The sequence below is a fragment of the Bubalus kerabau genome, chromosome 10 (assembly GCF_029407905.1).
Source record: "Bubalus kerabau isolate K-KA32 ecotype Philippines breed swamp buffalo chromosome 10, PCC_UOA_SB_1v2, whole genome shotgun sequence".
In the NCBI taxonomy this organism is placed as follows: Eukaryota; Metazoa; Chordata; class Mammalia; order Artiodactyla; family Bovidae; genus Bubalus; species Bubalus kerabau.
This window is the reverse complement of record NC_073633.1, coordinates 20,917,589-20,989,367: the sequence shown is the minus strand read 5'-3', so window position 1 is coordinate 20,989,367 and position 71,779 is coordinate 20,917,589. Positions and strand designations below refer to the sequence as shown.

The window sequence follows — 71,779 nt, the reverse complement described above, 5'->3', positions numbered from 1 at the left end:
CCCACCCTCTACAAAATTCTACAAAAAATGGGAAATAATTTCCTGCCGACAGCTAAGAGGCCCTGTGCTGTCCGGTCCCACCTCCCAGAATCGGTCCTCAGCCCTCAACATCCCCCCAGTCCCGCCTCTCCCTGCAGCATCGCTCCAGGCCCCCATTACCCTGCACTAAAAGGAGAGGTCTCTGATGGCTTCTGCCCCACCTGTCTACCCCTACCCCAGCCACTCCCAGCTCAGCACACGATGCCTGAAACACTCCCAGGGTGGTGAAGGCACGTTGGGGTGTAGCCTCTAGAAGGCGGGGCCAAAGTTCATATTTTTATTATTCTTGATGCCAAGGTCTGAGTTTGTTTAGACCATCAATCACAGCCTGAGGAACTCTGTCAGTGGTATGCCTGAGTTACCCAGACACTTCCAAAGTTCCACTCTCTGACAACCTGCATCGTTACCCTCTGATACTATGATGCCTGTTTAAGCGATGAGGGAACGAAGACTTGGAGAGTCAAGACTTGCTCATGAGTGCTAGACAAGGAAGTGGCAGATCTGGGTCTCAAACCCAGGCTACTAGCGAATATCAGTGTTATCTCCATCAATAGCCTCCAGCCTGTCCAAGCACACACACCCTGGGTGAATTCAGAGAGAATGCTCCATATTCACCTCTCCCTTCACAGCCCACTCTGGAGGAACAGGCACTCAGCCCAAGGAACAAATTTGGGGACAGTTATGAGCAGGTCTCCGGGATGGAGAGCCAGTGCCTAATAAACCTCCTGGCCCGACGCTTGGGTGGAGCAGCTGGTCGCAGAGGCCAGGCCTGCCTCCCTCTCGGTCCCTTGCCGAGCTCTGGATACCTCTAGGCTTTTGTTGATGTCTAAAATTATTTCCAGAAAGAACTGTCTAAAGACTCCTAAAAGGGCAATAAAACCCTCTGACTTGTACATTTCCACAGGCTCAGGTGGGCTTTTGTGGGGTTCTTAGCAACCCAGCTGCAGTCCAAGTCACAGAAAGCCAAGCGATTCTCACCCTGGAAGGCCTGGTTTGATAGGGAGGTGGCCCATGTCCCAGCACATAGGTTCCTCCTCCCTGGCCTGCCAGGCTGTCTGGGGCCTGATGGCAGAGGAGAACGTGGGTTTTGGAGACATCCTCTGGATAGATACAGGCAAAGCATCTACTTTGTGCCAAGAATGGTGACTGAAGACACAGTAAAGGGAACGACGTTGAAATCCAGTGGGGAGTGGAGATGGGCAACAAGTTACCAGGCAATTCTAATTCAACAGGGATATAGGCAATGCTGCAGAAATAGGAGGGGAGCTGTCAGTCTGGGTGTCCTGGAAGGCTTCCTGGAGGAGGTGATGTCTGAGTGGAGAGGACCAGAGAGTTGAATATGCAAATACCTGGAGACCTGTCTCAACAATAGCTCCTACCTCCCAAGTTGGTTGCATGACCTTAGCCCAGTAACTTAGCCTCAGGTTGGCTCGACTTCTTACCTGTAAAGTAGGACTAGTAAGGACCTATTTCATAGAGTTCTTGTGTGGACTGGGTTCTAGAATGCTAATATCCTCCCCAAATTCATGTGTTGATAGCCCTAACGCCCATTGTGATGGTATCTGGAGATGGGACCTTTAGGGAATAATTGTTTAGGTGAGATCTGGAGGGTAAAGCCCCTGTGATGGGATTAGTGCTCTTACAAGAAGACACATAGAGAATGCTCTCTCCTTCTCTCTCTTGCCTACCATGTGAGGGAAGACACAGCAAGAAGGCATTCCCCCACCCAGGAAGATAGTTCTCACCAGGAACTGAATCAACTGACATGTTAATCTTAGATTTCCATCCTCCAGAACTGAGCGAAACTTCTCTACTGTTTAGGACACAGAGTCCATGGTGTTTTGTTAGAGCAACCAGAGCAGACCAAGACAGACTGCATGTAAAAAATAGTGTTTAGCCTATGCCTGGAAGCATAGGTGTGTTCGGCTTCCTGGGTGGCTCAGCGGTATAGAATCCACCAGCCAATGCAGGAGGCATTTGATCCGTCGGTTGGGAAGGAAATGGCAACTCCATTTCCTCCAGTATTCTTGCCTGCGAAATCCCTCAGACAGAGGAGGTTGGCGAGCTATAGTCCATGGAGTGGCAGAGTCGGATATAACTTAGAGACTAAACAACAACAATAGGTATGTTAACATAATAAAGGGGCAGAAATCACTGGGAAAGAGCTTCTGGCATGGAGGCTGTGACCAGGCAGCCTGTATTCAAACCTAGCACTGCATCTTGAGCTGTGAGTCCAGTTTAACCTCTCTGTGTCTCAGTTTGCTTACCTGTCGGGGCCGGGGGAGTGTGTGTGAAAATATTTCTGTTTCCAGAACAGGTAAGCAGTAATATTCAGCTGCTGTATACAACAATGCGGCCTATGAAAGTGTGTGAAAGGGTTAGCCTCTCAGTTGTGTCTGTCTCTTTGCAACCCCACGGACTGTAGCCAGCCAAGCTCCTCTGCCCATGGAATTCTCCAGGCATGAATACTAGAGTGGGTTGCCATTCATTTCCTTCATTCCCTGGCAATGCAGCCAGGCTTATGGCTAAAACATTGAAATATTTCCATACCAACTCATCTCCCTGAGGGCCTCCCAGGACCCTCCCAGACGTTCCCTACAATCTTGCAACTAAGTTCATAACCAGCACTAGCAGCCTGCTCTTCTAAGTTAGTTCATCAGTAAATTAAAAAGGGTTCCCAAAATGCTTTGATAGGTGACGTCATCGTTATTGGAGTAAAATCTGCCTTTACTCATCCATCCATTCATTCAATAAATATTTATTGACTGTCTCCAAATGTCGCACCTGTCAGGACCTGGGGATCTAAAGAGAAATAAGGCCTCGTCTGTGTCCTCAGGAGACCTACAGTGTAGCAGGAAAAAAAATCAGAGTTAAAAGGCTGTGTAAGGGGATGCCCAGGGCCCTGGGGGCTCTAACAGATGCCCTGTGGGGGACATCTGGGAGGGTCCTGGGAGGCCCTCAGGGAGATGAGGAACTTTCCGAGCTGGTATGGAAATATTTCTAACAAGGTGATTGAGTCCAAGGACAAGCCCGGCCCCTGCATTAAGGTGTGACACTTTTTGGTCCAGCAGTGGTTTCTCTACCTGATACATGCCCTCTCCATATAGGCTTGCCAGATTTAGCAAATAAAAATTCAGGCCACTCTGTGAAATAATTTCAGATAAATAATGAAATGAATTTTTTGGTGTTATAAGCCTGTCTCAAAATATTGTGTGGGACATGTACTTAGGTGCTTATCTGAACTCTAGATTTAAGTGAGCATGCCATAATTTGTCAGAGAAGGCAATGGCACCCCACTCCCCAGTACTCTTGCCTGGAAAATCCCAAGGACAGAGGAGCCTGGTAGGCTGCAGTCCATTGGGTTGCTAAGAGTCGGATATGACTGAGCGACTTCACTTTCACTTTTCATTTTTCATGCATTGGAGAAGGCAATGGCAACCCACTCCACTGTTCTTGCCTGGAGAATCCCAGGCACGGGGGAGCCTGGTGGGCTGCCGTCTATGGGGTTGCACAGAGTCGGACACGACTGAAGCAACTTAGCAGCAGCAGCCATCATTTGTTGGGTTGATCAAAAAGTTCTTTTTTCCCCATTACGTCTTATGAAAAAATCCCAACTAACTTATTGGCCAACCCAATATGTGGCAACCCCATTCCTAGGTCAAGTTATTATAACCAGTGCCCCATTAACTGTCAAATGGGACCCTGACACTTATGCCTGAAAGACCATCTCAGACACAGCTTGATTTCCTAGAGAGAATAAGAAAAGGACAGAACAGAAGGACATGAGAGTGGAGGGGCCCAAAGGGAGGTGGGCAGAAAATGGGGGTGCCCCAGGAAAGGGGGGAGGAAGAAAACGATGGGCAGCAGGAGAGGGGAGCTTCTCTGCAGCTGCCCCTCCCTCCCCGGCGCCGCCCCTCCTCCACCCCAGCGATGTGGATGTGCCTGGAGGGAGGCACGGCCGTCTTGGGAACCTGAGTGTGCTCTCTGAAATGTCAGCAGAAATAAACCTGGCTAATCCTCCGCGATGGCCCGTCACATTAATATCCCTGAAATTCCAAGCGGATTAAAATAACCACAAGCATGACACCATTTGGAAGGCCGGGGATTTACTTGGAAGCTGTGCCCCACTGGCGAGCATTCCTCTAATTGCTGCTTCGTATAAATAGAGTGTTCTTTAATATCGCCACTAGCCCCGGCTGACAGATTTAGAAGGGAGTTGTCGAAGTCATCAGAGCCCAGGCCACGGTAAACCGAGGCTCCATTCAGGCTGTAAATGGGATTCTCGTGGGCCGATCAATCTTACCACAGCCGCCAGCGTTGCCTGTTGATCTGTGAGGTCCTGAGAGGCTACAGCTTCCCAGAAATGTGCTTGCATCTGTCAGAATTATAAGCAGCTGGCAGCTGACACAAAGGTCAAATTTGCTGCTAGTGTGGAAATAGAAGCTCCCCAGTACACGAAATGCTACTTAGCAGTAGATCAATTGCAGGCGGGTCATTAAGGGAGGATGGGGTGTGTGTGTGTGTGTATGTTACAACCTCGGTTGCCCAGAACCCACTTCATCTGTAGGTCCATGCTGGGTACAAAAGCAGGTGCTCAGATGAATAAAATTAAATAACAATTAGTTCACAGCAAGATTTTTAGCATCATCATCATCAGGGAGTTTTCACTCTGTCATCTAACAAGTAGCTGGCACTTCCGCTGACTTAGGCATTGTTAGCACACTGTAGAGACTTGGCTAGGACCTCTCTTATTAAGGGGCTGTGTGGCCTTGGATGTCTTATTTCTTGGCTTTGCTGAGTCTCAAATTTGCTATCTTTAAAATGGGTATGAGAGATCTTCCTGCTGGTCCAGGCTTCCAATGCAGGGATGCAGAGGCCAAGGGTTCAATCCCTGGTCAAGGAACTAAGATCCCACATCGTTCATGGTCTGGCCAAAAAAAAACTAAAATGGGAGGATAATTTCTACTTTAGAGAGTATTGAGTAGAATTGATAAAACTAGGTCCCTACAGAGCTGGCGCAGGTAATGCCCAAGTGTGTTAACAGTAACTTGTGTCAAATGTTTACCTAGGAAAATGGCAGAGGAGGCAAGGGAGCCAGGAAAGGACAGGCCCAGATGCAGACTTGGTTACACCCTGAGAAGCAATTCAAGGTCTGAATCCCAGTGTCCCAAGCCATGCGAACTCAGGCTATGTCCAGGGGAAAGATCTAATTTGGGGGAGGGTTTCACTGCAAAGGCAGTTTCCAGGACCCATGAATGCTTGACCTTCCATTTGACCCAAACACATCCCCAGTCAAGAGTGGGCCCCAGGACTTGCCTGGTGGTCCAGTGGTTAAGAATCTGCCTGCCAATGCAGGGGACACGAGTTTGATCCCTGGTCCAGGAAGATTCCGCATGCCACAGAGCAACTAAGCCCGTGTACCACAACTCCTGTGCCCAAGTGCTGCAACTACTCAAGCCCGCACCCCCTAGAGCCTGTGCTCGCAAAAGCAGAAGCCACGGCCCTTGTAGGACAACTAGAGAGCAGCCCAGCTCACTGCAACTAGAGAAAGCCAGTACACAGCAAAAAGACCCAGGGCAGCCAAGAATAAATAAACTAAAAATGTTTAATAAAGTGGGCCCCAGGGAGGTGGGACTTGCCCTACCCAAGGAGAGGGCTGGTGAGATGCAGGCCCCAGTGCCCTCCTGCAGCCACAGACTCAGGGCCAGGGCAGAGCCTGAGGGAGTCCAGGCGCTCTTGGTCTTCTGGACTTCGTTCTGGTCTGTCGCGTCAACCAAAAGACTTCTTAGATTTCCAACAAATCTGGAGTCCAGCCCCTGTAGGGAATTGGGTCTGGGGTAAGCCAAGCTGTTCTTGGATGTGTTGACTCATAACACTGTATCAGACACCTAGGCAAGAATCAGCTTTTGGCCTTGTAACCAAATTCCACCCAAATCCCACCCCAATTCCAGTTCACTGAAAATCTGTCTAAACGAGGTGACTTCTGTAAGAGCCAGGGATTTTTTCCACTCCAGCTGTTGGCACATCCCTCCGAGTGATGATTCCTGTGTCTGCACCGCACGTTACAAGCTTAGAAGTCCTCTTGTGTCCTGTGGCTCTTTCAAGTCTCACTCACATCAGCCTTTGGCAGCTGGTCCGAATGTAAAGACCTTGAGCTTTGCATCCCTCAGACTCAGGATTGCACCCTTGTCTGCTCATCTCAGCAGTCTGTCAGTTCTAAGGCTCACTTTTCACACATTTTAACATCTCTGACGTTAGAATGGTCTTAGGATCTGTGACCCCTTACAGTTATAACTGTCAGTTCTTTTTCTTTCTTTCTATAAGATCATGGTGTGTCTTACCATCAGTGAAGTCCTAGATTCGATGAATTAAGTGTCTGGCCTTTGGCAAGTCCCTTCTCTGTGCATCTACTTTCAGCATCTGTAAACTGGCAGGGCTGTTGTGAAGATGAAATAAGAGGCTCATGGAAAGACACTTGCCTGTGGCAGTCACAGGAAGCCTGAGAGCTGGACTGCTGTGAGCAGCAAAGCAACTTTTACAGATGAGGAAACCGAGCCCCAGGGGGAGGCCCAGTCACAGGCAGATACTTGAGGTTTTCACAGTACAGTTGACCCTTGAACAACGTGGGTTTCAACTGCACTGCTCCACTTAGACTCAAATTTTTTTTCAATAAATGCTTAGTCGTTCCTCCCTATCCTGGGGTGCAAAACTGCGTATTCAGAGGGCAAACTATGAGGACCTTGAACATCGGAGGATTTTGGTACCCACAGGGGTCCTGGGGCCAACCCCCAACAGATACCAAAGGGTGAGTGTATTCTCATCAGCATCATCGCACCAGTATTTACCCCACCAGGAAGAAGAGTGACTCGGGGAGTGTTCAGCCCAGGAGGCTGGGCTAAATGAGGGGCCTGGTCTGCTCCTGGACACTCAGCCACTGGTGGGCTGTGGGTGGGACTCTCCAGCAGAGCCCAAGAGGCAGCCACCAGGGTCAGCCCTATTTTATATAAAAAAATAAGTGCCAGCGTGTCATTCATCATTTTAATCCAGAATATGGGTAAGGAAAAACCAGCATCACATGGTGTGTGGTAATAATTCAAAAAAAGAGACGCTTGAAACATTTATTTGTTAAAATATTGTGGATTCGTTTTAACTGTATTAGAATTCATTTCATAGGCCACAGATTCAAATGGGAAATAAAGAAAAGCTTATTTCCCTATTGACCTCCCCCGCCATTCTACTTTTGGCAGAATCTCCATTTTAGCTGCCTCAAGGGCCCCCCTCTCGTTTTCTAGATGTGGCACCCGACTGGGGTCAGGAAACAGGTATCAGACCAGCCATGGAGCACGCCTGGCTCTCTGTGGTCGCTTGTCCACATCAGCCTCTGCTCAGCAGGGCCTTGGTCCCTCGTGGACACCCACACGGGCTGGTGAGGAGTCCTCGTTTCTGCCACTCTGGTGCCGGTGGTCCATGCCTGCTCCTGATGGCACATGTCCTCTTCTCCAAGCATGAGGCCCTCGGGGCCTTCAGCAAAGGCATCCTGCCGCCCCATCCCAATGAGACGCAAGCTTGTGATGTAGCCTGGGCCCTCAGGCTGGTCCCTTGCTGAATGCTGATGCTTTTCTCTGAAGCTTCCAGTCCCCCAACTTGTCTCAGGGAGTGGGGCGCCTGTCCCCTCTGTTCTCAGAGCCCCCAAACTATTGAGTATCCTGTTTCCCCCTCAACTCCGGGGTCTGGGGATGTGAAGTGTCTGGCAGGACCGTTCCCAGCCAGAATTCCATGTCAGCACCTAAGTCTGTCTTTCTGAAACCCCCTTCTGGGTAAGTGGGATTAAAAAAAAAAAAAAAAAAAAAAAAAAAACGGTTAACTTACCACACCCTCGTCCTCCCGAGTGGTACACACGTAGGGTCTAGATACTCCAAAGGAAAGACTTTGAGACCCCCCCAAACTATTTCCTCTGCCATGAAATTCAAAATCTATGTGATTGCTTGTTCTTCTGTTTCTGCCACGAGGACTGTATCATGAGGTTGGGAGTAAAGACCAAGGAAAGTGTAGGAGACAACCGAGGAAGAACAGTCCGGTGAATTTTTAAGTGATTTCAAAATTTTATCCTACCATGGCAGGTAGAAGTTCACCAAGGTCCATGTTGTTCATTAAATCCGGATTTGAAATATTTACGGGACACATGACTGAATCATGTGAACTGGAAACAAGGAGATGGGGCGCGTAACCTCGCTCTGCCCTGAGCCAAACGCCTGGGCTGCTTTCCTCTGCCAGTCATGGGGAAAGACAGGCTCCAGGCTTCAGCTACAGAAGCCAAGCCAGCCAGACACGTGTTCTCCCAGACCTTACAGCTGAGGAGGGCACACGGCCTGTGCTGAGTCAACTGGCTGCTCCCACCAAGGGCGACAGAAAGAGCTGTGGGTCAGTTTCTAACGCATCCTGGCTCTAGCTGAAGCTACCTGACCCAACTTCGGGTCATACCTGGCCACGAGCTCAGCAACCCACTTGCCTTGGGCTCCTGCCTATTTTGTGAACGTGGTTCTCCAAGCTTCCAGTGGGTGGGCAGGCTCCCTAATAGTACACCCGTCGAATCTCCTCCTCCCGGCTTATCCAGCATCGGCATCAGTGGTGTACAGCTGAGAACTCTGGTGACAAGGAGTAACTCAGCCCCTTTCTATGAACCTCAGTGGCTGTCTCTATAATGTGAGGTGTCTGAATCAGAGGAAATCCAAGATCTTTACCGTCTATCCTATTATTTTCATGCTCTGCAGCCGAATGACCCCACCTACCTGGCTGGTCCACACATCCATGCCCCAAACTCCACCACGCTCTAGATGGCCCCTGTCCACATTTCAGGGAGTAGTCCTTCTGCACAGTTGACCTTACACCTCATTCCATCCAGCCTGTGGGTGATGCCCACCCCCCAAATGAGTCCTGGAATCCTTCAATCAGCCAGGTTCCTTCACTGAAAGACCTCTCAGAGACTTTAATACACTGGTGTACATTGTGATCCTCCAACACAGGACTAAAGTGCTCATAAATTAGCTCCCAAAGGAATATTATGGCAAACATGTTTCCTTGATGCTCATTATAAGAACTAGATGACAAGGGAACTCACATTGAGAAAACTCAATGCCAGGTGTCACTTAAAGAAAGACTATAATACTGCATGATTTCCAAAACTCCCTCTCTCTCACGCACACACAGGAATTCCCTGGCTCAGCCTGACTCCATCTGAACTTCTTTTTTACTGCCATCGCTCGGCTTCCTGGATGCACAGACATAAGTGGCAGTGAGCGCCTGCAGTTGGAGTTGTGTGCCTGAGGCAACAGTCAGCGGTGACTCGAGGTTTGGGGTTTCCATGCTCCATGGCTCGTTTGTCCTCTGTGCCACTCAGGATGCAGCAAGTGCAAACACGTGTGCTTTCTTGAGCTCTGGGCACTCAGCTGGGCTGTGGGCAGTGTACTGCCTCCCACCTTGCCCAAACCCTAATGTGGGAGACCAGGTAGGTCTGGTGTGGCTCCCGAGCCTTGCAGATGGTCCTGGCTTTGCCCCCAAGGCTCCTAGGGGCCTCCCTGACTTCCACCCCAAGGCCATAGACAGCCCCACACGTACCACACCTCCCTCCAAGTCTGCGACAGAACTGCTATTCAAGAATGGTTCAAAACCACTTGAAGTCCTTTCTATTTTCAACCTGAGCCTTCTCTGGAGAGAACAGCTGCTTTAAGTTTGCTTCTCACTGTGTGAAGAAGGATTTCCTCATCCAACTTTAAGGGGAACTCCTCAAAGGTCTGCTACGGGGCTGGGTGGGAGGCCTGCCTCCACCACCGAGCCCTCCAGGAGTGCCTGACGGTGACCCATGGCTTCCACAGGGCCTGAGAACTGGCCCCTTCAGCCTCTTGCCTTTCCAAACTGAAGTATTTCATATAGTATTTCCTGAAGGTTTTCTTTCTTTCTTTGTTCTTTATTCACAAAACATCCTTGTTACCAAAAAGTAGGAAAATGAAATAAAATATATGAAGAGATGAATAACTCATGATCTTGCCACCCAAAGATAATACAGTAAACATTTGGGAACATATCCAGATGGTACAGTAGTAAAGAATCCATCTGCTAATGCAGGAGACACAGGAGATACAGGTTTGATCCCTGGGTCAGGAAGATCCCCTGGAGAAGGAAATGGCCAGCATTCTTGCCTGGAGAATCCCATGGACAGAGGAGCCTGGTGGGCTACTGTCCCTAGGGTTGCAAAGAGTTGGACACGACTGAGTGAGCAGTCACACATACCTCCTTATATTTGGTCTTTTCTTTCCTAATCCTGTGGTCACACTTGTGTAAATGAGGACTCATTCTACCTCAAGTGACAGATAATCTCATTCAAATGGTTTAAAACATAAAATAATTCATTGGTTCTCACTGATAAAGAACTAAGAGCAGATCTAGCTTCAGACAAAGCTGGATCAGGAGCTCGTCACTGCTCTCAGGATTACAGCCCCTCTCTAGTCCTGAGTTTCATTCTCAGGCTGCAGGATGCCATCCGGGGCTTAGCTCACAAGCCTTCAGGTTCAAGTGTAGAAGGGAAACCTGAGCATCCTTTCCAGGAGTTTCCACAAAAGTCCTGAACCTCATTTTGATTGTGCCATCCTCTGGTCAATGCCCACCTCTAAGCCAGTTACTGTGACTGTGGAATGTGAAGTACCAATTAGCTGAGGTTGAGGTCAGAGACTCTGCCTCCAGAGGCCTATGCAGGAGACCTGGACTAAGACGGGATTAGTGCCAAATGAAAACTCAGCTGTTGTAAGATGAAGAAATCAATGAAGAGAGGTGGGGGATTAAGCAGTAAGTGTGCACTGAAAGTTGAATATGAGGCATCTAGCTCAAAATCGTGAGTGGCTCACCAGTCAGCCTTTAGAACTTCTCACCAAGCATGTCTAGGAGAAGTCCCACTAATGTCTCTTAACCTACCTAGAATGCCCTCCATCAAGCACAGAAGGGCCCACTGGGAAGATGTGGGAAGACTCTTCACACCCTGCCTCTTCTGAGTCCTGTCTCACTGACCCAGGGTTGGACCCATCACAAATTTGCCGGCTACCCTTCTCCATATCTTAAGAGCTATTCTTTGAAGAGTTTTGTAACCTCTCCTCACGGCAGTGCCCTCTCTTTCTCTGTCATCATCTGTCCACAACCAGGCAAGCAAATGATAGAAAACAGAAAGTAGGGAGCAAGTGGGAAAAGGCCTCCTGGGACATAGTCTTTTCACTGACAGCTAGATGTGGGGCCAGAGGGGAGGAGCCAGAACACCCAGCGTGTGCTGGGGTTCCCTGCACCCCAACAGTAGCTTTGAGTGTCCAAGGGCCAGACAGGAGTGAAAGAATCCCAACCCAACACAGCATGGATATGCCAGGAGTCAGGGGCTGAGCTGGGGGCCCTCAGACTGGTCTATGCCAACTGTAGATCTGAGAGGAACATGCATTCCCATTCTCAGCGAGCTCAGAAGAGAAAACGTGATCTGCCTAAAAGAGGGGCAGAAAGCCTTAGGGAGAGAACATAGACTTCATTTTAAGATGAAATAACAAGGTAATAGGAAAAGGGAGACAGGCGAAAAGCAGAAGAATTATAAAATAACTAAAAACATAAGAGGTGAATTAAAAACCACTTTGGAAGAAGGTAATGAAAAATAGACCTGATGACCCAGAAAAACAAATCAGCAAAGTAGAGAAAGAACTTGGCCAGCTCTCCTGGGATGCAAGGGAAAAAAAAAAAAAAAAGGATAAAGAGATGACAGTTATGAGAGACAGACATGTAGGAGAGCTGAGGTGCAAATGTTAGAGCTGATTTCTTGAGCAGACAACCAAACACAAACTTCCCCCACCCCCCCACCCGCCATGCAAACTTTTGGCAGGGTAAACCAAGAAGGAAGTTGGAGGTACCATGTTGAGAAGAGGCAGGGCATCTGACCATTGGTATGGTGGTGCCCAGTTATACAGAGAGCTGGCAATTACACGAGCTGAATTTTTGGCACTCTGGCTACACCAGAGCCTGCCGGCTCAGTTTCAGCCTTGTGAATTTCATGTCTATCTGCAGCATCATGGAGCTATGACACACAGGGCATGGCTGCCTGGAGGATGCTTATGCCAGATGCAAGGTACCAGGAGTTCAAGGAAACTGGGTCACTGTAAGGACCCAGAGCAGGCTCATGGGGCCAAAAGGGAAGTGAGCAGGCAGCCAAGACAACTTTCTCATTCTGTGAAAGGGGAGAATAGTACCAGGCAAGGAAGAGTGGTGGCCCATGAAGAAAGAGCTTTGCTCACTGGAGTTGCACATTCAGGATGTCTCTCGAAAATAAAGATCTGTCAGCCCAGAAACCCCAGCAGTTCTAATGAGGCTGGATTCAGCAAGCAGGTGAACTGCAGCATTTGGCAGATGTAGAGGGTCGCTGACACCGGAGAGGCCAGGTGGCTGCCACCTCAGCCTATCCCTTGTGTTCCCCAGAGCTTGACCCCAGGATGGATCGTTCAAGAAAGTCTGCCCTGGATGCAGTGACCTCTGAGGCTCAGCTCCACTCCTGGAAACACACCTCCATGCCCCTGCTGGAGAAGGGGAGAAAAGGCTGATTTTGCAGTCACAAATCTAAAGTTCTGACCTTGACATGCTTGGTGACTGTCCCTTAAGATCTCAGGGTAAGGTCTCCATGGGGGAGGAATCCCTCCAAACCTGGCCCCATCTCTTCATTTCCTTCGCAGAATTCTGTGTCATCAGACTGAGGCATTCAGTGGTAAAGTGCTCTGCAAAGAAGAAAGTGATCCAGTGATGGGGGTTTGTTGTTGTTCTTTTCAGTCACTCAGTTGTGTCTGACTCTGCGACCCCATGGACTGAAGCATGCCAGGCTTCTCTGTCCTTCACCATCCTCCTGGAGTTTGCTCAAACTCCATCCAACCATCTTGTCCTCTGTTGTCCCCTTCTCCTCCTCCGTTCAATCTTTCCCAGCATCAGGGTCTTTTCTAATGAGTTGGCTCTTTGCATCAGGTAGCCAAAGTATTGGAGCTTCAGCATCAGTCCTTCTAATGAATATTCAGGGTTGATTCCCTTTAGGATTGACTGGTTTGATCTCCTTGCAGTCCAAGGGCCTCTCGAGTCTTCTCCAACACCACTGTTCAAAAACATAAGTTCTTTGGCACTCAGCCTTCTTTATGGTCTAACTCTCACATCTATACATGACTACTGGAAAAAACCATAGCTTTGACTAGACAGACCTTTGTCGGCAAAGTAATGTCTCTGCTTTTTAATGTGCTGTCTAGGTTTGTCATAGCTTTTCTTCCAAGGAATAAGTGTCTTTTAATTTCATGGCTGCAGTCACCATCTGCAGTGATTTTGGAGCCCAAGAAAATAAAGTGATGGGGGTTAGGAGGATTCTAAGGACATAGCAAGTGGAAAGAAAGAAAGATTATTTTAGAACAGGGATAGAGGAGGAGGGAGTAATGTCAGAAAGCCAGCATCTTACTTAGAAGAAGAAAAGAAAAATTAAGTCTCAAAGGCTTCTTAGTGAGCAGGAAAGCTTCCAGCAAGTCCTGACTCGGACACTAGCTCTGGGACCACCCCCAAGCCCTGTCTGTCCTGATCCGTGTGATGCGTGTTGTCAGCTTTGAAGTGACTACATGTGAGGTGCAGAAAGAAAACCCCACAGTTTTATGTGTGTGTATGTATGTATGTATATGTATATGTGTGTGTGTGTATGTGTGTATATATATATATATATATAATGAAGGGAAAAGGGCAATTTTCCATCAGTTTGAAAACGTGGCCTGTCGAAGGAGGTGAGACTAAAAAGGGAGTCCTTCCCCTTTGGCTGTACACCTGCAGACATAGCCTCTGCTCCGATTTCTTTTTCAATCCCAAGGACTCTTTCTCCAGGCCAGAAGCAGTCCTTCAAGGGACGCATAGCAGAACCAGACCTCACAAGAAAGGAGCCCAGCCCTGGGGGCAGAAGATTCAGGATCAAATGCCTTTTGCTGTGTGTGGCAATAGTGTGCCTGCCCTGGGCCTCAGTTCCCCCTTCTGTAAGATAGTCAGGGTGGATCAAAACATTCTCATCCCTCCCATCACCCTTCTTTAAAAAACAGAGCTTTGACATCTGTTCACTGCTACGTTTAAAACAGATAACCAGCAAGGACCTACTGGACAGTACAGGGAACTCTGCTAAATATTATGTAATAACCTAAATGGGAAAAGAATCTGAAAAAGAATGTGTGTGTATTAGTCATTCAGTTGTGTCTGACTCTTTGAGACCGCCTGGACTGCAGCCTGCCAGGCTCCTCTGTCTATGGGATTTTCCTGGCAAGAATACTAGAGTAGGTTCCCATTTCCTTCTCCATGAAAAAAAAATTGAGGCATATATATGTATAACTGAATTATTTTGCTGTATATCTGAAACTGACTACATTGTCGATCAACTATACTCCAGTATAAAATTAAAAGTTTTAAAAATAAAAATGAGATAATAGAGCTTTAGTGGAATAATTAGAGGAAGGAAATCTTCTGTCAAAAATATTTCAGTTGTTTTCTTTTTAGATATCCTGCACAAATATATTTAATATTTTATAAGTGCATAAATGTCATATGCTCATCTTTTTTACTCTTCTTTGTTTTGCTTGGCTCCTGTCCTAACTCTGAAAGATCTTGTAGGACCTTTTTGTTCTGGTGATCTTATTCCTGAAGCTAGAAAAATTCCAAGGAAAGGGAAAACGGTGCCATGGGGCCATAGATACCGTGGTGATAAGTGATGAGTCAGGCTCCATGTGGGGTGTTTCCCGCTCCTCTGGGAACATAATGAGTTTGCCTTTCCCCTGCCTGTCTAGCCTTTCCTGCCCCCACTCTGACCATCACCCCCATGCTAATTCCAAAGCAGGTCAGAACTCAGATCTGAAAGCCAGGTCATATCTAAGTTTGACCTCTGAATTCCCTGTCTTTCATGGAAGCTGGGGACCAGAGAAACCACCAGAATCATTTGGTCCAGGCCTCTCTATCAAGGCAAGTAGTCCATCCTCCCTGGAAAACAGCTACCTGTGGAAAGCTTGTCCCACCCAGCTTCCTGTAGGGAGTGGAGGTAGGTGCATGCCGAAGTTTTTCAGGCCAACTGGCTCATTTCTTTCCACCTTAGGACCCCCTGGAAGTTAGGATGCCCATATCTTGCCTCAACTCTTAGCCATCAGTTCAGCCAGGAGCTACTCCTACCAGGCAAGAGAAAGAAAGCAAAGCAAACCCCATGAAGTTCAGCTCAATGAACAAGCCATTCACAAAAGAAACAGAGTGACTAGGAACACATGAACATATTTTACACCTTGGTAAAAAGCAAGGAAATCAAAATGAAACAGTGGTGCCCTTGGCACATATGAAAAAGGAAGAGGTACAACTCCGTGAGAACCAAGGGCAGTGGGTGCCCATCAAGAGCAGCAGACCCTCTGTGTGGGGAGGCCCGGGGTTAGGATGGGTGCAAGGCAAGCTCGCAGCAGGCACTCACCTCTGGACCCATCAGTTCTACTGTCGGGGGAGGGTCCCTCTCAACTGAATAATAAAGAATGGATTCAAATATCTGAATTCAGGAATACTCATTGAAGTTAGAAAGAACCTACTTGTCCATCAAGAGGGGATTGGTTGGACTGATCACAGGACATCTGTGGAATTTTTTCAGAATCAAAGCGATACAAAGGTATCTGGTGGTGGTGCTGAGTGCCTGCTCTGCTCATGTCCAGCTCTCTGCGACCCCACGGGCTGTAGCCCGCCAGGCTCCTCTGTCCATGGAATTCTCAAGGCAAGAATACAGGAGTGGGTTGCAGTTTCTTTCTCCAGGGTGCCTTCCTGACCCAGGGATCAAACCTGTGTCTCTGATGTCTCTTGCACTGGCAGACGGATTCTTTACCACTGAGCTTAGTTCACCATTTCATTGCAGGGAGAAAGAAGGGTGCTTCAGAAGGGAGGGAACTCAAGATATCTAAATCTATCCAAATGGATGACCTCTCTGCCTTCTACACCCAGATGAAGGCAAGCAAGCTGCTCAGGCTCACTCCCCTGCATGGCTGATCCCATCCATTCAACTCCCCACCCCTCATTTTTCTCTCCAGCTCAGTCCTCAGCCATTTCCAGTCCAGATCCAAGGTTTGACTTAGTTCATGGGAGAATTAAACACTCCAAGAAGCACCAAATGGGTTGGCGGGAGAGGAGTTGGACACAAATCTAAGGTGGATATTCCCAGAAGGATGGGGCAAGATGAATGATGAGTATATTTGTTATATGCCAAGAACTGCATTATCTCATTGAATTCACATGAGGATTCTATGAGAAAAAAAATTAAACTTGGGGAAAATGAGATGCACAAAGGTTACAGAACTTACCTAAGGTCATGTAGCTAAATAGCTGTGGTCTTGGGATCTTGAACCCAGTCAGTCTGGCTCCAGAGCTTACCTGTGTACTTGGTCATGATGCCACAGGAGAAACTCACAAGAATTCAAAGTAGTCTGTTGGGCTGCCTCCTGCAGAAGAAGTTTCAGGTGGATAGAAACCAGCTGCCCGGGTGGCTATGAGTTCATTTCCATAGGGGCTGGAGGGTAGGGGGCTGGAGCCACCTCCTCTGATTCCTTCAAGGCTAGAGGACCGAGGCCTTTGGGTCCTAAGCCCTGTCACTCAGAATTGAAGCAGGCAGCAAGGGAAATGGCCACCATAGGTCCACGAATGGAGAAGGAATAGGTTAAGTCAGGAGTGGGGGTGTCAGATGCTGATGGTCAAAGCAAGACAGACACCCACCACCAAGTGAGAAGGCAAGGCAGCAGCACTCAGCACTAGCCCCAGTGACTTGCCCCAGCCAGGAAGCATCTCACGTCCCCTCTGCTGGATCAGAAGCTGGGCTCAGGCTGAAGCCTGTCCAGAGCTGCCTCGCGGAAGGAAGTGAGCCATGGCAAAAAGTCGAAGAAAATATTAGTAGTGACATTTATCAGGCAACCTGTGTGCCAGACTCAGCACTAGACATTTTACACAGGTTCACCCTTTTCACTTTTAATCTTCCAAACCACCCTGAGAGGTCTGAATAACCAGCGCCATTTTATAGAGAGGCAATGAGAGCTGAAAGAGGGGCAATGTCTCACCCAGGGCCGCTCAGCTTCTATGCAGCAGATCACATAGACCAAACTTGCAGCCTCTCACCAGGCAGCCTCTGTGGGAAGGAGATGGGGCACCCCTCCATCAGGCAGGCCCTCTTTTCCTTTCCTATTCTCACCACCTACTACCAAGGCATTTCCACTACACTCTTGCTCTTGTTCAAAGGTCAGCGTGCTCAGCTCCATGCCCCTGTTGGCAGCAGCCACCCTGCAAGCCTGAATGATACCTTATTTGTCTGCTCTCACAACCATGCTGTGAGATCAGGCAGGCCTGTTATCCCATTTTACTGTCAAGAAACTGAGGCTCAGGGAAAACAAAACGGTTAAGTATCAACAACCCATCATCTGGGAAAGGATGGGACAGACCCAGACCTCTAAATCCAGTGTCCCTCTGGTACACCTCACGGCATCACCTGTCAACTCAGATATGTTTATACCTCTGCAGACCTTCAGGCTTCTGTGGCTCACAATGGCCAACTTACAAGGACTGCCTGCATCAGGGCTCTGGTGCCAGGATTCTGCAGGTCTCTCTGTGGTCGTCCCCTGGCCAGGAGACATCTTGCCCAGATACTGAGCAGGGACTCTCTTCCTGAGGTGTCCTGAGGCAGTGAAGATGCTGCAAAGCAGACCATGGAGTTGGTAGTGGGTGTGTGTGGCCCCCTGGGTGGCGAGTCCTTCTTCAGGGCTCCTGCTGCTCAGGAGGGCCTCTCTGATAGAAGGGTTCAAGGGGAAGACAACTGTCCACCAGCACTGTGCCAGGCAGGCCCCCACGGTCCCAGAGAGCTGTGGTACCGAAACCACAGGAAGGATTCCCAAGAAACCACAAAGGCCTGCGACTGGAACATCCATCTCTTCTTCAAGAGTTTGGTTTCTGTTGTCTAATGTCTCTCCCCCTAGGAGACAGCACAGGTTTACTTGGGATTTGTTTCAATCCTATTTGACAAATGAGGAAACCGAGGCTCAGATATATAGCAAGCTTCCCTGATGTTTCAATGGTTAAGAATCTGCCTGCCAATGCAGGGGATGTGGGCTCGATCCCTGGTCTTGGGTAGATCTCACATGCCATGAGGCAACAGGGCCTGGGAGCTACAACTACTGAAGCCTGTGTGCCTAGAGCCCTGCTCCCCAACCAGAGAAGCCACTGCGATGAGAAGCAAGGAGAGCTCACTGCAATCAGAGCAAGCCCTCTCACAGCAACGACCCAGAGAAGCCAAAAATAAATAAATAAGTGAAGTAATAAATAGCCAGTTAGGAAAGAGCTGGAGTGAATACAGATGGCTGCCAAGTCCAGAGTGACCCCTTCTGCTGAGTGCCATGGCTCACATTGTCCTTCGACCCAGGCCTTATCTGGAAGTCTCCCTGGCACAGACCAGACAGAGAATTTGGCTCTGCACCCACCCTTGTGAACGCTTGATTTGTACACCATCGATTTTAACTCAGAGACTCAGACTTCTGGAAAGGGTGGGGTTGAGGGAATTCCAAGACATTTGATTGACCTGGAAGGAATTTCAGAAGACAGTATTGCCTCTTTCAACTCTACCCACAGCCAAGAAGGTCTGCCTGAGTCAAAGACTTGCTCCATCTCACTAGGGTGGTTTGTCCCAAGCCCTGTCCCCCATTCTTCTTTCCCTCTCTGCCCCCCCCTCTCACACCCCATCCTGAAGTTTCCAAGGGAGCAGGGAGGCCAAATTCCACAAGGTTTAAATCATAGTTCCATTTCACTCTGGTAATTGGCATTTTCAAAGAGTCACAGATTGTGAGAACTTGAAAGGACCTTATTGATGGATTTGACTGACTCCAACTTTTAATAGCTAAGGAAGATGAAGGCAGAGAGGGGAAGGGGGGTCACTGGGGTCAATCACTGGGTCAGCACAGAGTTTGAGCCAGAACCGGGAACCTGAGTCCCCTGGGCACCACCATTCCCACTTTCCACTCCGCATCACACGGTGCTGTCTCTGGAACAATGCACAGGAAGCAAGGGGTTCAGGAGCAAGCTGGGGACAAACCCACATGCCATCGGGGCCGCAAGGTCACGTCAGAGGAACAGGAGAGCCAGGACAAGTGGGGGAGGGGGTGACAGCCACACATGCTGTTGTTCTGCCCGCTCAGGATTTCTGGACATTCTGACTTTAAGGACATCTATAAAATACAACTTTTAATGTGAAATATTCCCACTTTTAAATAGAGAAACAATTCAAGTTTAAAATGAAACACCCGAGACTAACTCGCAACTGGCGATGGAGTCCAACTCCAGCTCCATTTAATAGTTGAGGAAACTGAGTCACAAAGAGACCACACACAGACCCAGGTCCAGCACAGCTGAGTCATTTCTGGGAATCCCACTTCCGGGTCACCTGTCCTCTCACCACTAATCTTGGGATGGCATCGCAATTACCTGGCCCCCGACCCTGACTTCTCCCAGGGGACTTTACCCTTGGCCCTCTATTATGTTTTCCCTGCGGCCCACATTTCCAAATCTCTGAGTATTTTTTCCCTCAACACGTCCCATTAACACTCCAGAGTAGGCCAGAACATTCCGAGACCCATGGAGGCTGGGAAAGGCTGCAGACACCCTTGCCCTCTGCCAAGCCCTTCCCACATGCCACCCCCCGCCTCTGGACATTCTGCCCTCCGCAGCCCAGCTCAGAACAGCACAGCTGACACTCCAGAAAAAAAATCTCATAAAGCCAAATTAGGAACATGTCAGTGAAAGAGGAAAATGAGATCATGGCCACCCTGCCACCTTCCCCGGCTGGCTAAATCTGTCAGCAGGCCGTCAGTCGCCAAGTCTTCACTGACCCCTCCTGTGTGTCCAGTCCTGCGCCTGAGACCAGGGCAAGGCACAGTTACAGGAGGACATGACACATAGCCTCAGAAAACTGGAGGAGAAAGTTGAGTGCTAGGATGAGCATTGCAGATAAGAAGGGTCTGCTGAGCTCCAAGATGGGGATGGCTAAAATAAACAATGGCACAGCTGACAAATGGGTCTGGAGCTATCTCGAAGAATAGATAGAATTTGTATAAATGGAGAGGAGGGGACATTCCAGGTGTCAGACAGGCACAGAGGTGGGTGAGATGTGGTGGGTTGGAAGAACCTGGGGGCTCAGAGGCCCCAGCTGCCGCAGCTCTTGGATAAAATCCTTCATGGTTCTAAGCTCTGCTTCCTCATCCACAGATGGAGGCTTGGGCCAGATAAGCCCAACATGTTCTTTATTCTTGAGCAGAAAATCGGTGTTTAATTCTCCAAAACTCAGCTTACACCTGATCTATGTACTCTTGGAATGAATGAATGAGTCATTGAATGATTTAACATAAACATCAACCCAATGAAAAATGTGTAAGAACAGATACTAAATAAGAAAATTTTGGATTTACAGTGTTTCAAGACATTTCCCCATCACTCTCTGTGGCTTCTCCACAACAACCAGAGGGGGAGATAGCATGGGTTTCATTAATCCCATTTTACAAGGAAGGAAACCAAGGCATGGAGTATGTTGGAAGGGGTCAGTGACTTATCTGAGGGGTGAGTTTGGGAAGGACCTGAGCCCTGTGGCTCTGCTGTTCTGGGCTCGCTCTCTTAGGGGCCTGTCTGCCTACAGCGAGCATCCCGTAGTCCCACGACTGAGAATGGGGTCTGCAGTCAGCCCATGGGGCCTGTGCCTGGTGGAAAATTCTGGCTGATTCAGGAGGGTTGTGACAGCCCCTCTGCCCATGGGCCTGAGCCTCATACTCATATATAGCACTTATCAGAAAAAAGCTGAAATTTTGACCTCCCTCTGAGTGACCCTGCAGTCACCTCTCAATATGTCCTGAACTCAAGTGAGGCAAGAGAAAGGGGTGTTGTTTGTTGTTTCTCCAAAACCTCAAAAGAAATGTTAAGCAACTTAGATAATCGAAGACCGTACCTGGGGGTACCCTGAAGGAAACTTCATCCTCTTTCCAGCAGGAAGAACCCTATCAAAGAGGGATGGGAGGAGTGGGAGAAGTGGCCTGGTGGGCCAGAGACAGGAGATTGTTCTCTGATCATGAAATTTTGGGAGACTATAATAACTTAAAAGCCTATCAAATTCTATTCAGCAGGACTTATCAGAACCACCAATATACTGATGTGCATGGTGGATCTCCAAATAGAAATCGATAAACTGTGCATCAATTTCCAGACTTACTGGGGTACAGGGTTGTTTTTTTCTCATAGGTCAATATGAGGGTCCAGTGTTCCACCATTCCATATTTGGGGAAATATTGTTCCTCATAGACTCTTCTCCTCACTCCCAGGTCAAATTCATAACCAATCTCCTGCTGCCTGAATTTGGCTCTTCCCTGTGGCAAAGACTGTGGGATCTGTTCTCCCCATGGCCTTGGGAACATAACTAAAGACTGTTCCCTAGGCTGGAGGTGGGTGTGGCAATGGAAAAAGATTCTATCCATGAGATATGAGGGGAAGTGGTGTATATAAGTTCTAGATCATGCCTCTCCTTAATGGAGATGGCATTTCCTCAACTTCCACTTTTCCTCTTTCTATAAACTGAACTCATGATATGATGGCAGGTGCTATAGCAACTATAATGGGCCATATGATGAAAGTTGCTGATAGAGAAGGGCAAAGCAATAAGACAGATGGATCCTGGGTCTTCAAAACCACGAAACCACTATATTTTAATCTGGTCTCTTAAGTTATTACTGCTACATGAGGGAGAAATAAATTGCCATTGTTACTTTGGCCTATAGCAGCTGAACTCATTAAACTTGTGTAACTACTTCTCATCATTCTTCAAAACCTGCCCAAAGGCCACTTCTCCCAGGAAGTATCCCCTGATTATTTACCAATGACATCTTGCTTCACACACTGCATCATCCATCCAATAATGCACTGCCTAAACCAAATCTTGATGCACTGAATTCAATTTTATTTAGTGTTATTTGTTCCAATATAGAGCATGGCACACATCAGGAAGCATGGAAAGATGGCTATTGATTTGGGTTATGTGACCTTACCTGATTCACAGTTGGTTTGGCGTCTCTTTCATTGGCATAATACCTTCCAGATAGTTCCGTATGCCACTGGGGAGGGGGTCAGGTCACAGACCTCTGTTGCCAGCATTCACAGCATATGACACTCAACTGAGACCCAGAGATCCATGTTACCCAAAGAAACCAATGGGAAACAAGGCCAGCCAGGTGGGGTGTGGCAGGGACAGTCCCGGCGCCGAGCCCTTAAATATGACCTGATGTCAGAGGACTGTGTGACACGTAACCCAAAAAGGTCCTGCTATAACTGGATTCTTCCGACATGGAAAAATGAGGCAGGCTGGCTGCCGCCACCACGAGGAGGTGACAAATGTCTGACCTCGGGTGTGAGGATGACCGATTCCATGCTGTCACAGGGAGAAATGCACACCTGTTCCCGCTGGAACACAGTCAACCCTGACCAGCCGCCCTCGGATAGACCAGCTGGAGCCCTGGAAAAAAAATGGATCGTGTTAGCTGTTACACAACGAAGCTGTTGAGCAGCTGCCCAGGATGGAATAGTCTGCCTCATCAAGTAGTGAGCTCCGTGGAACTAGGGGTAATCAAGCCAGATGACCCCTGGTGGGGATACTTTAAGGAGATTCTGGCCTCAGGTTTGGGAAGGGGATTACACTGGATGACTTGAGGCTTTATGATACTGTGGTTTTTCAAACTACAGTGTGAGTCTCCTCTCAAGTGACTTCATCTCAACATTTCTCCCCGGGAACTTACCATAGTGCCTGAAGTTCCACCATTAGAGCGTTATTCATTGGAAGTAAGGCTTCACAATTTCCTGAAGATGCCTGCTAAATAAAGGGATGTTACATAGTGTTACACTTGCTGATTCTGTGAACTTCTTTAGCAGATCCTTCTCCCAGATGACTAGGGGCAATGGTTACCAAACCACTGGTCACCACAGCATGCGGCCCTTATCATTCAGAAGGCAATGTGCAGCAAGAGTGTGCTTGGGTATGGTTGTGATGAGAGAGCAGAGGGCACAGGAGGAGCTGAGAAAGCAGAAGTGGCTGAGTACACCATCAGAAACACTCATCCAATGCACAGCTTGACCCACAGTGACCCCGCCTGCTCCAACAGCCCAGCTTCTGTAAGGCACCTGACTCTTCTCAGAGGAAGGCCAGGACCAGGAGTCCGGAGCCCTGGCCACTGGGGCTGGCTGGCTGCTCCCTGGCAGTGGGCCTCAGAAATGTCTCTGCTTCTCCCTGCAGAGCCCAGCTCCCGCCAATGCCAAATAAGAGGAGACACATACTGGTTTCCAAAGGTGTTTTCCCCGTGATGGGGTCTTGGGCCAGGGCCACCCAAACCTAGTAAAACCCAACTCGGCTTTTCCTGAGTGGTGCAACATTAAGCAAGCTACATAGGCTTTACTGAGCCTTAGTCCCCACCTCTGAAAAATGGGAACAGCAATACTAGATCCAAGAATTAAGATGGTGAAATATGAAATTACTTCACATCAACAGGGTGGGTGATATCACTTATCCATCATGCCATTTTACTACTTAACACCTCAGTAAGAGAAAATAGGCTCCACCCATTAAAGGCAGCTGGGACTTGGATTCAGACTCAGCTGCTGCCAGCTTTTGCCCTTTTCCCAAAGAGCCAGCAGCTCTGAGCTCCTGCCAGCTCAGACCTTGGCCCTCTTACTTCCTTCTGGTGGCTCCATTCAGAAAAAGCCTGGGTGGCAATGGGGCTGTGCCTCTGGCTGCGGGCATGGGAAGCCTGGCCCCCTCCCAACATTCTCTACCCTCACTGGTCATCCTCCCAAAGTGGCCTCCAGTGGCCAGGGTCTCTGCCCTCTGGGCCCATGGGAACCAGCCTGGGACCAGATGTCAGAGTTTTCAGCCCCACCCCTTTCTTTCCTCCACTGCCCCTCTGCTCAGTGGTGGGTAGTCAGGCAACCGTGGGCTTGAAAGCCTACCCGGCCACTAACTGCCATGTGCCCTAGGCTGGTTCCTTAGGGGCTCTGCGCCTCAGTTTCCTCATCTGTAAAATGGACATGAGCAGCAGCATTTCCCAGGGGCTTTGTGGAAATCTAAACGTGGACATCAGTGTCCAGTGCCTCACAGGCCCTCTACAAGCGGGAGTCACCTGTTTATCCTTCCCGTCCACAGCTTACAGCATTGATTCCAGGAAGAAGCGCTATTTTTTCCCCTAATTTTTCAAACCTAAGTGCATATTTTAAGAATAGGACCGCAGAGTCATGTGTACTTTTCACCTAGATTGACTAATTTAGCATGTCACCACTTTTGCTTTATCTCTATTGATACACATCACGCTGTCTATTGCTGTGACTATTCTCTTTCCCCTTAACTACTTTAGTAAGTGTTTTCTAGAAACAATGATATTTTCTTATACATCCACATCAACAAACTCACGATGCAACAGAGGTGTAATGCTCTAATATGCAGCCTGCATCCAAATTTTGCCAATTGTACCTCTAATGTCCTTTAGAGCAATTTTTTTCTTCCTGGTCCATGATCCAATCCAGGATCAGGGCTATGCATTTGCTTGTTGGGTCTCCCTAGTCTGGAATAGTTCCTGCATTGTTCTGTGTCTTTCTTGACCTTGGTAGAGGAAGGTGGGGGGAGGAGGAGAGGGAGGGAGAAAGAGTAAAGAAAAACAAATCCATGAACAGGGGCTTGGTTAAATATGTTTCAGAACATTCATATGAAAGTTTTTTGACCAATAAAAATGAAGTTTTTGAATAACTAAAAATTTTCCAGTAACGTAATATTAAGTGGGAGAAGACAAAAACAAGCTATTGATACAGTATGATCTCAGTTTTATAGAGACACATACATGCAGAGCACAATATTGAAGGAAGTAACCCAAAGACGTTTACCTCAGTATAACTAGAATCACATGGGATTTAAAATTTTTAATGTTTATACTTTCCTATACTATTTATGTGTTTTACAAGGATATGTGTTATTTCTTATAATTAGCTGTTTTAGAAATTGAAGGATAATATGAACACAATAGGGCTTCCCTGGTGACTCAGACGATAAAGAATCTGACTGCAATACAAGAGCCCCTGGTTCAATCCTTGGGTCGGGAAGATCTCTGGGAGAAGGGAATGGCAATTCTTCAGGAATTCTTGCCTGAATTCCATGGACGGAGGAGCCTGGTGGACTTCAGTCCGTGGGGTCGCAAAGAGTCGGACACCACTGAGCAACTGACTCTTCCACTTTACTAACTTCTATAAACAAAATCAGAGGTACTCATCCCTCCTGGAAACATACGTCTTTTTGCCTTAGCAGGGGAGGCTATGGTGAGGACAGATCGTGTATGGGAGGTGGCAAAAGTATGGGATGGAAGCCAGGGTTTGGGGAGAGGGGGGATTAAGTGGGTTAGGGAGTAGGCTAATTACGGAGGGCTGGGCAGGGGCCATCTCTGACTTCTCTGCCACATAAGTGGATGTCTATAAATATTTGCTCCAGACCCTTAGAGAGGAATTGTCAAAGAGCTTGAAAAAAAGCCACTTTGCAGAAAAAGGAACACAGATGACTTTTAAACAGATGAAAAGATACCCAGCTTCAATCATAATCAAAGAAATGCAAAAGAAAACAAGCGCTATTTTTCACTTAGCAGGTTGGCGAAGATCACGTGTGCTGAGAACACAGGATGACTAGCCTGAAGGGAAGCGGGTTCTGCCCACCCTGCAGAGTGGTTTGTAGTATCTGTCAGAACTGAAAACACACGTGCCCTTTGATACGGCCACTCTGCTTCTAGGAATTAGTTCTCAGAAGTAATTGTGCATTGCTCATCTGCAAAAGGGGGTGTGCAAGGGTGTTTATTGTGGTGTTGCTTATCTTAGAAAAAGATTAGAAGTCACATTTTCGGTAGGGGTCTAATTAAATAAACCCTGGTGCCTTCATCTGCTGGAAGACTGTGCTAAAATACATTCATCTCAAAGATAGAGTTATAAGTGATTAAGTCAAGGTGAAGAAAAAAGTTTACAATGTCCTATTTTTGTAAGAAAAAGCATGTACATTTATCATCTGATATTTATAGCACATTTATGGTGTCCTTGGGGTATTTAGGGTATTTGAGGACCTAAATGGGAGTTAACATTCATTATTTACACTTTCATGTAGGTGCATGCGTGTGTGCTCATGTCATGTCCAACTTTGCAACCCCGTGTATTGTAGCTCCTCTGTCCATGGGATTTTCCAGGCAAGAATACTGGAGTGGGTTGCCATGCCCTCCTCCAGGGGTTCTTCCCAACCCAGAGATCGAACCTGCATCTCTGTGTCTCCTACATTGGACCAATTCTTTACCAACTGCACCACCTTACTATTGGGTTATTTGATTGTGTTCACATGTTATAGTTTCAATTTCAATATATAATTTGAAAATAAAGACTTACTGAATTAGTAATTGGATTAAGAAGCCACAGCAAGGCATTTTGATGTGACAACAGGAGCCATAGGGAGCCATTTGTGGCTTTTGAGCAGGGGAGTAGAGCATAAGAGTGGTACTGAACAAGGGGGACCCAGAAGAATGGCAGAGTGGCAGGGAGAGGCTGAGAGTGGGGAGAGGAGCCTGATCAGCCAGACCAGCCCAAGGCATCAAAGTCCCCAGGCAGGCAGGCTGGACCCAGGGCATCTGGGATCAGGGATGGAGGAAGGCTTACTCCTTGAGTAGCCGGTCTCATCCTATTCAATCTGGATGTTTTCTGTCTGTTCCCATGCCCCCATTATACTCACAACTTTCCAGCTGATTTATGGAGTAATTCTCAGCTTTTCAGCAGTGCAGATATTTACTTTTTAACTGTGGTCTCAAGTACCACTCTACTCTCACCTGCTGGGATAGATTCCCTCATCCTCTCCCTCCTGACACTCCCTGTGCTCCCATCAGGACCCAGCCTGCTCTTGTCCTTCATGCAGCCCTCACCTGAGTCTCACCTCTGAGCCCACACTGCTCTCCATCACACACACGGGGCTCTCCCTCTTGCCTGACTCGGTCCTCCAGTGAGCTCTTAGGCCTGCTGTGAGATAGATTACACATGACCTTCTCCTTTATCCCAGCTCCGCTAGGCTCCCAAGGGGTTGTGATGTGTCTTAAGCCTCAGGAAGAGGGTGGAGAGGGTAGAGGGAAGCCAGGGTTTTAGGGAAAGAAAAAAATCCTGTCCTGCTTTACTATACCTTAATAGGTGTACTTATTTTAATATCAAATGTTTTAAATTATTTACCAATGAGTAAAATGAGTGTTTTTAGAGATGCTCCAAGCTGATACATTTATCCCATAGTCCAGGGTTTCTCAAACTCGGCACTATGGATATTTTTGGATGATTGTTCTTTGTTGTGGGGGTTGTCCTGTGCATTGTAGGAAGTAAATCAGTGTCCCTGGCCCCTACCTAGTAGACGCCAGCAGCACCACCCACTCCAGTTGGGACAAACAAAAACACCTCCATGTTTTGCCAAATGTGCCCTGGAGGCAAAATAGGTCTAGTGAGAACCACCCCTTATAGTTTCCATGTGTTGCCAAGTACAGAAACGCATGCTGATGAGGGGAGGGGAGGGCACGGTCTCCCTTTATTGGTCTTCACCTGAAGTCATAACAGGGAGTTTCTGACATCGTGGGGAAGGCAGGCGGCGGCTGGCAACGCGCCCTATAAACTGCAGCTCAGAGATGACCTCAGCTTTGCCACTTGCCCCCTCTCTGAACGCTAACCTGGAAGCCTGGCCTGAACCACTTCCAAAACTCTGAGATTCCCAACCTACATCTAACTACATTCTTTAGGTTCTTTGGTTTTTCACTCTGAACTACCAACACTCTGCTTCTTAGACTCTTTTATTGTTAAGTCTACAAGGGCAATAAAAAGCCTCAAAGGGTTTCCGGGACATCAAAAACAAAGGAGAAGGGGAGACCTCCAACCTTTGTATTTTGTTACACAAGTGAATTAGACACATATGGAATATGTTTCCTTCTAGCTGGGTGCTATTTTAAGATTTAGGAGAAGGTCCTTAAAATATTTCCCAGCCCTTTATGGCTGCCTACATTTTTAGAGGAACTGGCTGTCACACAGGAATTGCAGTCACCAAAGCTGTAGTCCAGGATTCTGAGAGAGTTGGTAGTTGCTTGACGAGGAGCCCTGGTCATCATGACCCAGGACATCCAAGAAGATGGGTATTGCACCTTTGGACTGGAGTGGTCAGGAAGGGCTTTGAAAGAAAGAAGAACATAGACATTTTTATAGTTCTCAACAGTCTCTGAACATGAGATACACTTTCAACTCTCAGGATCTTTGCTCAAGCTTTTTTCTCTACCTGGAAAGCCCTATCTCCTTTGTGTACTTAAAGTGAAAGTGAAAATCACTCAGTTGTGTCTGACTCTTTGCAACCCCGTGGACTATACAGTTCATGGAATTCTCCAGGCCAGAATACCGGAGTGGGTAGGTGTTCCTTTCTTCAGGGGATCTTTCCAACCCAGGGATCGAACCCAGGTCTCCCCAATTGCAAGCCGATTCTTTACCAGCTGAACCACCAGGGAAGCCCAAGAATACTGCAGTGGGTAGTCTAACCCTTCGCCAGCATATCTTCCCAACCCAGGAATCGATCCAGGGTCCCTGCATTACAAGCAGATTCTTTACCAGCTGAGCTACCAGGGAAGCCCAATAGTACTTACTGCCCCCCTTAATCTTCCAAGAGTACATCCATATCACTCATTCTTCTTTCCTAATAAAATACTTGGCAAGTGAGCAAATATATGTATTAATCTAAGAAAGTATGTATGTGTGGTGAAATGTGTGTATGTATATATATATATGCCTATAAACAATGAAATACATACATTGCAATGTGGTTTACAGTGATGAAAAAGTGGAAATACACTGAAATGTAAGAGGGGATTAGTTAAGAAATGGCAGTATAGTCATACAATGAAAAATCACTCACTCATCAAAAACTGAAGACATGGCTGACTATTGATTAGATGAAAAAAGTTAAAAACAGCCTATATGATCTGATATTTTAAAAATATATGCTACAAAGAGGATTCTGGGAAATGGCAGAGTAGGAAGTACCAGGAGTCTTATCTTCCCATTTAGACAACAATTGCAGAAAGTGTATAATGTAACTATTTTGGAGCTCTGGAGGTTTTTGAAAGCTTGCAAATTCCAGGAGAAGGGTCTGATGGTAAAATGCAGTTAATCTTGAGCAATTTCAGCTCTTAGCTCAGCAGTGGCTACCTATCCCCACCCAACCCCCCATGGCAAGCCGCTATACACAGGTACCAGGAGTAGCTTGCACACCATTTGTGAGAGGACAATAAGGACCCTGTCCTCAATCAAGAGTCCTATTCTGCAAACCTGTCCTCCAAAAATGAGGGGGAATTTAAGACGGTCCCAGACAAACAAAAGATTCATATACCATGGATCTGAACCGATGGCTGCTTCTGCTCATAGAGGTGCAAACGCAGAGGTGTGCTAACGTTGCTGTTGCAGCCCCTGCCACTGCTGCGAGTCTCTCTACCTCCAGCTGAAGCAGCGTCTAGGGGATTACAGGGACCAATGCCTCTGCGCTCTCTCTCTCTTTGCTTTTTGATAACCAGACATTAAAGACTAGGATATTCAAAAGCATTGTATTTACAGGGGAAAGTAGAACAGACTTTCACTGAACAGACTCAGGGAAAGGCATAGGCTCATAAAAGACCTGAGAAGACCTTAGATTTATACCTCAGACTAATACTTAGTACAGAGAGAGCCTATAACAATAAAAACAATAACAAAAAGTAAACAGACCTTAATTGGGGGCTCTAATTCTCAGTTACCACATTATTAGATTAAATTTCCAGTTTTCAACCCAAAAAATCACAAGACATGCAAAGAAACAGAAGAGTATGGCTCATTGAAAGGAAAAAATAAGCCAACAGAAAATGCTACTGAGACCAAAAGAGAGGCTTACTAGACAAAGACTTTAAAACAACTGTATCAAAGATGCTCAAAGAACCAAAGGAAGACACGGAGAAAGTTCAGAAGACAATGTGTGAACAAAATGGATATATCAATAAAGAGACCAGAAACAAATTCCAGAGCTGAAAAGACATTAACTGAATTGAAAAATTCACTGGAAGTTTTTCAAGACATATTTGAGCAGGCAGAAGAAAGAATCAGTGAACTTGAAAGGAGGGTAATTGAAACTATGGAGTCTATGGAACAGAAATAAAAGTGAACAGAGCCCAAGGGATCTATGGGACATCATCGAGCACACCAACCCATGCATTATAGAGTCCCAAAAAGAGAAGAGAGAAAGGGGCAGGGATTATTTGAAGAAAAAGTGGTCCAAAACATCTTAAGTTACATGAAAGACATCAATATAATTTCAAGAAGCTTAATAAACTCCAAGCAAGATGAATTCAAATAGACCAATACAAACACATATTGTAATCAAACTATTGCAAGACAAAAACTGCTGCTGCTAAGTCACTTCAGTTGTGTCCGACTCTGTGTGACCCCATAGATGGCAGGCTACCAGGCTCCTCTGTCCCTGGGATTCTCCAGGCAAGAACATTGGAGTGGGTTGCCATTTCCTTCTCCAATACAGAGAAGTTTAAAGCAATAAGATGGAAAGTGATTCCTCACAAAGGATCCTATAAGATTATTAGAAGATTTCTTATCAGAGACTTTGGAGACCAGAGATATTATACTGATATATTCAAGGTGCTAAAAGAAAATGAAACAAAGCCCTATCAACCAAGAATTCTATATCCAGCAAAACTGTCCTTCAAAACCGAGGGAGAAATTAAAGCATTCCCAGATCAACAAAAATTGAGAGATTCTGTTACTACTAGAACTTCCCTGCAAGAAACGTTCAAGGGAGTCCTGCAAGTTAAAGTAAAAGAGTACTAGATAATATCTCTAAGTTGCATGAAGAAATAAAGATCTCACTAAAGGTGAATATATGGAAAATTTTAAAAGCTAGTATTATTGTAACAAGTTTCTGACACCACTTTTTATTTTCTCTATGACTTAAGGGGTTAAAATTTTTAAAATTATTAATCTAAAAGCTAATATTGTAACTTTTGGTTCATAGTTCCATATTATGCTTTCTATATAATTTGAGACCAATGTGCTTAAAAAAGAGTGGGGCTTCCCTGGTGGCTCAGACAGTAAAGCTCTGCAATGCAGGAGACTTGGGTTCAGTCCCTGGGTCAGGAAGATCCCCTGGAGTGGGAGATGGCTACCCACTCCAGTATTCTTGTCTGGAGAATTCCATGGACAGAGGAGTCTGGCAGGCTACAGTCCATGGGGTCGCAGAGAGTCAGACATGACTGACTAACACACACACACACAATACACTAAAAAACAACTATTACTTTGGTTTTAGATACACAATGTATAAACATGTAATTTTGTAATATCAACTAATCAAAAGAGTGGTGATGGAGTTATAAAGGGCCAGAATTCTTGTATGTTACTGAAGTTACGCTGGTATCATTTCAATTTGGAATATTATAAATTGAGGATGTTAATGTAATCCCTACAGTGACCACAAAAAAAATAGGTATATGCAAAAGGAAATGAGAAGGGAATTAAAACATCTCACTATAAAAAACAAACCACTAAATAGAAAGCAAGATAGTAATGAAGGAAATGGGGGACCAAAAAAGCTATAAAACATATAGGAAAAAGATAGCAAAAAGACAGAAGTAGGCCTCATTGTTAGTGAGATCATTAAATGGATTAAACTCAACAAGAAAATGCAGAAACTGGCAGAATGGATTTAAAAAACATGACCCAACAATATACAAAAGCTACTTTATATCCAAAGATGCTGCTGCTAAGTTGCTTCAGTCGTGTCTGACTCTCTGCGACCCCATAGACGGCAGCCCGCCAGGCTCCTCTGTCCCTGGGATTTTCCAGGCAAGAACACTGGAGTGGGTTGCCATTTCCTTCTCCAATGCATGAAAGTGAAGAGTGAGAGTGAAGTCGCTCAGTCGTGCCTGACTCTTAGCGACCCCATGGACTGCAACCTACCAGGCTCCTCCGTCCATGGGATTTTCCAGGCAAGAGTACTGGAGTGGGGTGCCATTGCCTTCTCCGATATCCAAAGATACAAATGGATTAAAAGTGAAAGGTATAGAAAAATATATCATGCAAATAGAAACCAGAAGAAAATGGGAATGGCTATATTAATAAAAGTTTCAATATATCAAGAAGATATAACAATTATAAACATTTATGCACTCAATAATAGGCCATCAAAATATGTGAAGCAAAAATTGACAAAATGGAAGGGAGAAATAAATACTCCCATGATGATAATTGGAGCAATCAATACTTCCTCTCAAGAATGGGTAAAACTACCAGACAGAAGAAAAGTAAGGGAATGGAACTTGAACAACATTATAAACCCACCAGATCTTAATGTGCTTTAGCCAAAAATAGAATACATATTCTTCTCAAGTGCACATGGGACATTCTCCAGGACAGATCATATGTTGGGCCACAGATTTCTCAATAGACAGAAATATAGACATTACACAAAGTATCTTTAAAATGAGGTGAAGTTAAAAATAAATAACAGAAGGAAAACTGGAAAATCCACAAGTTTGCAGAAATTAAATGACGTCCTCCTAAACAACCAATGGATCAAAGGAAAAATCACAAGGGAAATTAGACACTATTTAGAGGCAAATTAAATTTTAAAAATACAGCATGTCAAAACTTGTGGGACATAGCAAAAGGAGTGTTAGGGAAGAAATTTATAACTATAAACACTTACATTGAAAACAAAAAAGATATCAATATCCTAACTTTACAACTAAAGGAGCTAGAAAAAGAAGAATTAAACCCAAAGCTAGCAGAAGAAAAGAAATAATGAAGACTAGAGCAGAGATAACATAGAGAAGAGAAAAACAATAGATAAAATTAACAAAATCAAAAGTTGGTTCTTCAAAATGATCAACAAAATTGACATGATCTACCAAGACTGAATAACAAGGAAACAGAAAATCTGAATAGACTTAGATATAATATTAAGGAAACTGACTCATGCTGACGGGCATCTAGGAGAAGATGCAGCTAGACTTGGTCCACACTGCTGGTTCCTGGAAGCCAGACCATAAAACAGAGGCCTCAACCTCAGCTGATGCTGCTCCTCCTCCTCCACTGGGAAAGGCTCCACAAGGCAGGATACCTCTTAGAGCTCCGCCCTCTCGGACTCCCAGGTCTCTCTTGTCTCTGCCTAACCTAAGTATTGGTACCCTACATCTGCATAGAATAAGTAGCCCCCTCTTGGGTGTGATATGAAATGAAGCCATACATTTCCCCATCTCAAGCCCTGGTGTTCCCTATTATTGATGGACTTAATAGAGGCAAGCATTACCCTCCCCATGTTTATCTCTCCAAAGACATTCCTCACGGGAAGGAAAGCACATTAAAGCCCGTGGATCACAGTGTTGTGATATTGGCCGAGATTGGCTGAGATATTAGCTGGTCCTGCTACTTACTCTTCTGGAGGAACCTGGGCAAGTGAGAGCTCTGGCACCTGGAGCCAGACAGCAGAAAGAGCACGGGTGGGGAAGGACAAGGAGGGAAGTAAAACTACTGACGCCATGATTGGATCAGGCACCAGCTCTGCCAGGACCTCGCCTCCTGGAGAATCACAAAATCTTAGACTGTCAACCAGGAAGGATTCTTGAGTCTAACACCATCATTGGACAGATGGGAAACTGAGAATTCACATAGGCAAGGGAGATACCATGGCTATCAGTGGCAGAATCAGGACTAGAACCTGGGTGTATTGCTCCTGGCCTGGGGTTTTGCTTTTTTATGAAGGCTTTCTAGAATTTTAAAAGCCTGGGGCAACAGGGAACTTCAGAGATCATCAAATTCAGACTTTCTTCAAAGATAGGTATGTTCTAGAACTCCACCAGCCAGTTCAGACAAAAGGACTGGAGCTCTGACCATTTCTGGAGGAAAAACCTACTGTGAGATTTGCATATAATTGCTGCAGGAGACGCAGGTTTAATCCCTGAGTCAGGAAGATCCCCTGGAGGAGGACATGGCAACCAACTCCGGTATTCTTGCCTGGAGAATCCCATGGACAGAGGAGCCTGGTAGGCTACAGTCTATAGGGTCGCAAGGAATCGGACATGACTGAAGTGACTTAGCACACACAAAGGTGATAGCAGATTAAAAATCTGACTAAGCTTACTTGCTGAGGGTCTACTCTAGGCTAGAAAGTTGATAGAAATTCCTTCAACCTATGTACTCTAAACTAGCTCTTGAAGGCCATTATTTTCCCTACTTTATAGTGGAAGACACTGGGGATCAGAAAGCAAGCAATTTATTCAAAACCACAGAGATAGGAAGTTGAGAATATGGGATTTGAACCCAAGTCTATTAGAATCAAAAGTATATGACTGTTCCATCAACTGATCATCGGTTCTTTGCGTGTGGGGGGGGGGGGGGGGGCGGGCAGGGAGAGGGAGGGAAGAGGAAGGGGAGAAAGAAAGAGTTTGAAAAACCAAGAGTGAGTTCTACACTCTTAAGGTCCCTAATGGTGGGAGAGCTGATACTAACAGGCTGTTTGTACAGTATTAGTCTAACCTATCTTCCAGCATCTGCCCCTGCTTTCATTGACTGGCTTCCCCAGAACAGGTCAGCTCTCCTATGACTCGCCCTCTCAGTACACTCTGTGTTTTCTTTCCTAGCATTCGTCGCAGTAGTGATTCATTTACCCATGTAACTGTTTCTTCTCTCCCTCACTATACTGTAAGCTCAGAAAGGTAGGAACTGTGTGTATATTGGTCACCACTGTATCACTTTGCACCTAGCACAGGGCTGCACAAAGTGTGTGCTCACAGTGTTTGTTAGATGGACGGACAGATGCATCACTGATGCATGGATGCTTGAATACTTGGAGGAACAGATGAATCTCAGCTCGCTGGAGACCTGAAATGTGCAGCGACCCAGAGCCCTAGGCCTGGGCTCCTGGCTGACACTCCCAGCAGACCAAGACTCTATCTCTGTCCCCCAAACCCTGCCTATGTGGTGAGTCACCCTGTTTCTGAAAACCACAGGCTTCTTTCCACAACGAGGCTGCCCAGAGGGGCCTCCAGGCCTCAGAGTGTCAGAACTCTGCTCACACGCACAATGACTGCCAGCCCCTTATCACTGCCGCTCCTTTGATGTGCTCTTTGTGAGTCAGAGCTACTGTTGCCTCAATCCTGTTCCTGTTTCAGCAGCACTCTGACATCTTTAAAAGGAAAAAGTCGGAAGTGGCAGGCTCTGTCTTTAGGCTCAAACTGCAGACAGTCCTTTGATTTGATTACTCCTTGATTTGATTATAAACGGACTTGGGGTTGAAGGGGACAGTGATGTCAGAGACAACGAGTGGACCTCTCACCTACGGCAAAATGAAGGGAAACGCTCCAGGACTTTGGAAGAAACCATCCCTAGCTTCTCTACTCCAGCAGATTTATTGTATGTGCCCCCCTTCTGGTCAGACGAGGGTCTGTTGTTTCTTGACACACCTTGAACTTTCTTCTTTCTTTTCTTGCCTACACATTTCCTCTTGCTAAGAATGCCACCCCATCTCCCATCTCTACTGCTCACTTATCTAAATACTGGGCATCCTCCTGGGTCTCACTGAACTGTTCCTTTCTCTTCTAAGCCTCTTCTGATCACTAGAGTCCCACCATCTCATGACCTGCTTGCTCTCTGAGCTCTTGTCATATTCATGTCCCATGTGGCAGTTACTCAAGTTTCATCTAATGACGTGCATTTTGCAATGTTATGTTACAACTTGAAGAAAGTCATGATATCTTGGGAACAATGGCACTCTTGGAGCCAAAAGAAAGAAAGTAGAATCCAACTCAGCTACCTCCTCCTTATCTGATCTCAGAGAAGTTATTACTTCAGTTTGTTCATCCCTGAAGATGGATTTTTTGGGAGAGTTTTGAATATGAAATAAGATGATGGAAGTAAATATGCTTTGTGCCTGCACCACGGCTCACATGTGTGAGGGATGATCAGCACCATCATCATCTTCATTCTGCCCGTCATTTCCAGCATCATCAGGATTATCATGCAAGTGCTATTTCACATGTGTTATCTTCCAGATTGGACGGTGAGTCTCTCATAGTTAGAGACCCCTCTCTTCCTATACCTAGTACAAGACTAGCCACACAGTTGGCATCCAGTGACGTTCTCAAGCCACTGATAAACTCAGAGGGAAATAAATGAAGGGAAGAAGGTTGTATTTTGACAAGGATGCCTTTCAGAGATCCTGTTGTTTTAGTCCCTCTGTCTAAAAAAGAACAAATGGAAAGCAAAGACATTTTTAGTCAGACACATCCCTGCCTAAAAAGGAAGGTCATGAACATTTTTGCCACAGTCCCAGACTGCACCAGGATACTTCCAGTGCAGCATCCTGGAATAATCTCTTAATCTCATCCAGCCTTCAGGAGTCCTGAGGAAGCGGGTGGAGGAGCCTAAGTGCATCAGCATCCCAACCTACAGTCAAACAAAGTGAGGCCCATTAGTAGGTCATCAGTAAAACTCAGCCCCTGAAGCAGGCTCCTCACCTTGGCTTTGAATAATTTCAGGGGGACACTCATTTCACTGAGAGAGAATTTTCTACCTCTAATTGAAAGAGAGGTTTTATAAATGTTACTATTCCTCAGGGTGTCCTTGCAAGGACCCTTCGCCATCCCATTTTACACATGAGAGGACTAAGGCTCTGAGAGGCGGGATGATCTGCCAAGATCAGACAGAGGAGAGAGGGCCAAGCTCTCATTTCCCAATGCCTGCTGAGCACACTCGAGGCCTGTGGGCTGAGCCTCCTGCCCGGGTGTGAATCTCTCCCCGTGTTCTCTGGTTCCCCCATTCTCAGGAAGTTCAGGTCAACCACATCCTGCCACGTCCTTGCAGACAAGATAACGATCCTCACCACCGCCATTCTCTGTCCCACCACAGCCCAGCTCAGCCCAGAGAAGACAAACAGCCTCCCTCGACTCTGTTGACATCCGCTGAATGTCAGAGCTAGCAGAGACCAAGTTCTCTGCTCCTCAGGGTGTCCCCTCAGCAGTCGACTGAGACACATGTGAGTAGCCCAGAGCCCCAAGCCATCTCTGGAATTTGAGACAGTGGAGCCAAAGTAGGGCCCTCGGAATCTGTATTTTAATAAGCACCATGCATCCTTCAGTGAGTGTTCAAGTTTGGGAGACCACTAGTCCAACTCTCACTTTCAGAGAGATAAGCTAAAGTATAGAGAGAAGGGCCTTTGCCCTCCCAGCCCAGAAGCACAGGGGTGGTTGCCTCTGGCATGCCTGTTGAATCTCTTGAAAAGGACTACTGAATCCTATCGAATTCACACTTCCCCGTTAGGAAAGCATGTTGCAAAACTAATTAAGCCAGCTTGTGATCTAATCCACCCAGCTCCATATAAGCAAAAGACAGAAAACTTTTGTGGAAGGAAAGAAAGGCCTTTGGAGGCCCTCCAGAAGAACTCCCTACATTCAAAGCCGAATCCACAAGCAGACAAGTTAGAAGGCGCTGTCTTTGGAGTGATCTGAAACTGGCCTCCCATCCAAAGACATTGACTTTTTAGCCCAGAAGTAGGCAAACTACCGCCTGCAGGTCAAAGTTGGCCCACGGCCAGTTTCTGTGAAGTTTCGTTGGAATGTATCCACCTCCACTTGTTTATGTATTGTTTATGCTGCTTGGCTTTCGTGCTAAAACGGCAGAGTAAAGCCTAAAATATTTACTATCTGGCCCTACACAGAAAATGTTTTCCAACTCCTATCTCAGCACATCAATCACCCAGCAAAGCTTCATTCCTATAGCTGTTCCAGTAGATCTCTGGTTCCCCCAGTCCTGTATTCCCAGCACCTAGCAGCATAGTGCATGGCATAGTGTAGGTACTAGAAAAAAACTGTTAAATAAGAGAACCATCATAATAAGCTATTTTACTTCCCATTATACAAATGATAAAACCACAGCTTTCAGAAAAGGTTGAGTACATAGTCTAAGCTCTCAGAGGTAGAAAGGGCCAGGATTAGACTCTGTCTTGATCCAGAGTACAATATTTTCCCCTATATACTTGAAGCAAGAGTCAGGCAGAATCTTGCCAGAAATCTGCAGAAATGGCACAAAGGGTCAGTCTTTCAGAAACAGGGGCTGGAGAGGTGGAAAGACCCAAGGCAGGAATAAAGAATAATCAGAAGGGATAAGAAGACCCTGCTTCTGGTGGGAAAACGATTCCTGGAGATTTTCTGACACTAATTCATACTAGAGTGTTAGCTGCTTTCTGGACCTGCTTTCTTCTTAACTGCTGCTCCTGCTAACTAAATGGGAATAAAGGAGTTTTTTCACTTGTAGGCAAAGGAGAGCTCTTCAAGCGGTGCCAAAAGAAGAGATAAAAAGATGTCAAGCATGCTTGCTGCTGCTGCTAAGTCACCTCAGTCATGTCTGACTCTGTGTGACCCCATAGACAGAAGCCCACCAGGCGCCCCTGTCCCTGGGATTCTCAAGGCAAAAACACTGGAGTGGGTTGCCATTTCCTTCTCCAATGCATGAAAGTGAAAAGTGAAAGTGAAGTCGCTCAGTCATGTCCTACTCTTAGCAACCCCATGGACTGCAGCCTACCAGGCTCCTCCTTCCATGGGATTTTCCAGGCGAGAGTACTGGAGTGGGTTGCCATTGCCTTCTCCATCAAGCACGCTTACCAGAATACAATTCAAAATGAGCCAGGCTCTGGTCTAAGTGGTGGCGAGCCCCTGAGAACGTTCATAGAGAGCATGGATAGCCACTTGGCAGTGAGGCTGTGGTGGACATGCCCCCCGCAGGAAGAACCTGGGCCCAATGACCATGAAGCCTCTCTCAGCTCTGAGCAGCTAATGATGTGGCTTGAGTCAGCCCCCACACTCTCCCCTTTCAGCTCATGGAGAGTCATTAAATGTACAGGACAAGCTGTTTTGAATCTGATGAAAGCTGGCTTGATGAAGGTCACTTGGCCTAAACAGCCCTAGAAAGTGGGGAATCCTTTGGGTTCTCTGATTTAAACCCTTTCTTATCTTTCCCAAGCAAACCACACCCACAAGGTATCATTGACGCTTTATAGTCTCTTTTGCTTCAAGTGGAGTGAGAACATAAAACTGAATGTCAAAAATTCAGTTTTACAGGGTTTTCTCCCCCCTCTAACCTTTGAAGTTATATCACTTACAACTAATTCACCAGAAAGTTGTTGAGCTATCACATGCATTGATTCTCTTTCAAGCACTCAACTTAGCTTATAAAGAAACAAACTCTACTTTTACGCACTCATATTTCATTATAGAATAATAATTGAGCTGTTTAATTAAAGTGATAGGAACAGGTAGAGAACAAACACAAATAACAGCTGATAAGCACACACAAATCCACTGATGGGAACAGATGTGCCCGGGAAAATCAGAGAGAATCTTCTAGCTTCAAGGGTTTGGTGTGTTCTGGGTAGGGGCACAGTGCTTGCTGAGGGGCATGGAGAGCCTCCAGCAATCTGACAAAGTGGCTAATTGTTTAAGAAGGTTCTGCTGTTTAACCACACATGCTGCAGCCCTTTGTCATGGGCAGAGCACTGCCCCGTGTGAGCCTCATGACCCTCTGAGATGGGCAGAGGAAGCTTACATCTAGGTAAAAAGAGGGTCAGGGACATGAAGGGACTTTCTCAAAGACAAAGGCACAGAGATGATCTCCTTTATGTCTGTAGTGCTGGAACCCAGCACAGAGTGGACACCTGAAGGAGCAAAGTCCACTGTTTACGGGGCAGAAGTGGGAGAGCTGGGCACAAAACCTGGGAGACATGCTTTGAGATGCCCAGTTTCCCTAGCTCACTGATAAATCATTTGTGAAAGGCACACTCTATGCCGCACTCCATGCCTGGCCTGGGTACAAAAGAAGGAGCCTATTTAGGGCTCTGTGCATCCTAATTCTTATTCTCCTCCTCAACTTTCCCGTGGTGGGGTAGGGGGGGAAGCCAAATCCTGCTGCCTCCTTTGGTGTTACTGTTACATTTCTATTGCAGAATGACCTAGGAAGAAACCATTGAGAGCATGAGGCTTACGCCAAGCTCCTCAGAGGAAGGCTCAGCTGAGTGCCCCCTATCTGGCTCACCTTCACCCCTTCACTTCGACCTCATCTTTAACTTCCAACTCCAAGACTTTCCGCACTTAAGCAAAACATCCTGGACTGTCTCCACAGACCCCCCTCCACCAGCTCTAGGGGAAACCCTAAACCTCAAAGTGAAAATAAGGGGCCCATTTGCCCCCAGGAAATTAGACACAAACAAGCCTGGGGTGAACCGCTGGGCCAAAACTGTTTCTCCGGATTAGTCACAGTTACCCATTCACCAACGTCTCCCCAGCCCCCCACCCGCCTCAGCAGGCTACCCCTTCAGCCCCAGCTCATCTGGAAGGCTGGCCTGGCCACCAGCAAGACCAGATGAACAGCGGGTAAAGAGGGGAAGCTGGGGGAGGGATGTGGCCTAGGAAACCGCAGTGACCTTCCATCTGGGTGGGGCTTCTCATTTCTTATTTTATCCTCTCGCTAAACTGTTTGAGAAACTGCTTGTCAGCACCTCTGCTTCCTTCCTGCCTACTAGGAGGCTTTACAGGCTTCATAGGAGGAGGGTGGTGGCCCCAGTCCCGTCTTCACTCTCTAGGGGAAGGAGGCATTGTTCTTGTGGCTTCTTTATCAGCAAATATTTATTTAAAGCCTGTTTTTTGACAGGTATGCATTAACCATGGAGCTGATGGTTAGTAAGGTGAAGACATCCAATAATCATTAGATAGCACACTCGCCCCACCAAAGGCAGGGGTTTCTGTCTATTCGCCTCTTGCTGTATCATCAAGGCCAGGAACAGTGCCTGGCATATAAGTAAGCACTTCATAAGCATGTGTTGAATGAGTGAATGACAAAAACAATTGCAGAGGTCATGCTGAGTGCAAGAACTGAACCTATCCGGGGCCATAAGAATGGGTCACTGGTCACCTTTGGGTCCAGGTAAGGCTTCTCTGCAGAAATAATGACCCAGCTGAGATTCAAGGAGCAAGTAGAAACTGGCTAAGGGAAGGAAGCATGGTGGCAGGAAGAGAAGTCTGGGCAGAAGGAGCAGCATGGTTGGAGGTCCAGACACAAGAAGACATAGTTCCTGAAGGGCTGAATGGAGGAAGTCATTGGCGTGGAGGATGGGCAAGAAGAGAGGATTGGATCGAGGTGATGCTGGAGAGGACAGGAGAGCAAGCCCAGCTGACTCAGGAGAGGACTCCAACTCCTTCCTCAGAGGAATGAGGAGCCACTAAAGCATGTTCAGCAGGAACTGATGTGGTCAGACTTGTATTAGCATCACAAGTTGAGATGCCTCTGGAATAATATGTTTGGGAGTGTCTGGCTTTATAGGAGAAGAGGGAGCTGGTGAATTCACCTCGGCTGTGATTGAAGTTTGAACTGATGTGTTTCCAACCTGCTAGAAGCTTACCTTCATGTCACTACATAATGTGTTCTATTTATCAAGTACCAATAATGTGTGACTACAGGTTAAATGCCATTCTAAGTGCTGGGCAAACATTCACTCATTTCATCCTCACAGTGATCTTGTGGCATTGGTGCTATTATTATTATGTTTAGGAGATGAGACAACTGGGGTGGAGCATTCAAACTGAGACCACAGATGGCAGAACCAGAGTCTTCCTCAATCCTGTGGAGCACAGAGGGCTCCAAGTCTCAATTGCCCTGTTGGGGGAAAAGGGAGGAGGCTGGCCCAGGAGCTGCAGTGGAGGAGAGGGGTACCTGGGGAAGCCAGATGGGCCTTGAATGAGGGTCAGTCAGCTGTCAGGATGCACAGCACCAGTCACACTAAGGTGAGGGGGAAGAGATGGAGCCCTATGCCTGGGCCATGGTGGCAATCCTGGCATCTCTCCACATCATCTCAGGAATCCCTTCTCTTGCTCTGCCATTGGATCACCTATTTCATGGGACCCACATCTGCCTCTTTCTCAGTGGACTCCTTCATTTTAGCAAAACACCCTCTCCAGTAGCATTGTGAGACAGGGAAATGGATGGCAAATTTGGGGGGAATTTGCATTTTTAGCAATGTCTTAACAGCCTCTGCTGGAGTGTGGTTTGGTTGAGTATGGACTCTGCATTGCAAATCACGTTTCAACATTTTGAAGACATTGCTTTTTTGCTTCTGGTTTTTAGTGCTTCTACTGGAAAGCCCGCACTTGATTAATAGTTTGGCTGGGTATAGAATCCTAGGGTGTAAATCATCTTCAAAGACAGTTGTTGAGAAATCCAGTGTCATCTCATATCCTGATCCTTTATACGTATCTTGGTTTAGTTTTCATTTTTTCCTTTCTGAAGGTTTTCAATATTCCCTTTAGCCCTGGTTTTCTAAAATTTCACAATAATATGCTTTGATGTGGGTATTGAGCATGAGGAGGATTCAGACAAGGAGACCCGTGATTTCAGTTCTGGGAATTTTATTTTTGTATTATTTCCTTGAATATTGCCTTCTTTGTGTTTTATCCATTTTTTTTTTCTCTTTTGGGGACTCCTGCTATTTGGATCCTTACTATCCTGGATGGATCCTGCAATTTTCTTCTCTTTCCTATTTTCAGTCTATTTATTCTTTTGCTTTACTTTCTCACTGTTAACCTCATGTTCAAAATATCGTGTTATTTAAAACTTTTTTTTTTTGGTCTTTTAATTTTCATTTTCAAGAGGTCTGTTTGATTTGATCTTCCACTGTTTCTTTTTACATTCTGATTTTGGCTTTGGGTATGCAGTATCTTCTAATCTCTCTGATATTAAATATTTTTTTGAAGTCCAAAAAATGTATTTAGGTCACTAAAGATCAGATGAACACCTCTTGTGGGGTTGAATAGGGCTTATCAGTTGGTGAAATTCACTACAAGGTAATCACATGGGAACTAACCATTTCATTGAGGGAACCCCAATCATTAGGAATACCCTCACTTGTAGATGGGGGGGCAGCCACTAAGAAAATAAGCAGCTCACTCAAGTTCACACAGTGAGCTGGGGTAGCTGAGATTCAAACCAAGGATGTCTCACTCCGGAATCAGTGTTCCAAACCACTGTGCTACCCTGCCTCACAGAACCTCAGCAACAGCTGCTGGCATTTATTAGGTGCTTTTTGTCTACTAGGCGTGGTTGTAAACCCTTAAAAACATGAGCTCTATTTAATCCTCACAACAACCCTTGGAAGTAAGCACTATTACTAGACTCATTGTTGATGTTGATCGGAGACACCGAGAAGAGAACCCACTGGCCAAAGACCACACAGCTGGTGTCAGAGGCAGGATACAGTCCAGGGCAAGTCGTCTCTAGAGTTCTCTCTCCTTGGATTCCCAGAGACTCAGTTTCCCCATATGAAAAAAATGGCCATGTGATCCCCCTGAGATTATTATTCTGAGAATGAAATGAGAGAATACATAAGAAACTTGTACATAATAGAGCCTCATCAAATGTTATTTTCATTAAAAAACATCCTCTGCCCCTCTCCCCATCCCACCCAGTCTTCAACTCCTTTAAAACCAGAAGCTACAGTGCGCGGCTCTGAAGGTTTCTCCTGCCTGTGAACTTCCATGGTTCCAAGAGCTGGACTGCAAAGTAGCGGACCTAACTCGGAGGAGTGAGATGGGGTGAGAGTGGGGGTGAGGCTGGAAGGCCCCCAGACCCCCAGACCCCCAGGCCTCAGGGATAGAAGACAAAGATCTGAGGTGGGAGCGAGTGTGACTTGGCACAGACTGGGGCCCGGAGCATCGCTCCTGCATTCCCAAATAGCTGTGAAGTTCAAATAACAGACTCCAACTGACACATAAAAAGAAACACATGTAACCACTTACAGGCCAATTAATACAGGGGCGGGGAGAAAGCCACAGGGCGGGGAGGCTGCTGGGGTTGAAGTGAGCAAAAGAATGATGGCCGTGCTTCCGGCCCCCCGGCTGAAATGGGCTATTATGTGTCATCAGGAAACTTAAGAAGGGGGGAAAAAACAACCTCTGATCAAAGTCCCTTTTGTCAACTTCTAACAGATTAATAGATGACAGATTTTGCACTTAGAGCTCTACTGCAAGGTCAAGGGCACTGAAACGGGGCTTGTTGGGACTTTTTTCTTCTTTCGTTCAGCTTCTAGGTTGCAGAACTCATTCTGACAGCCTGCCTGCCTGAAACGGCTCGAAGAAGGTTTGCCTTTCCCAGAGCTCTTGTGGGGGAGGGCGGGGAGCAGGGGGTGCCTTTTTAGTAGAGACAAGCCAGGCTTGTCTCCCGTTCACAGCCCCTTCTCTACTCGGGCTCCTGCTCTCCCTGCAGCCCCAAGCTCATCATGCCACTGCCCCCAGCCCCCCTCTAGTGGCCTCATGGTGGCTCTCCATGGACCACAGAAGGAAGACACACTTCTAAAGCTGTCTTCTAAGTCCCTCCGTGATTCGGCCTCGCCCTCAATACCCCAGTGTGTTTCCTTCAGTCCTACCAGATTACTTGTAGCTCCCCAAATGCCCCTTGCCCTCTGCCTCTACGTCTTGGCCTTTTCTGCCAACTGTTTCTTCTTCCTGTCAATTTCCTAGACATACATCAAAGCAGTGCCAGTACCAACTCCTTTGGAAAGCCCATCTGAGCCCCCTGCCCTGCCCTCCCAGACAAAGGAGATATTCTAAATCTCTGTGACTCCAAGATCCTTCAAACACACAGCCTTGGGTATTTACCTTATTATAAGGCCATTTGTGCTCTTAGGCTCATCATCCCCACTTGGCTGTTTACAGAGACCAGCATGCTGCCCGACATGGAACAGGGGCTTCCTGTTACATAGAGACGGGTACATGCTGGATAATTCACCCAGGTGTGAGAAATTGTGGAGGAAGTCCTTAATATCACCCTAATAACCCCTATCCCTGGCAGAACCTGTGACTTGCTGTGAACCAACAGGCCAGGATAAAGGTGATGTGGTGTTACCCCCTTGATTTGGTTACATTATCCAGCATGAGTGAAGGGCTGCCAATTTCACGATGATATTGCTTCATAGAAAACTCTGTGCTGGCATCCTAGAATGAGAGCTCCTCCTTGCCTGCTTGATGAAGGCAGCAGCCATGTTTTGGAAGACACATAGCGAGGAACTGAAGGTGGGCAGCTCTAGGGCAGCCTCCAGCTCCCAGCCAGCAAAAAGCAAGGTCCTTGGTCATACAGCCTCAAGGAAATGAATTCAGCCACAACCTGAGTGAGCTTAGAATTGGATCCATCCCAGCTGAGCCTCCCAATGAGAATGCAATCCAGCCAAGACCTTGACTGTGAACCTGTGGGATCTGACACAGAAGACCCAGCTAAGCTATTCCTGGTCTCCTGACCCATGAAAACTGTAAGATGATAAATGTTTGTGTTGTTTTAAGTTACTACCTTTGATCTACTCTGCTACTCAGCGGTTAACAAACTGATAGATGGCTCTTAAAGACACATGCTTTGGGATCTGGAAGTCCCAAGTAATCTGGGGGGAAAATTCAGTTTCCCTCTAATCAGTCAATGCATTGGCAGGAAATTTTTGCCAGCCAACTCATAGCAAGACTTCAGAACAAGGGCTTGGAGAGTGAAAACAGGGCTAGGCCCAGGGAGAGTGAGAGAGAGGCTTAGAAAAATGAGAGTCACACAGTCAGACAGGGAACAGGTAGAGCCCTGGGCCTGAAGTCAGGTTCTGGGTTCCAGACTTTGCAGATGGTTTGCTAGTAGGCTTTGGGCAAAGCAGCTTCTGTCTGGGTCTCTGTGATCTCATCTGCAGGCCAAGTGGTATAAACAGTCTGAGCTCCACAGCTCCCTCTGGCTCTGGCTTTCTGAGTGAATGGCAATTCAAGTTTGCCAAGGAACTCTACAGCTTACAGTATGCTCAGTCTTTAACTTGTTCATTCATTCATTCCCCTTTCAATAACTTTTAGGACTACTAACCACGTAAAACATACATTTACTAACACCATTAAAACAGCGACATACAATGAGTTAGGGGAGAGGGAAAGAAAGCTATGCGGGAATCCCAGGCTGAAGTAGACATCTGCTTGCATAGCTGTTCCCCACATCTCCTTAGGGTGGGGCTCCTTTTCCTACCTATAGGAGTGTCATTTGGTCCAGATTTGACCAATCAGAGTACCTCAAGCCTCTGGCCACTGTGAATGGTTCAAAAATGGGCATACACACCAAGCAGGACCAATCAGAATCTCCAATAGGACTTTGCTGCTGGAGCTGGTGGAAAAGATTCTCTTTCTTCTGGGGTTGCTAAGCTCATAGAATATAAGTTTGGGATAGTTTGGGGCTGCCTTGTGGAAGAAGCCTATCTGAAAGGGATCCTTGAATCCAGCTCCTGAATCCAGTCCTCTCTGAAGTCATCTCAACTTACTTGACCTGATAAATTATCTTTTTATTTGAAGTAGTTGAGGTTGAATTTCTGCCACTCATAACCAAAAGTATCTTCAATGAATGTAGATGATATTTCTAATAATGAATGAGGTTATTTCAACTGAGCATGTAATTGAGCTCTGGGTCTCTTGGAAGCCAAAGTGAAAGGGGAACCACATTGCCTCACAAAACTCCCCTCCACTGATATAACAAACCCAAAGCATCAAGAAGGAGAGCCTTCACTCAAGAACTCAGGCCTTTTTCTCATGGTCTTTTGCACTGGTGGCCCAGAATGACATCTCCCACAGCTGTTTCAGAAATGACGCAGAAACATTCCTCATATGGCTAGCTGCCTTTTGGACTGAATCTCAACCAAAGACCAACCAGAAAAACCAAACATCTCGGGGCTCAGGAAGACTTCCTAGACCTTCACCCAACAAGGCAAATGGGCCATGAGGCTTGGGGTCCTGCCATGAGTTGTCCCTGGCCCCTCCTTCCATAGCCTCCCCAGAAACCTCTCCTCCAACTGCCACCCTGAGGTTGGACTGTAATCCATCATTTCTTTGGTTGGAAGGTTGGTGTTTCCTTGCAAGGGACCACAAAGCCATATTACTTTCAAACTTAAATAAACAAACGCTTGAATCTGTGTTTTATTGGTTCCATACCATCTGCCATCTGGTTTGGGGGAGCAAGGAAAACTGTGGTTTTGTTGATTTTATATGTGTGTGTGGTGTGTGTTGTTGTTGTTGGTTTTTTGTGTCTTTTTTTTTTTTTTTTTTTTTCCTTTTCCCTGTGAAAATTCCCTAAGGTTGAGCACTGGCAGCAATATGGGCTGGTTAAAAGCCACCTAGTTTCCCACGTCTTAACTCAGAGCTAAATGTTGGAGGCTGGTCTGGGTCCCCATCTGCTAAGCAGCCTGTTGTGTGAAAATGAGATCTATACATATGCAGAGCCCCACAGCCGGGCTCCCAAGATCTGAAGAATTGTTATGAGCAAACCACTCATAAGCATTAAGAAGTGCTTACTTAATGCTGACAGGCTGCACCCAGACCAAAGGCTAGAGCGGGGTGAATGGAAAGGGAACAGAGGAAGCTTGGTGTCTGAGCACCCTGGGGCTGTCAGAGAAGACAGCCCCGCCTTCAAGACCCGGGGTTGCTGGAGATCTCGAACCTGTAATGACTTGAAGGAGAAAATACGTCCCAGACACTGAGTGGGAAATAAGCCCCAGCCTGCCTGGAATCTTTAATCTGGAAAATGCAATGGTTTTGGGGGGTGGGGAGGGGGCACATTCCACGGTGGAGGCGGAGTGAGGGCCACCATCACCTCCTCTTCTGTTGGCCCAGCTGTTTCTGGCCCACAGAAACCTGAAGCTGCTCAAAAGTGCTGGGATGGGGAGGACTCTCAGAGTTTCCATTTCTACATCTTTTAAGCCAGGCCTCCGGCTTCACCATCAATAAAATACAGACTTGGGGATGGGTCCCAGGAGCCATGCCAGGCAGGTGATGAAAATGAGGGAGGCTGGCTGGGTGGGAACCCAGGGACATGTGCTAAAGGGCAGCAGGGACTCAACTGGCCCCAGCAATAGTGGCCACACAGGGCTGGGCTCCTAGGTGGCCAGATGTCCCAAGTTCTCAGAAAAGGCCCAGAGTTTTGATTTGAAATCAGTGTTTCAATGCTGACTGCTATTGCAATTATTGAAAACAATTCAATCAAATAAAACCTGTCTGCAGACCACACAAGGCCCCCAGGTCTCCAGTTGATGACCGCTGTGGAAGAACTCAAGGAGACAGTCTTTGGGGAAAGCCAGGAATGAGGATCATCTCTTCCTATGCAAGGGCAGGGCCTTGCACAGGCCTAAGACCACACAGAGGTCCTCCCTAGTGCTGGCCCCTCCAGGCTTTGTCCACAGAGGCTTGGAAGGCCCCCCTGCCCCCACCACCCCACCCAAGATGTCCTCCCTAATTCCTCCTGAGTCTGGCAGGTGATGAGATTCCAGTGGCAGCCCAGTCATGCCAGGGACACAGCAACTGCACTCAAGCTCTGAGCATCCCTGGTCTTTCTGCCTTGCAACTCATTCCTGGGAAAGCAATGAGCTCTGCGATCTGCATGTATGACGTTCCTGCTGCACACACCCTCTGAGTCTCCACAGTCACTCTTTTGTAGTATCACAACTTGGCAGGTGGGTGACCTGTGAAAGTGAGACACAGCCATTCAATCTCCTGCTGGACGTCGTCTCTCTTGACACGATGTGAAACAGTCCTGTCTCAGGAGCTAAGGAAGTTTTAGTCCAGTTTTTCTGAGTTTTGTTATTGTTGTGCTTTCTTTATAATTGAGGTGTGGAAAAGTCTAGATTCAGTTGAAGTTCCTGATAAAGAAACAGTTCAGATTTTTCCCAGTAACAAAATCTGCATATTTGTATTTCAAATAATGTAGCTGAAGCAAGGCAAAGTCCTCCTTTTTCTCTCTTTTGGCTTAATGAGCATCATTTATCCAGTATGAAATCTTTATACTATATGTCCCACATGTTAGGAACATATGTATTTTTTTAAAAAAAAGAGTATATGTACATTAAATCTTGATATGATTTTTTAAAAAGGGCAGGCAGGAGCCCTGATCTCCCATCAGCTGCCATCTTGCTACTCGGTCCTGGTGACTCACTCACTCCTCTGAGCTTCATTGACTCCAACTGCCATCTGGACAGAGGGTGTTAGCTGGCCCCCTCCTTCTCTCCTGCAGAGCGATTGTGTGGGGTAGGGAAAGGGACAAGCATGTTAAGAACTCTCTTACCAAAAATTCACAGGCAAGCAGACACTATGCCATGTGGGCACAAAAGGCTCACAGTCTTGAAGTCTGCTTCTAGAAATAAGAATAGCCTGTGAGCTCATGGCAGAGGGTAGGTCCTGCTACCTTTGGGTCCCAGAGCCTACCATGAGACTTGCACAGACTCTGCACCCAAGTCATCATGGAATTTATTCATGTAAGAATCAGTTGGAATGGGTTGACATTGCATTTCACAACCCTTCCATCCCCTTGAGCCTCATACCAACCCATGAGGTAGGATGAGGTAGGCACGGCTGTTCTCCAAGCAGAAGTGGGAAACAGAGACCCAGCAAGTTCAAGAGGGTTGTTAATGGCAGGTTGCAGAGAGAACCACAGCTAGATCTCAAGCCTCCCCACTTCTGAAGAATAATCCTTTTGGAGCTGTGGCTCTCAGGGGCTTCTCAAAGCTTTCTGGGGGTAGATGGTCTGGAAGTGAAAGTGCTCTCTGAGAGACATAGAGTTAAAGAAAGTAACTAACTAGCTGATTTGGTGTTAAACCAAATCCAAACTTATACCATATTCTAACATAGAGGTAAGGCCAGGCATCGAAGATTTATGAACCTGTGGGGCAAATGGGGGAAAGAGAAGGAGGGATGAATTGAAAGAGTAACATTGAGACAAACACATTACCATATATAAAATAGCCAGTGGAATTTGCTGTATGACTCAGGGAGCTCAAACCTGGAGGGCGGTGGGAGGGAGGGGACATATGTATGCCCACAGCTGTTTCATGTTGATGTACAGCAGAAGCTAACACAATACTATAAAGCAATTATCCTCCAATTAAAAATTAAAACAAACAGAATCCATAGGAGACAAAATCAGAATGAAGGGAACTCTATTGCTCACTGAATTTTGTTTTATGTTCTACAACTCACATCACTATATGATTTTTCCCAGGGTTAAGCCCCCTGCCCACTCCCACCCCCACCCTTACAAAAGGCACACCATATTAACACTCACCGGGTGTTTGCCCAGGTCTATGAGTGTCTATCTGGGTCCCAAAACGTCTTGGCATGTTGGGCAGGTCTGAGAGGGAGTCCTGGGCTCCTCAGGTGGCCATGAACCCCAGGTCCATGAAAGGCGAGTCGCCAAGACCCACGCACGCTTGCCCGCATGTGTGCATACACACCGAGAGGAAACCACATTCGGTCTGGGCTGGCCCCGAGCTGAGGAAGAAACTTCGAAGACTGACTACCCTACTCAGTAAATCAAGATGTGGGATTCAAACCACTTCCTCCCCAGCTTTGTGTTAGGAACATCATCTACCTGCTTTGGGGCGGTGCTCACACCCGAGAGGGAGGGGAGCCATCCTCGCATGATGCTGACACAAACACCCATGCAGATGCCACGTGACTTACCCAGGGAACAGCTGCTGAGAGGCAGGGCTGAGAGAGGCAATCAGATCTGCTTCACCCACTGGAAGAGACTTCTGTGGACCCCACCCTGCACGAACCCCTGAAGACTGAGGTCCATAGACTCTGGTCCTTGGAGATGTCCAGGCGTCTGCCCAGAACTGGACAACAGACTTTCCTGTGCTTTCATCTGCCCCATCAGTTCCAGCTGAGTGTCTGGGACACTCCTCGACCATTTCCTGGGCTCATTTCCCCGGAAGGAGGTTCTGGAACATCCTCTTAAGTGTGATGGCCTTTCATCTAATTAGACACCCCCTTGGGAGTGAAAATTAAATTAGAAGGCCCAGACCTACATTTCAGAAAACATCCCACAAAATCATGGGTTGTCAGCCAACAGTGAGACCTCCTTAGGCAGAAGGGTTTTTCTATCATGGAAGCCCTGCCCCTTCCCGCTCCTCCACTCTCCCAGATAGAAAGGCAGGAGTCTTGGGTCCCGGGGAGTCATGGGCCCTTTGGGTCAGGCACTGAAGCCACTGAGCCCCCTTCAATGTGATCCCAGCTCCACATTCCCTTAAGGGGCTTACATAACCTCTGCTTGACCATCTCCTGCCACAGGGAGCTCACTACCGGTCTCCGATAATCTCACAATTCAGAAAACATTAGGCATTGAGATGTGCTTCCTCCTATGAGCTGCCATCTGCCTCCCTGTTCACGAGGTTCACCGGTGGTTCTCATTCTTCCGTGTGGGGCACACAGGATGAAGCAAACAATTCCTCAAAACTGCAACCACAGCCTGCAGCAGAGGCAGCCGTTTCTAGTCTAAGATGGGACTCTGATCTCTGTATATGCTTGAGTTCATTACATCTACCAGAAAAGTCTTGTTTGTAAGATGAGGAAGTCTGGACAGAGCGAGTCTAAGGCCCCTTCCAAATCTGTCCTTACCTCCATGCCAGGGAAGACTCGGACAAGAACTCGAGGTTTCTGAAAGCCAGCAGCTTGGAAACCAGGAACAGAATCTTCATTTCCTGGTTACTGATCTGGCGTGTGATCTCCACCCATGGAGACATGAGAGCATCACAAACATATAAATGCAGCCTGAGATGAGGAAGACCACTCTCACAGTCAAAGGGGAAAGAAGGGCTTCCCAGGTGGTGTAGTGGTAAAGAACCCGCCTGCAATGCAGGAGGCACAGAAGATGTGGATTCAATCCCTGGGTTGGGAACATCCCCTGAAGAAGGGGATGTCAACCCACTCCAGTATTCTTGCCTGGAAACGCCATAGACTGAGGAGCCTGCTGAGCTACAGTCCATAGGTCACAAAGAGTTGAACACGACTGAAGCGACTTAACACATAGAACTTCCCACAGCCAAGGAGATAGGATTGGATATGGTCCAATAAGTTTCCATGGAGGAAGAGAGCCTGTCACAAGAAAGCAAATCAGGAGGACAGAAAGAGCTTGAGCTGAGATAAGGACTCCCATCCCAGCTCAGTCATCAACTAGCTAGCTGATCTTGAGATGTTGCTTGACCTCCAGCTCCTTGATTTCTTCCTCTGCTAAATGAGAGACATTGAGACAGCTGATCTCTAAGCTCAAAAGTCAGAGAATAAATAGGGAACATAAAAGTGGGCCAAGAAACAAGCTTGGCATTTGCTCAGTTTTAGTAAAGCTGTCCACAAGACTGACAGCCACATGGCACCAGACAGATATGAATGAAGCTTTAGGAAGGTGGGGACCACGTGTTTATTATCACTGAAGCCCAGTGCCCAGGCAAAGGAGGCCATTCCTAGAGAAGAGAGAGTGTGAGTGTTAGTGTGGTAGAAACAAAGGCTAGAGTCTAGGTCCAGGGCCATCATTGTTAATCAGGAGCCTTAAGCACACTGTGTAATCTCTCCAAGCTTCCTCTTTAACACAAGAGCAATCCCTGCTACTGCCTGGAGCTATCAAGAGGCTGAAAAGAGCTGAGTGCCTGGCGCACAGTAGGGGCTCAGCGGCCAGCTGTGGAGGCTGAAGTTGGCCATATGTGCACCTGTGTGGGAGGAATAAGCCTTAGTGAAATTCTGAAATCTTGCATTCTTCAGCTGCCTGGAAGGACCTCAATCTTGCATGTGGCTCAGAAATACACCTATCTTTTTCTGTCTGTCTCTCAGACACACACACACACACAGAAAGAAAGAAAAAACGGCAGTTGGCCTGGGGCATCCCCGGGCATTGGAAAAACGTGCAGAACAAGTACCTGATGCAATAAATCAAACTGTGGGATCCAAATCCAAGCCGGGGTCCAAGCTCCAGCTCCAGCTGCATCAGAGGCTGGGCCCTGCTCTCTGTTCTGACAGCCAGTGATGCCGCCAGGAGGTGCTAGCCAACTCCCTGGGCCACTCCGGAGGTGGCTGACCCTTCTTGGGAGCTTGGGAGAGGCTGAAGTGAGAGGGAAGAGAGAAGTGGGCTGCTGGCCATGGGAGGTTTGGCTCAGCTTAGCCAAGGAGATGGTGAGAAAACCTGATTGTGGCAAACCACCCCAGTTTCCTCAGTACGAATGTTGGAAGGGATTGTAGAAAGACACAAAGATGTGTTCACTACAGCCCCAAGGTGGGGTGGAGACTCAGACTCTAGTTGCTGTGTGGCCCTAGGCCAGTAACTGCCCTTCTCTGGGCCTTGGTTTTATCATGAAAAATTGAGGACTTAGGCTACAGGAGAGCCTCTAGGAGCCTTTTCTGCAGTATGATTTTGCTACATTTCTCTCATAGAGTTGAGCTAGCCTGCTTCTTAAAGGGCTTCAGTTCAAAAAAGCAGTTAACTGAATGTCAATTGCATGCCAGGCACTTGTGCTGAGCACTGGTTGGGCCAAGAAGAAAAGCCATGGCTCCTGTTTAGACGCTGCCAAGGAGCTCACAGTCTTATGAAGGGAAGCACATATTTAATCAAATATGTATAAGACAAGACAGTACACCCCAAAGTAGCGATCCATTCTCCCAGGGAGACTGGGGAAAGATCCACGGAACGGAGGGATACCTGGGTGAGAGTCTGAGAGATGAATAAGAACTTTCCAAATTACTGAAGGCAAAGGGAACAGCAGAAACCAAGTCAAAGGTTAGTTTCGGTGGGTATGAAAACTCATCTATGTGGTTATAGTGTGAGAGGGATGGAAAGCCACACTTTGATCTCTCTGGGAACAGAGTGTGGAGGCCATGAGTGAGAGCCAGAGAATTTGTTCTTTACCCAGTGGGTGATGGGGAGGCATAGAAGAGTTCCTGGAAGGGGAGGGACAAAAACAGTTCTGAATTTTCAGACCATTTATGTTGGTAGCGCCATAAAGCTCACAGATCAATACACCCCTGCCCATGGATCAGATCCAATCCACAGCGTTTTTTTTTTTAATGGCCTGTAAACTATTTTTTCTTTATGATAGTTTTTTACTACAACTTGACTGAGATATAATTCACATACTTGAGGTATAATTCACTCATTTCAAGTATGCAATTCGATGTCTTTTAGCATACTCACAGAGTTGTCCAGCCATGACCGCTATACATTTTAGAACATTTTCATCTCTTCAAAAAGAAATCCTCTTCCTTTTGAATAACACACCTCATTCCCCCACTCATCTCCAGCCCTACTTTCTGTCTCTATGGCTTTGCCTGCTCTGGGGATTTCATGTAAATGGAATCTATAATATCTGGCCTTTTATGCCTGGCTTCTTTCACTAAACACAATGTTTTCAAGGTTCTACCATGTCACAGCATGAATCAGGATCTCATTGTTTTTTGTGGCTAAATAATATTCCATTGAATGGATATACCATATTTTGTTGATCCACTCATCAGTTGATTGGAGAAGGCAATGGCACCCCACTCCAGTACTCTTGCCTGGAAAATCCCATGGACAGAGGAGCCTGGTGGGCTACAGTCCATGGGGTCGCTAAGAGTTGGACACGACTGAGCGACTTCACCTTCACTTTTCACTTTCATGCACTGGAGAAGGCAATGGCAACCCACTCCAGTGTTCTTGCCTGGAGAATCCCAGGGACGGGGGAGCCTGGTGGGCTGCCGTCTATGGGGTCGCACAGAGTTGGACACAACTGAAGCCACTTAGCAGCAGCAGCAGCATCAGTTGAAAGATATTTGTGTTGTTTCCACCAGAGAAGAATACGCAATATAGATTCGTATGGCTCCCAAAGCCTAAATGGCTACTGTCCAGCTCTTCACACACTAGATGCAGAGCCTAGAGAACAAGAAGACGGGACTGGAAGGACTGACAGGTCAGGGGCTCTGACAGTTCCCAAGTGAGATATGACAGTGGCCTCAACCAAGGGAAAGGATGCACATTTGTGGTGGTCAAATCAGCTGCACTTGGCAACAGATCAGATGCTTGGGTATAGGAGTTTCTGAGGAAAATCCATTTACCATAAAAAAAAAAAATCCAGTTCAGATGGAGTGAGTCATCTGCAGTGAAGTCATAGCTGCTGCTGCTGCTGCTAAGTCGCTTCAGTCGTGTCCAACTCTGTGCGACCCCATAGGCGGCAGCCCACCAGGCTCCCCTGTCCCTGGGATTCTCCAGACAAGAACACTGGAGTGGGTTGCCATTTCCTTCTCCAAATGAAGTCACTGGCTGATGGCAAAGCCGAGCTAAGAATCCCACTCTCTTCTTGCACACAACTCATGGACTTGTGAGATTTCTGATCACCTTTCGTAGGGAAGTGGCCTGAACTGGTGGCCTTGACCTTGCAATATAAGGCTTCCACCTCTAGGCTAACCAGGACAGGCATGCACTCCACACTGGCATGGTATCTCATAGAGAGTGGCAGCGTCTCCTTGAGCCACCTGCAGCGTTAATATCTCATGTGTCCCTCAAAACACCTTTGCAAACGTCTCCCAATCAACTGGCTTCATTCTCGGTGAATGGATCGGTCCCTCCTCTGCTGTCTTCCTCTAGTCCTGCCTTCAATCCTGTGAGCTCTTCAGTGCTCACCACTGTGCTGAGACCAACTTCCGCTCAGCTACAGGCAGAAGCAGCTACGGTTCCCCTACCAAGTTTGCTTGGGAGACCAGGACGCCTGACTCCTGCAAAGCGACAGAGTACCAGGACAGCCCCCTGGGGTCCCAAGGGAACCAGGACAGAGTCTTCTCTGCAGAACTTGTGTCTTATTACTGTGCCTTCCAATCTCCTGCAGCTTCTCTGGATTTCAAAAGAATCCAATACTGAGCTTGGTACTTAAGGCTCTTCCCTATCCCTACCTAGCTTCTATACACCTCTCCAGCCACACCTCCTTCCCTTTCCCACATCTACACTCTCTGCTCCTCTCTCACTTCTTGGTCCTCAAACTCACCACACCCCTCTCCTGACTCTGAGCCTTCCTCCTTCTCTTAGCATTGTCCGGCCCCACTGCCATCTTCAGCCAGAAAATTCCTGTTCATCCTTCAAAATCCATTGAAATATTCTGCCTCTGGGAAGTCTCTCCCTCTAGCTCCTGTTCATAACGTCGGCCATGCTGAATTGTGACAGTCCCTTTCTTCTGTCTTTCTCCCCTACTAGCCTAAGCCTTTTGTCGTTCTCCCAGCCCATGGTCAGGGCCCTCTAAATATTTGCCAAGTCAGTGAGTGAGCCAGCAAACATTTGGTCTGCTTGTCCTTCAGTTTGAAGGGGAATTTCATTTTTGAAGTCCCTCTGGGTCTTTCAGAGGAAGCCGCTTCCAGCCTCGCTACTTTCCCTTCTATTGATCTTGGGATTTATGGTACTATTGTTTCCTTTTATTAGGCTGTAATGGCCTCCGTTAAAACATGTTACATGGAAATAGGCTAATTAAGTGTGTCAAATAAGTCACCATCCCACAGAGGGCCCGGCCCTCCCTGGGCAGGGCCACGGTGCCTCACAGCAGAGAGAGACAGGCAGGGCACAGGGAGAGCGTGTCCTCCTCACCCTTGTCTCTAACCCCACCGTGTGTCTGAGGCCTCACTCTATTGCTCTGGGTGCCTCCCGGAGTAGGTGTGAGATGCCCCGCTGGGTGTTCTCTGTTCAACCGCACGAGTCGGAGTTGAAGCATCCATGCTGGGGACCACACGTCCGCTCCTCAGCTTGTGCCTAGCTTAGATGCCTACACCCCTCACAGGAAGGGAGACTGGGTGCACATTTGCATTCCAGGAAACCTCTAGTGGCAGGCCTGAGATGATCAGACTCTGGTAGGAAACCTGTCCCACTCACCTCTATCTGTCCGTTTCCAATCCATGCATGTTTACAGGAAGCCAAGCTGGCAGGAGATGCCCCAGGCCTTGGAGGCTGCCTGGGAACGCTTTTGAGGCACTTCCAATAAGCCCTTGGGCTAGTGAAGAACAGACTCCAAGACAGTTGTGTTCTTTTGACACACAGATATCATGCTGGGTTCTTCTGGTCCGTGGGGAAATGGAGGATTTGATGAGATTCTCATGAGAAAGAACCCCAAGGACTTTAACTCATTTGAAAACTTTTCAATTTTGCTCTGCAGTGGGGAACACCTCATTGACTGCTGAATCTGTTCTTCTGGACTCAGTCAAGTCTATTGCCTTACCCTCCCTTGAACTTCAGAAGATGAACTGTCTCCATGAGTCCGTGACAAAGCATTACTCCTGTAAGATGGAGAAGGAGGAGTCTGTGCTCAAAGAAGTTTGCGGAACCCTGTATTAACAGAGCTAGACAGGCTGGTTTACTGGAGCTTCTCGGAGCTCACACCAGGTTCATGTAGGGTTTCCAAGTGTGGCAGGTCCCAACTTTTTACTATACCTCCCCAATCTTGGAATCATATGTCCTTGCCCTTTGTCATATGACCTTGCAGCGTTTCCCACTAGATTAAGCCATGTATATTTCTAGTTCTCACTGATGTTCACCTGCGTCACATGACTGACTTTGGCCAGTGGAGGGTGGGTGGAAGTGGGGTGTCTCAGAGCTGAAATGGAAACAGGCGCGGCAAGTGTCTGCTGGCTTTCTCTCCAGTTTTCACCACTGCCATGAAAAGAGCACAGCCCTGGCACCCGCTATCCCAGAAGGTAGCTGGTGGAGAGACTTAAAAACAAGCTGTGCAGCACTATTCACAACAGCCAGACATGGAAGCAACCTAAATGTCCATCAACAGATAAGAGAAGCTGTGGTACATATATACAATCAAATACTACTCAGCCGTAAAAAAGAATGAAATAATGCTATTTACAGCAACATAGATGGACCTAGAGATTATCATACAAAGTAAAGCAAGTCAGAAGGACAAACACCATATATTGTTTCCCTTACATGTGGAATCTAAAATATGACACAAATGAGCTTACATACAAAACAGAAACAGGCTCACAGACATAGAAAACAAACTTACGGTTACCAGAAGGGAAGGAGAGTGGAGAAGGATAAATTAGGAGTATGTATTAACAGATACAAGCTACTATCATAAAACAGGTAAGTAACAGGGTCCCACTGTATAGCACATGGAACTATATTCAATATTCTATGAGATCTTCCCAACCCAGGGATCAAACCTGGGTCTCCCACATTGCAGGCAGATTCTTTACCATCTGAGCTACCAAGAAAGCTCCTCAATATTCTGTAATAAACCATAATGGAAGAGAATATGAAAAAGAATATAGAGAGATAAAACTTCGCTATACACCAGAAACTAACACAATGTCGTAAATCAACTATACTTTAATTAAAAAACAAAAAAATAAAAACCGGCTCTGATCAGAACCAGAGCAGCTCCAGGCAGCCCCTAGGCCTGGGGAAGAGAAAGCAGAATTGAGGTGGTTGGCTACTTATCTGTTACTGACTATATGAGTTTCTTACTGCTACTGTAACAAATCATCACACACTGAGTAGCTAAAAGCAGCACACATTTATTCTCTTATAGCTCTGGAGGTCAGAAATCCATTAGTCTCACTGGTCAAGTCAAGGTGTCGTCTGGACTGGTTGTTTCTGGAGACCCCCAGAAGAGAACCCCTTGCTTGCCTTTTTCAGCTTCTAGCGGTCACCTATATTTCTTGGCTCATGGCCCCTCTTTCCACCTTCAAAGTCCATCACTCCAGTTTCTGCTTCTGTCACAACATCTCCTCATGCTGATCTTCTTTCCTCCCTCTTATAGGGACCCTTGCTATGACATTGGGGCCACCTGAATAATTCAGAATCATCTTCCCATCTCAAGATTCTTAACCTAATCACATCTGCAAAGTCCTTTTTGCCAAATGAGGTGACTGTCATAAATCCTGAAGTGTAGGATGTGGGTCATTTGGGGGTGTTACTCAGTTCGTCACCCTGAATGATACAAAAAAGGCTAAGAATATATGAAAGTGAGGTGTTAGTCCCTCAGTTATGTCCAGCTCTTTGCAGTCCCACAGACTGTAGCCTGCCAGGCTCCTCTGTCCATGGGATTCTCCAGGCAAGAATACTGGAGCGGGTTGCCATTTCCTTCTTCAGGAATCTTGCAGGCAGATTCTTTACTGTCTGAGCCACTGGGGCAGACCCTACGTAAGAATGTGTAGGTTTTCCCTAAATTAATTGAATTTTTTTTCCACATCTCAGAATATCTCCTCCCTTCTCCTGAGGATGCCAGTTTTGGAAATTGGGCCTTCCTCGATTATTTACCAGTTCTGTCACTAATCTGCAGTTATTGATAAACGGGTACCCCAGTACCTACCTACTATAGGATTATAAATTCCTACAGGTTCAGTTCAGCCGCTTTCTTTGTTTGGTGGTCTTCTCTCCTAGTCTGTAAATAGCAATAATGTCATCTGTCAGAGTTGAACTGACCGAATTATAGGAAATAATTTTGAGTGTGTTATATAGGGACTAGCCATAACTTCTCAATAAATGGCATTTGCCTTCCTTGCCTGCCTGGGCTGAAGCAGAGAGAAACTAACAGCAGGCTGCCATGGTGGACAGAAAATGCTCTTTGGCTGGTGGAGGTAAAAGCTCCCTGACACCCGCATCCCCGCTTTGTAACCTCGGCTCTTCCTTCTGCAGTGTTAGGCACGCAGCGTGCACTGTCCTGCGTCTCTCTGTCCTGTCCTCTCCTAACATATGGAAGACCCAGGGGGAGGTGAGCAGGAACGGGATTGCAGGGGTGAATGAGCCTGACTCACCACTCAATAGCTGTGTGGCTTTGGGAATAGTCCTTGTTTTCCTGGGGCTTTGTCTTCCCCCTGTGCTAATACAAGACTGGATCAAGTGCCCCAGGGCCTCTCCCTACCGCATTCAAAACCCTCACATCTGTGACTCTCCCTTTTCCCACCGTTTTGTTCAGCCCAGGCTCTGGACCCCATTGGTACTGAAGCAACATTTGGCAAGGAGAACATAGGCACCCCTTTTTGTGCAATCAGTTCCTATTTTGCATTTTAATGGGCTCCTTAAACCAAAATACCCTTCAGAAACCTAAAGAAAAAATGGCAAATTACCCAAACTCCAGAACATTAGGACATATTCATAATCATTGGGTTTCCAGGGACCTCAAATCCCCTATGCAAAGCGGATAAATAAATGCCCCCTGGGGAGTCCTGAGGACCAGAGGCAATGGTAGGTTACAAACCCACTGGAAAGTTCCAGTCCGGAAGCCCACCAAACCTTTTAGAGTCACCAATCTCTTCGTGGATGATCAACACCCCTATTTCATGAGAGGATGACCAAGAAAACCATTAAGCCCCAAAAGCTTCCATTCCTTGATTCTGCCTGCTCTAAAATCTGCGATGATTCCTGCTATTAATATTTTAAGCAACTAATTTGACATTTTTTCCATTTAATTAACTTGCATATATATGAGAACAGGGTGTTGAGAGTACCATGACATTTAAACAAAATCATGTAAGTTTGCCTATTTCTGGTGGGGGGCGGGCGGTGCTGCTCTTTTCTTTGCCTTTTTTTTTCTTTTCTCTCCATTTCTGTTTCGCATTCCTGATCCTGAGGCTGGCTTGTTAGCTCAGAGAAATGACCAAATTTCTCAAAGCAAATGTGCCATAATTTCAACCTAGGTGACGTGGGTGGGCCCGGCGCTCTAGGCTGCGCAGCTTTTAAATTCGATCCTGCTCTTTTCCAAGCTTTTGTGCAAATGGCGTTTGAATCAGAGCAGCCCCGCGTCACAGGCTAATGTTTTCCGGTTGCCACACCAACCCTGAGTGGGGGGTGGGGAAGGGGCAGCGGGCATGCCCAACATTTATCAAACGTCACCATCTCGGCAGAAGAGCTGGGGTTTCAAGAGGCAAACAATAATTCCGTGGCGATTTTCTCTTCCAAATGACAAATAATTGCTGTCATATTATCAAATGATTAAGAAATAAAGGAAAATGGACAAATAGAGTGTGGCCATTGAGGGATGGTGTCGGGGGGACTAGGGAGATGCTCGCTCAGTGTTCCGTAATTGAAAAATTATACCCTAATTAGCTCCCACCCCAGAAAATTCATGCGTTCTAGGAGCCATCCAATCCCCAGCCTGCCAAGTCACAGAACTTGTGGCCCTTCAAATTTACTGCTGATTTCAGAAGGGGTTGCGCCGTCTCCAAATGGTTTCAGAGAGCGAGACGCTTCAGCTCGCACAGCCCTCAGAAAGGATGCATTACTTCATACTTTCATCTGCCATAATTAATCACAGATTTTTCTCTGCCTATCAGCTTCTCCGGCTGCTCTCCCCACATGAACCTGGGGGCTCCTGGCTCCAGCTTCTCCATGGTGGTCAGCCCAGCCAGGCTCGGACGTGGCACAGAAACTGCATTCCCCGGATGCAAAATGGCACCCCCTAATCCGAGGCATCTCAGCGGGAGAAATGGTCCTGCATTGGAAATGAAACCGCATTGCAAACTAAACTCACAGGGCTCTAGAGATATTCCTTGTTTCTGTTTCTCCCCACTCTTAGGATACTCCCTGGGGATTTCTAATGAGGCTGTCAGACTTCAGGAAGAATATAAGAGAAGGAGCGTCCCCATTCTCCTCCATCCCCTCCCCCTGGGCCAGGGTTTCAAGCCCAGCTCCATGACCTCATTAGATGCATGACCCTGGGGAAGAGACTTGGTCTGTCTGAGCATGAGTTTTTCCTTTTATAAAATGCGGCTAATGGTGCCTACCTTTCCAGAATGTGATGGTGTATGGTTGCTAGCACCGCCTCTTGATCCTTCTATATGAAGTTGGGATAATAATCTTACCTACCCACTGGGATTTAATGACAATTGAGTAGAGACTTCATTATATGTTCCTTGCACAAAGTTAGTATCCAGTAAATATTTGAATTGAACTGAACTGAATCGTACATAATTGGTTCATTCATTCATTTAATCCATCAGCTAATAGTTGTTAAGTGACTGTTTTCTGTCAGACACATTATTTGGCATAGGATATACAAAGGGGAATGAGACAGACTTGATTCATGCCCTTGGGGGCTTACATTCTAGGGGGGAAAACACCCAAGAAAGACAAAATTTTTAACAAAACACAGGTTGTAAAAATTCTATTTAAAAAAATAGACAAGAACTCAGATATAGGATAAAGAGCTGGGTGGTGACTTTTAAATGAAAATCTAGAGGCTAATGAGAAATCATGTGAGGAGTAATAGAGAAAAGCATTCCGAGCAAGGGGAACAGTATGGGAGAAGCAGAGTGAATCTTAACACATTCCAGGCGCCGAGCACAGGCCATTAGTCAGGGTGAATGGTGCTAGTTGCTAGAGCACATCTGCTGCTGCTAAGTCGCTTCAGTCGTGTCTGACTCTGTGTGACCCCATAGACGGCAGCCCACCAGGCTCCCCCGTCTCTGGGATTCTCCAGGCAAGAACACTGGAGTGGGTTGCCATTTCCTTCTCCAATGCGTGAAAGTGAAGAGTGAAAGGGAAGTCGCTCGGTCATGTCCTACTCTTCGTGACCCCATGGACTGCAGCCTACCAGGCTCCTCCATCCATGGGATTTTCCAGGCAAGAGTACTGGAGTGGGGTGCCATTGCCTTCTCCATACAGCACATCTAGTGAGCTCAAATCTTAGTGATTTCAGCCAGTAAAAGTTCATTCCTCCTCCTTGTCAGAGCCCATCAGGTGGATAGTCTTTCAATGTTTCAAAACTTAAACTCCTAGTTAGCTGTTCTGCCATACTCTAGGATAGCATTCCCTTAACTTTGGGGCACCAGGGACCAGTTTTGTGGAAGATAAATTTTTCCAATGAACCGAGGGTGAGGTGGATGGTTTGGGGATGATTCAAGCACACTTTATTTAGTTATTGTGTACTTTATTTCTATTATTATTAACATCAGATCTACCTGAGATCATCAGACATTAGATCCCAGAGGTTGGGGATCCTTGCCCTAGGGTCTCCTTGGAATTGTCCACCGTATCTTCCAGTTGCAGCCAAGAGCAAAGAGGAAAAGCTCCTGGTACACTCTGGAGGCCAAGCCTGGAGGTGGTGTATGTCACCTCCACTCATATTCCATTCACCAGAACTGAAGTGCATGGCGCTGCCCGACTGCAGAGGGACTGAGGATAGAGTCCAGCTACATGACAAGGAGGATAATAAACAGGTTAGGAGAACACACAGCATTTTTCTGCCTCACAAAGTACGTAAGGGTGGGTGGTGAGACATGAGTTGAGAAGTAGATGGCCGGGTCGTGCAGGTCCATGTAAACCAGGGGAGGAAGTGTCAGTTGGATGCTGCCCCGACCCATGACGGACCAGACATTCCAGGATATTCCATCCACACCAGTTTGCATCTTATTCAGTGAGAAGGGGAAGCCAGTCCACATCAATGATCTGATCTGATTTTAATATATCTTAAGAGGACCCCTCCAGCTGCTCTGAGGAGATGGTCCCAGGGAGGTGTCCTGGATTCAGGTGATGGGGGAAGAGGATGGAGAGAAAGTTGACAGATGTGGAAATTTGATCCCCATTGGACCTGATTTCAGTCTCACTGGCTAACCAACATTCAGGCCCCTGCTGACTAACTGGGGGTACCGAACAGGGCTCCAAAAGGTTGGAGAAAACACAAAAGCACTGGGCAAGGCAGCTGGCTGTGAGGATTAATTCCAGAAATGACCACCCAGACCAATAGCTTGGAGTCTGTTTCCTCACTGGACCTTGGCCTCCTGGCCCAGTGCACCAGCAGACCCTCTCCAGGTCATGCTTTCAGTGGCAGGGAGAGAGATTAACACTCCATTAGGTTGGTTCCAACTGGTGCCAGTGCAAGTGGCCAGAGGGCAGCTGGGAGGCGGTGGACAGTCCGCACAGAGCATGGCCACTCCTAGAGAACAGCCTCCAAGTTGTTCAGTTTAAGCTTTCCAACTAGTCTGGGAGGATGGAGTTACCATTGACTCCATTTTACAAGTTGGTCCTGTGACTTGCCCGAGGGCTACCCTGTAAGTAACAGCCCCAGGATTGAACACAAGTCTTCTTTCATTCTGGAGCACCACCATGGAGTGCTCCACTGGCAGGATTCATCCAGGCTCACTTGGAGGCCAAATGATGAGTGAGGATCTGCCTGGGTCTCTTCACATTCCATGCTTCCTGCCAACATGGTGGTGGCCTCCTTGAACTGGATCCAGCCCTCTGTCATGATGCACCAGTTGTCCTACTAAGCAATGCCTTTGGACAAGTCATTGGCTTACCAAGCTGACTGATCTTTAGAATTACCTGGCAGCCTTTAAACATACACCATCCTGAGACACCCCGGATGTATTAAAACAGAGGGCCTGGCAGCTGTGCTTTTAAAATCTCCCCAGGTGCTCAGATAAAAGCACTATGGCATTGCCAGTGGGTGTGTGGGTGGGTTAAGTGAGGCTCAAGGAGGAAGTGTTTTCAGGTAGTGAATTAGTGACAGAGTCAAGAGAAGAAGATGGGCCTCTTGCCTTTCTCACCTCTTTTTCCACAAGACTATACTGTTGCTTTGTAAGCAATTATGGGAAAATGCATCCTTACCAACAATCTAAAAATGTCACAGCTGGACAGGAGCTTTGAGTTTATCTTTCCAACCCAGTGGTTCCCAGTTGCGCATTGGACCAGCCGTGTCAGTGTTGTATGAGATGCTTGTTACAACACAGGTTGCTGGCCTCCCCCGTACCTACTGTATCAGCACTGGGGAGATGCAACATTGGAAACTGTATTTGTAAGTATCTTTGGTGATTCTGATATTAGCCTTGTTTGGAAACCATGGATCCAGTCCTTCTCATTTTATAGTCAATTCAAATCCAGTCCTCCAAGAGAAGTGATTGGCCTAAGACCACCTGGTCTAGAAGTCGAGTTTTCTGGCTCAGTCTAGAGCTCTTTCCACTACCCCTCACTTATCTGAAAGCCCAGACATGTGTAGGGGCAAGAGAGGGAGGTGGTCAACCAACAACAGCCAGAGAGACAGTTATGCTGAAAGAGCTACATCAGAGAAACATCTAATTAACTGTTCGTAGCAGGTTTTCTTCCCCTGGTGATCGATGCCTAGTCTCCCTTCTCTTGCTAATACCTCCCCTCACTCATCCTAATGTGATCAGTTATTCCCAGAAATAAATTATGCACACAATGTACAGTCTATTAGGTAATCAGTGGGACGCTGGCCCAGCAGCCAGAAGGCAAGACAGGCTGTCTGGAGCGACAGCCAATGGAAGGGGCAGTGCAGACCCAGTGGGTGGAAATCTCTTAAGTGGAAAACCCTCCAACAAGGAAACTGGGCTCTCAGACATGAACTTTCAGGCCAAACTTGAAAACAACTGGAAGCAGCAGTACAGCTCGATTCAGGCTACAGTTCCCCAGGCCAGCCACCTCTCCAAGGCCTCCCATCTCCCACACCTCCAATCCCTGCAGGAGTTCTGTTTCTGATCCAGCTGACACTACACACAGCTTCTCAGATCTTGGTGTGGCCATGGATCACCGGGAATACCATCAAGATGGAGGTTCTGATTCGAGGGTCCTAGATGGAGAGGGGGCGGTGCTGAAACTGCACTTCCTGACAAGCTCCCAGATGATACCAATGCTGCTGGTCTGAGCAAGAAGGGCCTAGAGATGAGCGTCGGCTGAGCTGGGTGGTCAGCTAAGTCCCAACCACCAAGTGTTCACTGCTTGGTCCTTTCCCAGGCCAGTCTCTTTGAATGTGCTGTTTCCTCTGCCTATAGTTCCTCCTTTCTGTTTAGAAAACTCCTGTTTGCTATTGACATTCTGGCTTGGGCCATGTCTCACCCCTAAAATCTTCAGTGACCCCCTCCTGCTTCAAGTAGACTTAGGGGAGATGATACTTTCCTATACATCAATACTTAACTCTTTTGTGACAATAGTTGATCTGTCACTCAAAGGCCTGGAAACTCTGAAAACTGCACGGAGTCTGTCTTTGCTCCATCTCCAAACCTGACAGGGCTCTGCTAGCCACCAGGCACCACAGGGCCTGAGAACTTCTGAGAAATCTCTGAAAGAGTTTAATACCCAAAACAAAATTGGATTGGATCCAAGACCTGAAGGGAAAACTTTGCAATAGAAACGAATAACGAAAACAATAGAAGAGTTTAACGAAACATCTACCAAACAAAACATTACATCAACCTCATTAATGGTTTCATTGAGTATTCATAAAAATTTTGTTATATTTGACAACGATGTGTAGGTTAGATTTTCTCACTTTGCAAGAATTCTTGAGTACCTCGATCATTGCTGAGAAATCAAAGCCAAGTGTAAATTGAATGAATTACTGTGGCCAAATAATTTCAAAAGCAAGATTAGAAAAATAATTTTTTTAACAGAAAAAAATATACTTAATACAGAATATGGGTGAACTTCAGTAAGTTTGATAGGTTCAGGAACTTATCAAACATACTTCCAAAACATGTGTTTAGGGCTTAAGTGTCTGAAAACCATCTTGATGTCTGGCCAAGGGGAAGCACACAAGGGATTTCTCCCAAATGAATGGGCAAATAGATGGGAACCCAAAGTGAATCTGAAAAGTGCAAAGGGGAGAGGAAGGGAAGAAAAGCAGGCAAAACATAAAGTGTAAGCCCAAGTTTTGAGAACAATAAAGCAAGTCCTCCTTAGCAAGCAATTCACTAAAGCCCAACTGGCTGGCAGATAGATGATAATCGCCCCCTACCGGCTGGAGGAGTCCTGTACTGCCCACAGACGCTGGCTTCATTTATTTATCTGTCATTGCTGCTTTTCCAATGCCGAAAACATCAAAGCCCCTTGGAATCGCCTCAAAGAAAGAAAGCAGTGGTCCCCGAGGATCAAGACGCTGCCTCTCCTCTGGGAAGGGGGCTCGAGGGGCGCTTTATAACTGACTGTGTGTCAGACATTCTGAATGGATCCAAACCCATCTTGAACCGATTTTTACCTTCCTCCTGAACCACCTCTTGGTTAATGTGTTCCATATGTTTCTTTCTCTGAGGGAAAATAGGCTTACTTTTATTTCAAAGGGCATCATTGAAAAGTCACTGGGGGACAGGACTTTGTTCTAAGACAAGTAAGACTTGGGAAGTTCCTCTAAGGAAGCAATCAGAGATAAACAGAAAGATTTATATGCAAGATGTTCACTGCAGCATTATTTATAAGAGGGAAAGATTGGAAACAGTCTAAATGCCCAGCAACAAGGGGGTCATTAGATAAACCATGATCTACCTACACAATGGAAGATGCCACAGCCATTAAAATTCATTTTTGAAGAGTCTGTTATAGAAACAGCCAACCTTTAGCAAGCCCTTCCTAGGTGCCACGTGGAGGTATCTTGGTATTGTATGTTTCAACTTCTCACAGCCCTATGCTAAAAGCAATCTTTGTAATTTCCCCATTTGATGCACAAGGACACTGAGGCACAGGCAAGCCCAGGTCACACAGGTAAGGATGAGCACTGAACTGGCACCTCACACACGGCAGGATGCTGCCTCTCTCTAGCAGAGGTTCATTGAGATTCTGAACCTGGGGAGTGGGAGATGTGTGTGCGTGCCAAATCACTTCAGTCTTGTCCAACTGTTTGCGAACCTATGGACTGTAGCCCCCCAGGCTCCTCTGTCCTTGGGATTCTCCAGGCAAGAATACTGGAGTGGGTTGCCATGTCTTCCTCCAGGGGAGCTTCCTGACCCAGGGATCGAACGCACATCTCTCAGGTCTTCTACATTGGCAAGTGGGTTCTTAACCACTAGCGCCCCCTAGGAAGTCCAGGGAGTAGGAGAGGGAGAGGTCTATTCTTTCCCAGGTCCACAGCAAGCTACCATGAAGAAGGGTAGATGGGAGCTGCCTGGGAAGTGATGACATCTTGGCCAAGCTGCCCTCAAAAGAGGAGGAGTAAATTCCCAGAGCTGGCAAGACTTGGGGTCCATTCAGAAAATCCTAGGGAGGCAGGGATGGCTAGCACATCAAATGCATTATAATTGTCCACTGAAAACCAACAAAGAAACTGCAAGGGACTGGGCTGAGGTCCTACTCTGGGTGTCAAAGCAGAGTCAATAGTCCCTGAAATGATTAACAGCCTTGAGTCCATCCAGACACCCTGCTGAGAGCTTTCTTCTAGAAGCCCATTAAATCCTCAAGCTACAGCCTCTCTTTGGGCTTTCATTGTTCCCATTTCACAGATGAGAAAACAGAGACTTGGCAGGCTTAAGTAAATTGCCTGAGATCTTAACTGGTAGGTAACAGTGGCTGGAGCAGAACCTGGTGATGCAGAGGCCAGAGGCCACTGGCTTAACTGCTTTGTGACATCCTCTCTGGGAGGCGGGCTGCCAGAGCGAAAACAGGAGCCCACTTTCACCCCCCAGCAGCCACTGCTGTTTTCTGTCCCATTGGCTACAGCTGCCCTCCCTGGCTTTTCAGGGAAACCCTTCTCCACAAAAATGATTGTAGATCCTCTTGATTTAGGAGAACTCACAGGAACCCAGCTTCTGGCAACAGATAAGGGGAAATAGGAAAGCATCCTCATATTCGGGGAAAACAATCAAATGGCTTCTGGTCCAAGAGCATGGTGAAACCTAGAGGCATCTGAAGCAAAGGAACTCTCCAGTCCCCACTCCCCCAGAAGTCCTGGGCCCCTCCTCAGCCCCAGGCTGCTGGCCACTCACTGGTTAGCCTCCAGTCCAAGCCGCTTAGCTTCCTCCAAAAGCTGCCCTTCCCACAACATCGCTGGGCTCTGAACCTGCTCTCCAGGCCTGAAGCAGAGGAGTTCAGCCCCCACCCCAAAGACCAGCTCCCCCGGAATCTTTCTAAGTTGATCCACTTTACTAGCAAACATGACGATATTCCTGAGTTTTACTTTCCCTGTCTCTGTCTCTCTTTCTGAAGAGGTAAATTGAAGTCTCTGTGGATTCCAGCCACTGTGTATCTTGAGGGCACCCTTCGCAAATGCCGTTTGACTGACATTACTGAATGTGGGGCTTCCCGCATAGCTCAGTTGCTAAAGAATCCGCCTGCAGTGTAGGAATCTGCCTGCAATGCAGGAGACCTGGGTTTGATTCCTGGGTTGGGAAGATTCCCTGGAGAAGGAAATTGCAACCCACTCCAGTATCCTTGCCTGGGAAATCCCATGGACAGAGGAACTTGGCAGGCCACAGTCCATGGGATCAGAAGAGTCAGACATGACTTAACAACAAACTACCACCAGTCCCCAAGGTAAGGGTCTACAGAGAATAGACAACCTTTAGGGGCTAATCCAGGGCCAGTACCCCTCTCCTAAGAACCCCCAACACCCCCATGGGGGGCAGAGCTCTGGGTCCATGCTGCCAGGAGACATCTCCTTTGAGGGCATTATCCCGAGGTCCCCAGACTGCTGCCTGATCTCAGCCAATCAGACACTCCCCTGGGAGTTTAGAACCCAGATCCTCCCCTCCACCTCTATGGGACACTGGGCAGTGGGAAACAGGAGCTGGGGCAGCTTTGTGGTCCTGCTAACAGAGGAAGCTGGCTGGAAATGGAAAGAAAAAAGAGGAAGAGAAGCTTGGGGGAGTGAGGCGGGAAAGATACAGGCATGACTTTGCAGTTCCTGATTCTAGTTCCTCAGTAGCAGGGATGAATTTTTCACCCTTGGGTTTTTTTTGAAATACGGCCATATCCTTCCCATGAAGTCATCATTTTCCTTAAGCAAACAGTAGTCCTTTGCAGCCAAGGGGCCCCAGCTAGACCATCAGGATTCGAGAAGAGTTTCCTCAGAGTGAATGAGATGATTGGATGGCATCACTGACTCAATGGACATGAGTTTGACCAAACTCTGGGAGATAGTGAAGGACAGCGAAGCCTGGCATGCTGCAGTCTATGGGGGTCACAAAGACTCAGACATAACTTAGTGACTGAACAACAATAAGAATCCTCCCAGAGGGCTGCTCTGAAGACCCCGCCCTGCAAGGGAGTTCTCAGAGCCCTGGGCCCCACCCTCTGTGGATCAAGGGTGGGTTGTGAGGGGAAGAGCAGAATCTGCGTGGTGCTCATGCTAGGTCCCATCTAGACATTCTGGCCCCTAGGGCTTCTGCAGCCTGCCTCTCCTTGGCCCACTCACAGCTGCCTTACTGGTGGCAGAGCCTAAGCAATCCTTTCCCTTATGCCTCTCATTCTCAAACGCTCCCTGCTGCATATGGGATAAAGTCCAAGTTCCCTGACACAGCGTTCATGTCCACTTCCTGCAGCCCCATCACCCACCCTACCCCCCATTTTCTATTTCGTGTCTTGGTTTTCAACGCCTTTGCCTATTCTGTTCCCTCTGCCTGGACTTTCCTGTGCTTCCTTCTTAGCTGTGCTCATTTCCTCTTGACTTTCAGGAAGGCCACTAGTTCCACACACATCGCTTCCAGGAAAACTCTAACTTCACAGGCTGGGCTGAGGGCTCCTCCCATATTTCCTGGTCTTGCTTAATTTATCAAAACTCAGACCAGATTTTCCTTCCTTGACTTCTAAGAAAAGACTGTGGGCTCTGCAATGGCCAGGATCACAACTTATTCTCTGGGTCTCTCCAGTACCAGATTCAGTGTCAACTGGCCTCTGTCCACCCACCCCATGCCACCTTCTGGCTATTCCTTCCAACCAAGGACATAGATTCCCAAGAGAATGCTCGTCACCTATCCCTATTTTAGAGACAACAGCCCTGAGGTTCAGAGGGGCGAGGTTCACTGACGCCCTGGTGCGCATAATTTTCACACTTCCGTGCACGCCTCCATGCATGCCGTTTCTTCTGCCCTGGTTCCCTGTGAGGACTCAGTTCCTCATTCTGGCTGCTTCGTCAAGATCCACCTCCATGTACCCCTTCACCTGAAGCTTTCCAGGAGCCTTCCTGGACTTGTTGCCTGTGGCCTCCTGCCCCATGCCCACAGAACGCCTCCATCTGTCTGTGACAGTCCCTGGCTGCCACACTGGGCTTCAGACCCACCCACTTGCTCATGTCTCTCCCTAGTAGACAGTGATCACTAGATTATTCAGCTCCTCACCAAAATCTGGCGTATACTAGGTGCATAATTAAAGTGTGTTGAAGGGAGAAGGAGGGAAGATGTTGTTTGTAAAGTGTTTCAATTGAGAAAGCCTAGGACCTAACTGCCAGAGAAGGCAATGGCACCCCACTCCAGTACTCTTGCCTGGAAAATCCCATGGACGGAGGAGCCTGGTAGGCTGCAGTCCATGGGGTCACTAAGAGTGGGACACGGCTGAGCGACTTCACTCTCACTTTCCACTTTCATGCATTGGAGAAGGAAATGGCAACCCACTCCAGTGTTCTTGCCTGGAGAATCCCAGGGACGGGGAGCCTGGTGGGCTGCCATCTGTGGGGTCGCACAGAGTCGGACATGACTGAAGCAACTTAGCAGCAGCAGCAAGACCTAACTGCACCTGGTTCCTCTACAGCTTCTAAGAAAGGGCTGTGGGCAGATGAGAGAATCAGCAAGCATTTCTAACCAAATTCTACACACCATAACTTTCTTCTGTATTTGTGATGTTTTGAAAGCACTTTTACACACACTGACTCAATTTTTATAATCATCATGAGGGATCCATATATTTTAATTTGCATATGGAAGAGGCACTAGAATCGGCCTGTAATCCCAAGCCTTACCCACAACATGTACCATGTCTAAGGTCAGAGACTGGCTGCCCAGATATGTCCACATATGTGCTG

At 47.1% G+C, this 71,779-nt stretch overlaps 3 long non-coding RNA genes across 3 annotated transcripts; 1 reads left to right on the top strand and 2 right to left on the bottom strand.

The window, feature by feature from the left end:
• Positions 1–21,724: 21,724 nt before the first annotated feature.
• LOC129620406 (uncharacterized) lies at positions 21,725–33,727 on the bottom strand. The gene is made up of 3 exons (XR_008698521.1): positions 33,666–33,727; positions 22,926–22,999; positions 21,725–22,645 (listed from the first exon to the last, which is right to left on the bottom strand). It is a non-coding gene; the product is annotated as an uncharacterized LOC129620406 (long non-coding RNA).
• A 1,810-nt stretch (positions 33,728–35,537) lies between these two features.
• On the top strand, positions 35,538–65,775 carry LOC129620404 (uncharacterized). The gene is made up of 4 exons (XR_008698519.1): positions 35,538–35,643; positions 61,377–61,773; positions 62,997–63,260; positions 65,524–65,775. It is a non-coding gene; the product is annotated as an uncharacterized LOC129620404 (long non-coding RNA).
• On the bottom strand, positions 48,599–51,995 carry LOC129620405 (uncharacterized). The gene is made up of 3 exons (XR_008698520.1): positions 51,711–51,995; positions 50,377–50,582; positions 48,599–48,781 (listed from the first exon to the last, which is right to left on the bottom strand). It is a non-coding gene; the product is annotated as an uncharacterized LOC129620405 (long non-coding RNA).
• Positions 65,776–71,779: the final 6,004 nt, after the last annotated feature.